This window comes from Oncorhynchus keta, chromosome 10 (genome assembly GCF_023373465.1).
Source record: "Oncorhynchus keta strain PuntledgeMale-10-30-2019 chromosome 10, Oket_V2, whole genome shotgun sequence".
Taxonomy (NCBI): domain Eukaryota; kingdom Metazoa; phylum Chordata; class Actinopteri; order Salmoniformes; family Salmonidae; genus Oncorhynchus; species Oncorhynchus keta.
The window spans coordinates 76,582,707-76,654,795 of NC_068430.1; the positions used below are offsets into that span (position 1 = coordinate 76,582,707).

General features: G+C 42.5%; 3 protein-coding genes and 2 long non-coding RNA genes across 8 annotated transcripts in view; 3 read left to right on the plus strand and 2 right to left on the minus strand.

The window, feature by feature from the left end:
* Window positions 1–3,360, plus strand: part of LOC118375324 (amine sulfotransferase-like) — a 7,996-nt gene extending 4,636 nt beyond the window's left edge. The window contains exons 4-7 of the mRNA XM_052528026.1: window positions 1,644–1,738; window positions 1,912–2,000; window positions 2,145–2,236; window positions 2,967–3,360. Of these exons, the coding sequence (XP_052383986.1) occupies window positions 1,644–1,738; window positions 1,912–2,000; window positions 2,145–2,236; window positions 2,967–3,133 (443 nt within the window). The 3' untranslated portion in view covers window positions 3,134–3,360. The remainder of the gene's footprint in view (window positions 1–1,643; window positions 1,739–1,911; window positions 2,001–2,144; window positions 2,237–2,966) is intronic.
* An 8,614-nt stretch (window positions 3,361–11,974) lies between these two features.
* On the minus strand, window positions 11,975–20,050 carry LOC127932394 (uncharacterized). 4 transcript variants are annotated; one of them, XR_008145121.1, is made up of 3 exons: window positions 17,113–20,050; window positions 14,577–15,722; window positions 11,975–12,581 (listed from the first exon to the last, which is right to left on the minus strand). It is a non-coding gene; the product is annotated as an uncharacterized LOC127932394 (long non-coding RNA). The 4 variants fall into 4 exon arrangements; XR_008145123.1 differs by lacking the exon at window positions 17,113–20,050 and adding an exon at window positions 16,479–16,724 and having other exon boundaries at window positions 14,577–16,170; XR_008145122.1 differs by lacking the exon at window positions 17,113–20,050 and adding an exon at window positions 16,339–16,724 and having other exon boundaries at window positions 14,577–16,170.
* A 6,035-nt stretch (window positions 20,051–26,085) lies between these two features.
* Window positions 26,086–52,408, plus strand: tab1 (TGF-beta activated kinase 1/MAP3K7 binding protein 1). The gene is given in 13 exon segments (XM_052528027.1): window positions 26,086–26,267; window positions 26,857–26,987; window positions 30,933–31,086; window positions 31,242–31,328; window positions 31,596–31,614; window positions 31,617–31,733; window positions 35,449–35,565; window positions 37,719–37,830; window positions 43,111–43,255; window positions 44,307–44,520; window positions 48,835–49,000; window positions 51,622–51,711; window positions 51,824–52,408. Coding segments are annotated over 13 exon segments (1,533 nt in total). The 5' UTR covers window positions 26,086–26,234; the 3' UTR covers window positions 51,972–52,408.
* Window positions 33,795–35,404, plus strand: LOC127932395 (uncharacterized). Its single transcript, XM_052528028.1, has 2 exons — window positions 33,795–34,565; window positions 34,619–35,404. Exons 1-2 carry the CDS (start codon window positions 33,907–33,909, stop codon window positions 34,929–34,931), a joined length of 972 nt encoding a protein of 323 aa, XP_052383988.1. The 5' UTR covers window positions 33,795–33,906; the 3' UTR covers window positions 34,932–35,404.
* Window positions 52,409–53,478: 1,070 nt separating the features above from the next.
* Window positions 53,479–54,148, minus strand: LOC127932396 (uncharacterized). The gene is made up of 3 exons (XR_008145125.1): window positions 54,005–54,148; window positions 53,770–53,957; window positions 53,479–53,651 (listed from the first exon to the last, which is right to left on the minus strand). It is a non-coding gene; the product is annotated as an uncharacterized LOC127932396 (long non-coding RNA).
* Window positions 54,149–72,089: the final 17,941 nt, after the last annotated feature.

Sequence of the window (72,089 nt, forward strand, 5' to 3'; positions counted from 1 at the left end):
AGTCGGAGGAGCATGATGATGTTCCGACCAAACTCTGCATCAACCCCAGTCGGAGGAGCATGATGATGTTCCGACCAAACTCTGCATCAACCCCAGTCGGAGGAGCATGATGATGTTCCGACCAAACTCTGCATCAACCCCAGTCGGAGGAGCTTGATGATGTTCCGACCAAACTCTGCATCAACCCCAGTCGGAGGAGCGTGATGATGTTCCGACCAAACTCTGCATCAACCCCAGTCGGAGGAGCATGATGATGTTCCGACCAAACTCTGTATGCACTGGCCTCTTCAACACTGTTCCTGCAGCTACCCAGTGCTTCATTTGGGAAACCAAGTGAAATCTGCACAGGAACATCGATAGTAACACGTTTATGCAGTGAAACATGTTTCACTAAACAGTTGACAACCCGTCTTACAGCTCAATGGCCGAGGACTCAACGTTCTCTCCCAGACTCGTGGATAGACATTTCGGAGTGGAGCATCAGTCTAAACATACAAACCAAGTATGATGCATAATAATCCACACACAAAGGCGGTTACTCAAATGTGTTTGATTTCGGATTATAGGTAATATGTACCGTAAATCATAACTCAACAGCTCTAGGGTGAACCCTTCTGCCCCCCCCACCACAGAGGTTTCTTCTCACTTCATCTGTTGACTTGACCTTGAGCCAAATTCCTCACTCCTCCCTAGTACCTTAGGCTGTCTGCCTATTCAGCACCTTTCCCTTCCCCTCCCTTCTTTATCTATTAACAATGACATGTTTGAACAGACTGAACCAACAATGACATGTTTGAACAGACTGAACCAACAATGCCATGTTTGAACAGACACAAACTCCTCCTTGTCTCTCTCTGTAACTTTCAATGCACAGCTCCTTGTTCACCCTCCACTGACACCCTAAACACATACAGTTATCATACATGTAGCGTAATCAATACGTTCTTACATAGTGACAGGAAGTAGATTTCAAATTGGAACCCAACAAAACATGTCACATAGCAGTACCCGACAGGGAAAAGTAAGGTGGAAACGTGTTGCAGTACCGTGTGCTGTAAAGTGTACCGTGTGCTGTAAAGTGTACCGTGTGCTGTAAAGTGTACCGTGTGCTGTAAAGTGTACCATGTGCTGTATAGTGTACAGTGTGCTGTAAAGTGTACCGTGTGCTGTAAAGTGTACCGTGTGCTGTAAAGTGTACCGTGTGCTGTATAGTGTACCGTGTGCTGTAAAGTGTACCGTGTGCTGTATGCTGTAAAGTGTACCGTGTGCTGTAAAGTGTACCGTGTGCTGTAAAGTGTACCGTGTGCTGTATAGTGTACCGTGTGCTGTAAAGTGTACCGTGTGCTGTATAGTGTACCGTGTGCTGTATAGTGTACCGTGTGCTGTAAAGTGTACCGTGTGCTGTAAAGTGTACCGTGTGCTGTAAAGTGTACCGTGTGCTGTAAAGTGTACTGTGTAACATCAACTGCTCCTTACTCTGTACACTTTTGTAACTTTTACACAGTTGATATGTGCATAAACAAGAATATGTTTTGTACGCATTCTCTCTTTTTCTATATGTTTTTTGGGGGATAAAAGTCAGCCACTGTTGAAGACGTTTTAAGTCCTGTCCAATAGCGTATGTGTCTGTGTGTTGTTGACAGTGGTGGGTGGATCGTGGTTTGATCACATCCGTGAGTGGTACACCAAGAGAGAGCAGTATGACATTCTCTTTGTCAAGTACGAGGACATGATCAAGGTATAGTAAAGGGTTTTCTGCATCTTACATGGAATCCAGGGCCCTCTTCTCACACTCTCTCTCTCTCTCTCTCTCTCTCTCTCTCTCTCTCTCTCTCTCTCTCTCTCTCTCTCTCTCTCTCTCTCTCTCTCTCTCTCTCTCTCTCTCTCTCTCTCTCTCTCTCTCTCTCTCAGGACCTGAGATCAGTGGTGGTGGATATCTGTGATTTCCTTGGGAAGGACCTGACCCCCTCGGCCATTGACCACATTGTTGAGAAGGCCAGGTTGGTCCCTGTTGTTTTGTGCTCTATCCTGTCTTTTTGACTGTATATTGTGTGTGCTGCAAAATAAAACCGCCTCAATGAGGACTAATATAATATGATCTGTCTGATAATTCATGATTGATTGATTGATTGATTGATTGACAGGTTCAAGAACATGAAAAAGGATCCAAAAGCCAACTATGAGTTTCTGCCCAAAGACGTGCTCGTTCTGGAGAAAGGACACTTCCTACGGAAAGGTACACACACACGGACGCACACACGAGCAAACATACATACGCACACACACATGAGCAAACACACATATGCACACATACATACACACAGAAATAGTTACAGTAGGAGTGCTGATAAAGGATCAGTTTTCCCTTTTAGATTATTATTATTATTAGTATTATTATTATTATCATAATTGATAAGACGATATGGACAGGTGGGTCCTGATCCTAGATCAGCACTCCTACTGTGAGAAATTTTATAAATACGCTCCCTGATCCTAGATCAGCACTCCTACTGTGAGAAATTTTATAAATACGCTCCCTGATCCTAGATCAGCACTCCTACTGTGAGAAACTTTATAAATACGCTCCCTGATCCTAGATCAGCAATCCTGCTGTGGGAGGCTTTATAATTACGGGCCCTGATCCTAGATCAGCACTCCTACTGTGAGAGGCTTTATAATTACGGGCCCTGATCCTAGATCAGCACTCCTACTGTAAGAGGCTTTATAATTACGGGCCCTGATCCTAGATCAGCACTCCTACTGTGAGAGGCTTTATAAATACGCTCCCTGATCCTAGATCAGCACTCCTGCTGTGAGAGGCTTTATAATTACGGGCCCTGATCCTAGATCAGCAATCCTACTCTGAGAAACTTTATAAATAAGAGCCCTGATCCTAGATCAGCACTAGTTTTGTATCGCTTTGGCTCATCTGAATATGTGTGTGTGTGTGTGTGTGTTCTGCACAGGTACCATAGGAGACTGGAAGAACTCGTTGACGGTGGCCCAGAGTGAACACTTTGACCAGGTGTTTGATGAGAAGATGAAGGACCTGCCTCTAAGGTTCACCTGGGACATCAACCAACATCACAGAGCCGCCCAAACCACCGGTCCCGGAGGTCACCTGTCACTATAGATCTGAATAGAACATGGATGGGTTCCAAATGGCACCCTATTTCCATATACAGTATAAAACACTACTTTTAATCAGAGCCATATGGTCCTTGTCAAACGTAGTGCACTATATAGGGAAATCGGGTGCCATTTGGAAAACAGGCCATTTGTCACTATATAATTGAATAAAAAATGTGTCACTGTGGAATCTAGTACAACACTTGAATAAAGTTTAATAGAACTCTAAAATGGAATGCAGTTTAATAGAACTCTATAATGGAATGCAGTTTAATAGAACTCTATAATGGAATACAGTTTAATAGAACTCTATAATGGAATACAGTTTAATAGAACTCTATAATGGAATACAGTTTAATAGAACTCTATAATGGAATACAGTTTAATAGACCTCTATAATGGAATACAGTTTAATAGGCCTCTATAATGGAATACAGTTTAATAGACCTCTATAATGGAATACAGTTTAATAGACCTCTATAATGGAATACAGTTTAATAGACCTCTATAATGGAATACAGTTTAATAGAACTCTATAATGGAATACAGTTTAATAGACCTCTATAATGGAATACAGTTTAATAGACCTCTATAATGGAATACAGTTTAATAGACCTCTATAATGGAATACAGTTTAATAGACCTCTATAATGGAATAAAGTTTAATAGACCTCTATAATGGAATACAGTTTAATATAACTCTATAATGGAATAAAGTTTAATAGAACTCTATAATGGAATACAGTTTAATAGAACTATATAATGGAATACAGTTTAATAGACCTCTATAATGGAATACAGTTTTAATAGACCTCTATAATGGAATACAGTTTAATAGACCTCTATAATGGAATACAGTTTAATAGACCTCTATAATGGAATACAGTTTAATAGACCTCTATAATGGAATACAGTTTAATAGAACTCTATAATGGAATACAGTTTAATAGAACTCTATAATGGAATACAGTTTAATAGATCTCTAGAATGGAATACAGTTTAATAGACCTCTATAATGGAATACAGTTTAATAGACCTCTATAATGGAATACAGTTTAATAGAACTCTATAATGGAATACAGTTTAATAGAACTCTATAATGGAATACAGTTTAATAGAACTCTATAATGGAATACAGTTTAATAGAACTCTATAATGGAATAAAGTTTAATAGAACTCTAATATGGAATACAGTCTAATAGAACTCTATAATGGAATACAGTTTAATAGACCTCTATAATGGAATACAGTTTAATAGAACTCTATAATGGAATACAGTTTAATATAACTCTATAATGGAATACAGTTTAATAGAACTCTATAATGGAATAAAGTTTAATAGAACTCTATAATGGAATACAGTTTAATATAACTCTATAATGGAATAAAGTTTAATAGAACTCTATAATGGAATACAGTTTAATAGAACTATATAATGGAATACAGTTTAATAGACCTCTATAATGGAATAAAGTTTAATAGACCTCTATAATGGAATACAGTTTAATAGACCTCTATAATGGAATACAGTTTAATAGACCTCTATAATGGAATACAGTTTAATAGACCTCTATAATGGAATACAGTTTAATAGACCTCTATAATGGAATACAGTTTAATAGACCTCTATAATGGAATACAGTTTAATAGAACTCTATAATGGAATACAGTTTAATAGAACTCTATAATGGAATACAGTTTAATATAACTCTATAATGGAATAAAGTTTAATAGACCTCTATAATGGAATACAGTTTAATAGAACTCTATAATGGAATACAGTTTAATAGACCTCTATAATGGAATACAGTTTAATAGAACTCTATAATGGAATACAGTTTAATAGAACTCTATAATGGAATACAGTTTAATAGACCTCTATAATGGAATACAGTTTAATAGACCTCTATAATGGAATACAGTTTAATCGACCTCTATAATGGAATACAGTTTAATCGACCTCTGTAATGGAATACAGTTTAATAGACCTCTATAATGGAATACAGTTTAATAGACCTCTATAATGGAATACAGTTTAATAGACCTCTATAATGGAATACAGTTTAATAGACCTCTATAATGGAATACAGTTTAATAGACCTCTATAATGGAATACAGTTTAATATAACTCTATAATGGAATAAAGTTTAATAGACCTCTATAATGGAATACAGTTTAATAGACCTCTATAATGGAATACAGTTTAATAGACCTCTATAATGGAATACAGTTTAATAGACCTCTATAATTGAATACAGTTTAATAGAACTCTATAATGGAATACAGTTTAATAGATCTCTAGAATGGAATACAGTTTAATATAACTCTATAATGGAATACAGTTTAATAGACCTCAAATCAAATCAAATTCAAATCAAATCAAATTTTATTTGTCACATACACATGGTTAGCAGATGTTAATGCGAGTGTAGCGAAATGCTTGTGCTTCTAGTTCCGACAATGCAGTGATAACCACTGCACCCCTATAATGGAATACAGTTTAATAGAACTCTATAATGGAATACAGTTTAATAGAACTCTACAATTGAAATTAACTTCATAATGGAATACAGTTTAATAGAATTCTATAATGGAATACAGTTTAATAGAACTCTATAATGGAATACAGTTTAATAGACCTCTATAATGGAATACAGTTTAATAGACCTCTATAATGGAATACAGTTTAATAGACCTCTATAATGGAATACAGTTTAATAGAACTCTATAATGGAATACAGTTTAATAGATATCTATAATGGAATACAGTTTAATAGAACTCTATAATGGAATACAGTTTAATAGAACTCTATAATGGAATGCAGTTTAATAGAACTCTATAATGGAATACAGTTTAATAGAACTCTATAATGGAATAAAGTTTAATAGAACTCTATAATGGAATACAGTTTAATATAACTCTATAATGGAATAAAGTTTAATAGAACTCTATAATGGAATACAGTTTAATAGAACTATATAATGGAATACAGTTTAATAGACCTCTATAATGGAATAAAGTTTTGTTAGACCTCTATAATGGAATACAGTTTAATAGACCTCTATAATGGAATACAGTTTAATAGACCTCTATAATGGAATACAGTTTAATAGACCTCTATAATGGAATACAGTTTAATAGACCTCTATAATGGAATACAGTTTAATAGACCTCTATAATGGAATACAGTTTAATAGACCTCTATAATGGAATACAGTTTAATAGACCTCTATAATGGAATACAGTTTAATAGACCTCTATAATGGAATACAGTTTAATAGACCTCTATAATGGAATACAGTTTAATATAACTCTATAATGGAATAAAGTTTAATAGAACTCTATAATGGAATACAGTTTAATAGAACTATATAATGGAATACAGTTTAATAGACCTCTATAATGGAATACAGTTTAATAGACCTCTATAATGGAATACAGTTTAATAGACCTCTATAATGGAATACAGTTTAATAGACCTCTATAATGGAATACAGTTTAATAGACCTCTATAATGGAATACAGTTTAATAGAACTCTATAATGGAATACAGTTTAATAGAACTCTATAATGGAATACAGTTTAATAGATCTCTAGAATGGAATACAGTTTAATAGACCTCTATAATGGAATACAGTTTAATAGACCTCTATAATGGAATACAGTTTAATAGAACTCTATAATGGAATACAGTTTAATAGAACTCTATAATGGAATACAGTTTAATAGAACTCTATAATGGAATACAGTTTAATAGAACTCTATAATGGAATAAAGTTTAATAGAACTCTAATATGGAATACAGTCTAATAGAACTCTATAATGGAATACAGTTTAATAGACCTCTATAATGGAATACAGTTTAATAGAACTCTATAATGGAATACAGTTTAATATAACTCTATAATGGAATACAGTTTAATAGAACTCTATAATGGAATAAAGTTTAATAGAACTCTATAATGGAATACAGTTTAATATAACTCTATAATGGAATAAAGTTTAATAGAACTCTATAATGGAATACAGTTTAATAGAACTATATAATGGAATACAGTTTAATAGACCTCTATAATGGAATAAAGTTTAATAGACCTCTATAATGGAATACAGTTTAATAGACCTCTATAATGGAATACAGTTTAATAGACCTCTATAATGGAATACAGTTTAATAGACCTCTATAATGGAATACAGTTTAATAGACCTCTATAATGGAATACAGTTTAATAGACCTCTATAATGGAATACAGTTTAATAGAACTCTATAATGGAATACAGTTTAATAGAACTCTATAATGGAATACAGTTTAATATAACTCTATAATGGAATAAAGTTTAATAGACCTCTATAATGGAATACAGTTTAATAGAACTCTATAATGGAATACAGTTTAATAGACCTCTATAATGGAATACAGTTTAATAGAACTCTATAATGGAATACAGTTTAATAGAACTCTATAATGGAATACAGTTTAATAGACCTCTATAATGGAATACAGTTTAATAGACCTCTATAATGGAATACAGTTTAATCGACCTCTATAATGGAATACAGTTTAATCGACCTCTGTAATGGAATACAGTTTAATAGACCTCTATAATGGAATACAGTTTAATAGACCTCTATAATGGAATACAGTTTAATAGACCTCTATAATGGAATACAGTTTAATAGACCTCTATAATGGAATACAGTTTAATAGACCTCTATAATGGAATACAGTTTAATAGACCTCTATAATGGAATACAGTTTAATAGACCTCTATAATGGAATAAAGTTTAATAGACCTCTATAATGGAATACAGTTTAATAGACCTCTATAATGGAATACAGTTTAATAGACCTCTATAATGGAATACAGTTTAATAGACCTCTATAATGGAATACAGTTTAATAGAACTCTATAATGGAATACAGTTTAATAGATCTCTATAATGGAATACAGTTTAATATAACTCTATAATGGAATAAAGTTTAATAGACCTCAAATCAAATCAAATTCAAATCAAATCAAATTTTATTTGTCACATACACATGGTTAGCAGATGTTAATGCGAGTGTAGCGAAATGCTTGTGCTTCTAGTTCCGACAATGCAGTGATAACCACTGCACCCCTATAATGGAATACAGTTTAATAGAACTCTATAATGGAATACAGTTTAATAGAACTCTACAATTGAAATTAACTTCATAATGGAATACAGTTTAATAGAATTCTATAATGGAATACAGTTTAATAGAACTCTATAATGGAATACAGTTTAATAGACCTCTATAATGGAATACAGTTTAATAGACCTCTATAATGGAATACAGTTTAATAGACCTCTATAATGGAATACAGTTTAATAGAACTCTATAATGGAATACAGTTTAATAGATATCTATAATGGAATACAGTTTAATAGAACTCTATAATGGAATACAGTTTAATAGAACTCTATAATGGAATGCAGTTTAATAGAACTCTATAATGGAATACAGTTTAATAGAACTCTATAATGGAATAAAGTTTAATAGAACTCTATAATGGAATACAGTTTAATATAACTCTATAATGGAATAAAGTTTAATAGAACTCTATAATGGAATACAGTTTAATAGAACTATATAATGGAATACAGTTTAATAGACCTCTATAATGGAATAAAGTTTTGTTAGACCTCTATAATGGAATACAGTTTAATAGACCTCTATAATGGAATACAGTTTAATAGACCTCTATAATGGAATACAGTTTAATAGACCTCTATAATGGAATACAGTTTAATAGACCTCTATAATGGAATACAGTTTAATAGACCTCTATAATGGAATACAGTTTAATAGACCTCTATAATGGAATACAGTTTAATAGACCTCTATAATGGAATACAGTTTAATAGAACTCTATAATGGAATACAGTTTAATAGACCTCTATAATGGAATACAGTTTAATAGACCTCTATAATGGAATACAGTTTAATAGACCTCTATAATGGAATACAGTTTAATAGACCTCTATAATGGAATACAGTTTAATAGACCTCTATAATGGAATACAGTTTAATAGAACTCTATAATGGAATACAGTTTAATAGACCTCTATAATGGAATACAGTTTAATAGACCTCTATAATGGAATAAAGTTTAATAGACCTCTATAATGGAATACAGTTTAATAGAACTCTATAATGGAATACAGTTTAATAGACCTCTATAATGGAATAAAGTTTTAATAGACCTCTATAATGGAATACAGTTTAATAGACCTCTATAATGGAATACAGTTTAATAGACCTCTATAATGGAATACAGTTTAATAGACCTCTATAATGGAATACAGTTTAATAGAACTCTATAATGGAATAAAGTTTAATAGAACTCTATAATGGAATACAGTCTAATAGAACTCTATAATGGAATACAGTTTAATAGACCTCTATAATGGAATACAGTTTAATAGAACTCTATAATGGAATACAGTTTAATATAACTCTATAATGGAATAAAGTTTAATAGAACTCTATAATGGAATACAGTTTAATAGAACTCTATAATGGAATACAGTTTAATAGACCTCTATAATGGAATACAGTTTAATAGGCCTCTATAATGGAATACAGTTTAATAGACCTCTATAATGGAATACAGTTTAATAGACCTCTATAATGGAATACAGTTTAATAGACCTCTATAATGGAATACAGTTTAATAGAACTCTATAATGGAATACAGTTTAATAGACCTCTATAATGGAATACAGTTTAATAGACCTCTATAATGGAATACAGTTTAATAGACCTCTATAATGGAATACAGTTTAATAGACCTCTATAATGGAATACAGTTTAATAGACCTCTATAATGGAATACAGTTTAATAGACCTCTATAATGGAATGCAGTTTAATAGAACTCTATAATGGAATACAGTTTAATAGAACTCTATAATGGAATACAGTTTAATAGAACTCTATAATGGAATACAGTTTAATAGAACTCTATAATGGAATACAGTTTAATAGACCTCTATAATGGAATACAGTTTAATAGGCCTCTATAATGGAATACAGTTTAACAGACCTCTATAATGGAATACAGTTTAATAGACCTCTATAATGGAATACAGTTTAATAGACCTCTATAATGGAATACAGTTTAACATTTACATTTTACATTTAAGTCATTTAGCAGACGCTCTTATCCAGAGCGACTTACAAATTGGTGCAAACACCTATGACAACCAGTGGAACAGCCACTTGCATCTAAATCTTGTTGGGGGGGAGAAGGGGGGTGAGAAGGATTACTTACCCTTACTTACCCTATCCTAGGTATTAATAGAACTCTATAATGGAATACAGTTTAATAGACCTCTATAATGGAATACAGTTTAATAGGCCTCTATAATGGAATACAGTTTAACAGACCTCTATAATGGAATACAGTTTAATAGACCTCTATAATGGAATAAAGTTTAATAGACCTCTATAATGGAATACAGTTTAATAGAACTCTATAATGGAATACAGTTTAATAGACCTCTATAATGGAATAAAGTTTTAATAGACCTCTATAATGGAATACAGTTTAATAGACCTCTATAATGGAATACAGTTTAATAGAACTCTATAATGGAATAAAGTTTAATAGAACACTATAATGGAATACAGTCTAATAGAACTCTATAATGGAATAAAGTTTAATAGGACTCTATAATGGAATACAGTTTAATAGAACTCTATAATGGAATACAGTTTAATATAACTCTATAATGGAATAAAGTTTAATAGACCTCTATAATGGAATACAGTTTAATAGAACTCTATAATGGAATACAGTTTAATATAACTCTATAATAGAATAAAGTTTAATAGAACTCTATAATGGAATACAGTTTAATAGAACTATATAATGGAATACAGTTTAATAGAACTATATAATGGAATACAGTTTAATAGACCTCTATAATGGAATAAAGTTTTAATAGACCTCTATAATGGAATACAGTTTAATAGACCTCTATAATGGAATACAGTTTAATAGACCTCTATAATGGAATAAAGTTTAATAGAACTCTATAATGGAATACAGTTTAATAGAACTATATAATGGAATACAGTTTAATAAAACTCTATAATGGAATAAAGTTTAATAGAACTCTATAATGGAATACAGTTTAATAGAACTATATAATGGAATACAGTTTAATAGACCTCTATAATGGAATAAAGTTTTAATAGACCTCTATAATGGAATACAGTTTAATAGAACTCTATAATGGAATACAGTTTAATAAAACTCTATAATGGAATAAAGTTTAATAGAACTCTATAATGGAATACAGTTTAATAGAACTATATAATGGAATACAGTTTAATAGACCTCTATAATGGAATAAAGTTTTAATAGACCTCTATAATGGAATACAGTTTAATAGACCTCTATAATGGAATACAGTTTAATAGAACTCTATAATGGAATACAGTTTAATAGACCTCTATAATGGAATACAGTTTAATAGAACTCTATAATGGAATACAGTTTAATAGACCTCTATAATGGAATACAGTTTAATAGACCTCTATAATGGAATACAGTTTAATAGACCTCTATAATGGAATACAGTTTAATAGACCTCTATAATGGAATACAGTTTAATAGACCTCTATAATGGAATAAAGTTTAATAGAACTCTATAATGGAATACAGTCTAATAGAACTCTATAATGGAATACAGTTTAATAGACCTCTATAATGGAATACAGTTTAATAGAACTCTATAATGGAATACAGTTTAATATAACTCTATAATGGAATAAAGTTTAATAGAACTCTATAATGGAATACAGTTTAATAGACATCTATAATGGAATACAGTTTAATAGAACTCTATAATGGAATACAGTTTAATAGAACTCTATAATGGAATACAGTTTAATAGAACTCTATAATGGAATACAGTTTAATAGAACTCTATAATGGAATAAAGTTTAATAGAACTCTATAATGGAATACAGTTTAATATAACTCTATAATGGAATAAAGTCCTTCTGTAGCTCAGTTGGTAGAGCATGGCGCTTGTAACGCCAGGGTAGTGGGTTCGATTCCCGGGACCACCCATACGTAGAATGTATGCACACATGACTGTAAGTCGCTTTGGATAAAAGCGTCTGCTAAATGGCATATTATTTATTTTATTTATTAATAGAACTCTATAATGGAATACAGTTTAATAGAACTATATAATGGAATACAGTTTAATAGACCTCTATAATGGAATAAAGTTTAATAGACCTCTATAATGGAATACAGTTTAATAGACCTCTATAATGGAATACAGTTTAATAGACCTCTATAATGGAATACAGTTTAATAGACCTCTATAATGGAATACAGTTTAATATAACTCTATAATGGAATACAGTTTAATAGAACTCTATAATGGAATACAGTTTAATAGAACTATATAATGGAATACAGTTTAATAGACCTCTATAATGGAATACAGTTTAATAGACCTCTATAATGGAATACAGTTTAATAGACCTCTATAATGGAATACAGTTTAATAGGCCTCTATAATGGAATACAGTTTAATAGACCTCTATAATGGAATACAGTTTAATAGACCTCTATAATGAAATACAGTTTAATAGAACTCTATAATGGCATACAGTTTAATAGAACTCTATAATGGAATACAGTTTAATAGACCTCTATAATGGAATACAGTTTAATAGACCTCTATAATGGAATACAGTTTAATAGACCTCTATAATGGAATACAGTTTAATAGACCTCTATAATGGAATACAGTTTAATAGAACTCTATAATGGAATACAGTTTAATAGACCTCTATAATGGAATACAGTTTAATAGACCTCTATAATGGAATACAGTTTAATAGACCTCTATAATGGAATACAGTTTAATAGGCCTCTATAATGGAATACAGTTTAATAGACCTCTATAATGGAATACAGTTTAATAGACCTCTATAATGGAATACAGTTTAATAGAACTCTATAATGGAATACAGTTTAATAGAACTCTATAATGGAATACAGTTTAATAGAACTCTATAATGGAATACAGTTTAATAGAACTCTATAATGGAATAAAGTTTAATAGAACTCTAATATGGAATACAGTCTAATAGAACTCTATAATGGAATACAGTTTAATAGACCTCTATAATGGAATACAGTTTAATATAACTCTATAATGGAATACAGTTTAATATAACTCTATAATGGAATACAGTTTAATAGAACTCTATAATGGAATACAGTTTAATATAACTCTATAATGGAATACAGTTTAATAGACCTCAAATCAAATCAAATTCAAATCAAATCAAATTTTATTTGTCACATACACATGGTTAGCAGATGTTAATGCGAGTGTAGCGAAATGCTTGTGCTTCTAGTTCCGACAATGCAGTGATAACCACTGCACCCCTATAATGGAATACAGTTTAATAGAACTCTATAATGGAATACAGTTTAATAGAACTCTACAATTGAAATTAACTTCATAATGGAATACAGTTTAATAGAATTCTATAATGGAATACAGTTTAATAGAACTCTATAATGGAATACAGTTTAATAGACCTCTATAATGGAATACAGTTTAATAGACCTCTATAATGGAATACAGTTTAATAGAACTCTATAATGGAATACAGTTTAATAGATCTCTATAATGGAATACAGTTTAATAGAACTCTATAATGGAATACAGTTTAATTGAACTCTATAATGGAATGCAGTTTAATAGAACTCTATAATGGAATACAGTTTAATAGAACTCTATAATGGAATAAAGTTTAATAGAACTCTATAATGGAATAAAGTTTAATAGAACTCTATAATGGAATACAGTTTAATAGAACTCTATAATGGAATAAAGTTTAATAGAACTCTATAATGGAATAAAGTTTAATAGAACTCTATAATGGAATACAGTTTAATAGAACTATATAATGGAATACAGTTTAATAGAACTCTATAATGGAATAAAGTTTAATAGAACTCTATAATGGAATAAAGTTTAATAGAACTCTATAATGGAATACAGTTTAATAGAACTCTATAATGGAATAAAGTTTAATAGAACTCTATAATGGAATACAGTTTAATAGAACTCTATAATGGAATACAGTTTAATAGAACTCTATAATGGAATACAGTTTAATAGACCTCTATAATGGAATACAGTTTAATAGACCTCTATAATGGAATACAGTTTAATAAAACTCTATAATGGAATACAGTTTAATAGAACTCTATAATGGAATAAAGTTTAATAGAACTCTATAATGGAATACAGTTTAATAGAACTCTATAATGGAATACAGTTTAATAGAACTCTATAATGGAATACAGTTTAATAGACCTCTATAATGGAATACAGTTTAATAGACCTCTATAATGGAATACAGTTTAATAAACCTCTATAATGGAATACAGTTTAATAGAACTCTATAATGGAATACAGTTTAATAGAACTCTATAATGGAATACAGTTTAATAGACCTCTATAATGGAATACAGTTTAATAGACCTCTATAATGGAATACAGTTTAATAGACCTCTATAATGGAATACAGTTTAATAGAACTCTATAATGGAATACAGTTTAATAGAACTCTATAATGGAATAAAGTTTAATAGAACTCTACAATTGAAATGAACTTCATAATTTAATACAGTTTAATAGACCTCTATAATGGAATACAGTTTAATAGAACTCTATAATGGAATACAGTTTAATAGACCTCTATAATGGAATACAGTTTAATAGAACTCTATAATGGAATACAGTTTAATAGAACTCTATAATGGAATACAGTTTAATAGACCTCTATAATGGAATACAGTTTAATAGAACTCTATAATGGAATACAGTTTAATAGACCTCTATAATGGAATACAGTTTAATAGACCTCTATAATGGAATACAGTTTAATAGAACTCTATAATGGAATACAGTTTAATAGAACTCTATAATGGAATAAAGTTTAATATAACTCTATAATGGAATACAGTTTAATAGAACTCTATAATGGAATACAGTTTAATAGAACTCTATAATGGAATAAAGTTTAATAGAACTCTACAATTGAAATGAACTTCATAATTTAATACAGTTTAATAGACCTCTATAATGGAATACAGTTTAATAGACCTCTATAATGGAATACAGTTTAATAGAACTCTATAATGGAATACAGTTTAATAGAACTCTATAATGGAATACAGTTTAATAGAACTCTATAATGGAATACAGTTTAATAGACCTCTATAATGGAATACAGTTTAATAGAACTCTATAATGGAATACAGTTTAATAGACCTCTATAATGGAATACAGTTTAATAGACCTCTATAATGGAATACAGTTTAATAGAACTCTATAATGGAATACAGTTTAATAGAACTCTATAATGGAATAAAGTTTAATAGAACTCTATAATGGAATACAGTTTAATAGAACTCTATAATGGAATACAGTTTAATAGAACTCTATAATGGAATAAAGTTTAATAGAACTCTACAATTGAAATGAACTTCATAATTTAATACAGTTTAATAGACCTCTATAATGGAATACAGTTTAATAGACCTCTATAATGGAATACAGTTTAATAGAACTCTATAATGGCATACAGTTTAATAGAACTCTATAATGGAATAAAGTTTAATAGACCTCTATAATGGAATACAGTTTAATAGACCTCTATAATGGAATACAGTTTAATAGAACTCTATAATGGAATACAGTTTAATAGAACTCTATAATGGAATAAAGTTTAATAGAACTCTATAATGGAATACAGTTTAATATAACTCTATAATGGAATACAGTTTAATAGAACTCTATAATGGAATACAGTTTAATATAACTCTATAATGGAATAAAGTTTAATAGAACTCTATAATGGAATACAGTTTAATAGAACTATATAATGGAATACAGTTTAATAGAACTCTATAATGGAATACAGTTTAATAGAACTCTATAATGGAATACAGTTTAATAGACCTCTATAATGGAATACAGTTTAATAGACCTCTATAATGGAATACAGTTTAATAGACCTCTATAATGGAATACAGTTTAATAGAACTCTATAATGGAATACAGTTTAATAGAACTCTATAATGGAATACAGTTTAATAGAACTCTATAATGGAATACAGTTTAATAGACCTCTATAATGGAATACAGTTTAATAGAACTCTATAATGGAATACAGTTTAATAGAACTCTATAATGGAATACAGTTTAATAGAACTCTATAATGGAATACAGTTTAATAGAACTCTATAATGGAATACAGTTTAATAGACCTCTATAATGGAATACAGTTTAATAGAACTCTATAATGGAATACAGTTTAATAGAACTCTATAATGGAATACAGTTTAATAGAACTCTATAATGGAATACAGTTTAATAGAACTCTATAATGGAATACAGTTTAATAGAACTCTATAATGGAATACAGTTTAATAGAACTCTATAATGGAATACAGTTTAATAGAAATCTATAATGGAATACAGTTTAATAGAACTCTATAATGGAATACAGTTTAATAGACCTCTATAATGGAATACAGTTTAATAGACCTCTATAATGGAATACAGTTTAATAGAACTCTATAATGGAATACAGTTTAATAGAACTCTATAATGGAATAAAGTTTAATAGAACTCTATAATGGAATACAGTTTAATAGAACTCTATAATGGAATACAGTTTAATAGAACTCTATAATGGAATAAAGTTTAATAGAACTCTACAATTGAAATGAACTTCATAATTTAATACAGTTTAATAGACCTCTATAATGGAATACAGTTTAATAGACCTCTATAATGGAATACAGTTTAATAGAACTCTATAATGGAATACAGTTTAATAGAACTCTATAATGGAATACAGTTTAATAGACCTCTATAATGGAATACAGTTTAATAGACCTCTATAATGGAATACAGTTTAATAGACCTCTATAATGGAATACAGTTTAATAGAACTCTATAATGGAATACAGTTTAATAGACCTCTATAATGGAATACAGTTTAATAGAACTCTATAATGGAATACAGTTTAATAGAACTCTATAATGGAATACAGTTTAATAGAACTCTATAATGGAATACAGTTTAATAGAACTCTATAATGGAATACAGTTTAATAGAACTCTATAATGGAATACAGTTTAATAGACCTCTATAATGGAATACAGTTTAATAGAACTCTATAATGGAATACAGTTTAATAGAACTCTATAATGGAATACAGTTTAATAGAACTCTATAATGGAATACAGTTTAATAGACCTCTATAATGGAATACAGTTTAATAGAACTCTATAATGGAATACAGTTTAATAGAACTCTACAATTGAAATGAACTTCATAATTTAATACAGTTTAACAGAACTGTATAATTGAATAGAACAGTAGAATTGAATAGTGTGGAATAGAACTATATATTTGAATAGAACTGTACAGCTGAATAGAACATTATTATTTAATATGGTTGAATAGAAGTGTAGAATTGAATAGAACTGCTGAATTGGATAGTAGAATTGAATAGTGTGAAATATAACTACATAATTGAATATAACTGTTGAACTGAATACAACAGTATTATTTAATATAGTTCAATAGAAATGTAGAATTGAATAAAACTCGAATAGTAAAGTAAACTTGAATAGAGTTGAATATAACTGTACAATTGAATATAATTGTATAATTGAAAATACTTCTATAATTGAATACTTTGAATCAATATTCACATAACAATAAGCAATTCCAACAAATTGGGGTTAAGAAAGATTCTTTCTCATTGACCCCCCAGTGTAAAATAATCAACGTTGTGGTTGATTTTCTGTTATATAGAAATAACAAAAATGACATAAAGCTGCTGTGTTGTTCAAAGTACAAACATCTGAAGGAAATGGAGTCTGTGAGAAGAGCCCTGTGTCTTCAGGCAAATCAGAATGGAAGACTGGGAAATTGTGGGGACCCACTGTCTAAGAAGCCTACATGTGTGTGTGGAAAACATCTCACCACAGGTAAGACATGTCATTTGTTTAGAATAGTCTGTTTAGTAGCTTCACTCACTACTTTCACCCGTAGAGTCTGTTTGTTCATGTTGCTGGTCTTGGCTAGTTTAAAGGTCATGAACAGTCAAAATCATGTTTTTCATGAAATTGGATGATATTTGAAGGAAACCAGATCAAAGCATGATGACCAAAGTACGAGAACTGACTGTTGCTTCTATGTACATTCATAAATCTGGATCATAAAGTTACTGGTCTCCTCCCCTATGTCAATTACTGGATTCATAATCAAGCGAACAATGTGATATCACCTTAACTTGTTATTTTAATAGACGAATGGTAAAATTATATTCTCTTACCTATTTTTAATAAGTACCGCCTTGTAACCAATATCGGAGAAGGCATTTTTGCAGAGTCGCGTGGTTTATATAGCTCGACATGTGTCAAAATGTGACTGTAGGGTAGGGGTTGGCATCAAAATTATTTCCCCACCTATCTTCTGAATCAAGCTTGTAACATCAGTACAGTAGCCTATGCTTCTGAGGGGGGAGGGGCAGGTATCCTAAACACGCACAGGTAAAGATTTTCAGACACTGAAATATGTTTCTGAATGATAAAGTGAGGGCTTTGCATAGGCGCTTTGTTGCGATTTGTTGTGGGACAACTTTAAATAACCTTATTAACTGGTTCTCATGCTTTTAAACAGTATGGATCACTTTCGTTCCAGGTTCCGCTTCTGTTCCTTGAAAACATTTTTATTTTCCGGTTTTTGGTTCTGTTCCCTGAACCGGTTCCAACCACTGCTGTAGGATGTCAGCAAATCAAATGTAAAGTTTACGCTATTCATCAATGGCAAAGACGCTTATACACCGAGTGTACAAAACATTTTTTGCCCTCAGATGAGCCTCATTTCATCAGGGCATGGACTCTACAAGGTGTGGAAAGCGTTCCACAGAGATCCTGGCTCATGTTGACTCCAATGCTTTCCACAGTTGTGTCAAGTTAGCTGGATGTCCTTTGGGTGGTGGACCATTCTTGATACACACGGAAACGGTTGAGCATTAAAAACCCAGCAGCATTGCAGTTCAGCATTGCATTTCTGTGTCCTAGAGATTAATGTACTTTGGTGTGGAAATTGCAAATCAATCCCAGAACAACAGCAAAGGACCTTGTGAAGATGCTGGAGGAAACATGTACAAAAGTATCCATATCCACAGTAAAACAAGTCTTATATTGACATAACCTGAAAGACAGCTTGGCAAGGTAGAAGCCACTGCTCTAAAACCGCCATAATAAAGCCAGACTACAGTTTGCAACTGCACATGGAGACAAATTATGTGGATATATTGAAGCAACATCTCAAGACATCAGTCAGGCAGTTAAAGCTTGGTCGCAAATGGGTCTTCCAACTGGACAATGACCACAGGCATACTTCCAAAGTTGTGGCAAAATGGCTTAAGGACAACAAAGTCAAGGTATTGGAGAGGCCATCACAAAGCCCTGACCTCAATCCAATAGAGCATTTGTGGGCAGAACTGAAAAAGTGTATGCGAGCAAGAAGGCCTACAAACCTGACTCAGTTACACCAGCTCTGTCAGGAGGAATGTGCCAAAATTCACCCAACTTATTGTGGGAAGCTTGTGGAAGGCTACTCGAAACATTTGACCCAAGTTAAACCATTTTAAAGGCAATGCTACCAAATACTAATTGAGTGTATGTAAACTTCTGACCCACTGGGAATGTGATGAAAGAAATAAAAGCTGAAACAAATGATTCTCTCTACTATTATTCTGACATTTCACATTCTTAAAATAAAGTGGTGATCCTAACTGACCTAAGACAGGGAATTTGTACTAGGATTAAATGTCAGGAAATGTGGACAACTGAGTTTAAATGTACTTGGCTAAGGTGTCTGAAAACTTCTGACTTCAACTGTAATATCTGAATGTGTAGCTAGATTCTTACCTGTATACGTAGATGAAAGCTTCACGGCAGACTGCAACCCCTTTAATCAGACATTCTGTGTGGTTTCCATTTAGTTTGCACAGGTTGTTTGGCTCGTTGTGTTCCACTGATTTCAAAACGTGTCATTTTCAGAGTGAGAGAGAGTCAGCATTGCATGGTACGATCATCATCCAGAAAGTAGTCCATCACAACTTTTTCCCACTGACCTTTGTGGATAAATTCAGGGCAGCAATGTTATTGAGAGCAGTAGCAACATATTTCCAGTTGTCCATGGCTAACGTTATATGTATATATAAAAACTGTAGTAGAAAGGATTATCTACACAATTACAAGCAGCTCATTTTATAGACACAAGATGCAACACTGCAGACCAATCCAAACTCATCTCTTTGCATGTCCAGCCCACTCATTATCTCAGCCAATCATAGCTAGAGGGAAGGTTGCTGCCTTTATCTGTGGCTAAACCAACTCAGCTCGTAATTTAACAATTTTATTCGTATTTACAGATTATATACAAGTTTGATATTAAGGCACATGAAAGTGCACATGTTCGAGAAGGCATTACTGGCAAAATAACACATTTTGATAACAAATGTATACAGTGTTGCAAAAAAGTATTTAGTCAGCCACCAATTGTGCAAGTTCTCCCACTTAAAAAGATGAGAGAGGCCTGTAATTTTCATCATAGGTACACTTCAACTATGACAGACAAAATGAGAGAAAAAAATCCAGAAAATCACATTGTAGGATTTTTAATGAATTTATTTGCAAATTATGGTGGAAAATAAGTATTTGGTCAAAAACAAAAGTTTATCTCAATACTTTGTTATATACATTTTGTTGGCAATGACAGAGGTCAAACATATACATAGTTCATATATACCGTACTCTATTCTACTATATTTTAGTCTATGCCACTTTGCTCATTCTAATATTTCTATATTTCTTAATTCCATTATTTTACTTTTAAATTTGTGTGTATTGTTGTGAATTGTTAGATATTACTGCACTGTTGGAGCTAGGAACACAAGCATTCCGCTACCTCCACAAAATCTCCTAAATATGTACACTACCTATCAGGTATGAAGGTAAGACCCAGATGCAGACAATGTCAAATGAACAATGGTTTAATAATCCAACAGGGGCAATAGACAGGTCAAGGCAGGCAGGGGTCAGTAAACCAGAGGAGGGGCAACGGTACCGGACGGCAGGCAGACTCAGGGTAGGCAGGGGTCAGTAAACCAGAGGAGGGGCAACGGTACCGGACGGCAGGCAGACTCAGGGTAGGCAGGGGTCAGTAAACCAGAGGAGGGGCAAAGGTACCGGACGGCAGGCAATAGACAGGTCAAGGCAGGCAGGGGTCTGTAAACCAGAGGGGAAAAGGTACAGGACGGCAGGCAGACTCAGGGTAGGCAGAGGTCAGTAAACCAGAGGGGCAAAGGTACCGGACGGCAGGCAGACTCAGGGTAGGCAGAGGTCAGTAAACCAGAGGGGAAAAGGTACAGGACGGCAGGCAGACTCAGGGTAGGCAGAGGTCAGTAAACCAGAGGGGAAAAGGTACAGGACGGCAGGCAGACTCAGGGTAGGCAGAGGTCAGTAAACCAGAGGGGAAAAGGTACAGGACGGCAGGCAGACTCAGGGTAGGCAGAGGTCAGTAAACCAGAGGAGGGGCAAAGGTACAGGACGGCAGGCAGACTCAGGGTAGGCAGAGGTCAGTAAACCAGAGGAGGGGCAAAGGTACCGGACGGCAGGCAGACTCAGGGTAGGCAGGGGTCAGTAAACCAGAGGAGGGGCAACGGTACCGGACGGCAGGCAGACTCAGGGTAGGCAGAGGTCAGTAAACCAGAGGAGGGGCAAAGGTACCGGACGGCAGGCAGACTCAGGGTAGGCAGAGGTCAGTAAACCAGAGGAGGGGCAAAGGTACCGGACGGCAGGCAGACTCAGGGTAGGCAGGGGTCAGTAAACCAGAGGAGGGGCAAAGGTACAGGACGGCAGGCAGACTCAGGCGGAGTGGTCAAGCAGGCAGGCTCAGTCAGTACAGACAAGGGTCAAAACCAGGAGGGCAAGAAAAAGTGAGACTGGGAAAGCAGGAGCTGAGACAAAAAGTGCTGGTTGACTTGACGAACAAGACGCACTGGTAACACGAACAGAGAACACAGGTATAATTATATACAAGGGATAATGGGGAAGATAGGCGACACCTGGAGGGGGGTGGAAACAATCACGAAGACAGGTGAAACAGAACAGGGTGTGACACTACCGGTCAAAGGTTATAAAACACCTACTCATTCAAGGGTTTTCTTTATTTTTACTATTTTATACATTGTAGAATAATAATGAAGACATCAAACTATAAAATAGCATATATGGAATCATGTGGTAACCAAAAAAGTGTTAAACAAATAAAAAAATATGTTATATTTGCGATTTTTCAAATAGCCACCCTTTGCCGTGATGACAGATTAGCACACTCTTGCATTCTCTCAACCAGCTTCATGAGGTATTCACCTGTAATGCATTTCAATTAACAGGTGTGCCTTCTTAAAAGTTCATTTGTGGAATATCGTTCCTTCTTAATGCGTTTGAGCCAGTCAGTTGTTTTGTGACAAGGTAGTGGGGGTATACAGAACATAGCCCTATTTGGTAAAAGACCAAGTCCATATTATGGCAAGAACAGCTCAAATAAGCAAAGAGAAATGAAAGTCCATCATTACTTTAAGACATGAAGGTCAGTCAATGCGGAACATTTCAAGAACTTTGAAAGTTTCTTCAAGTGCAGTCGCAAAAACCATTAAGTGCTATGATGAAACTGGCTCTCATGAGGACAGCCAAAGGAATGGAAGACCCAGAGTTACCTCTGCTGCAGAGGATAAGTTCATTAGAGTTACCAGCCTCAGAAATTGCAGCCCAAATAAATGCTTCACAGAGTTCAAGTAACAGACACATCTCAACATTAACTGTTCAGAGGAGACTGTGTGAATCAGGCCTTCATGGTCAAATTTCTGCAAAGAAACCACTACTTTAAAAAAAAAAAAATGTAACCTTTGTTTTACTAGGCAAGTCAGTTAAGAACACATTCTTATTTTCAATGACGGCCTGGGAACAGTGGGTTAACTGCCTGTTCAGGGGCAGAACGACAGATTTGTACCTTGTCAGCTCGGGGTTTGAACTCGCAACCTTCCGGTTACTAGTCCAACGCTCTAACCACTAGGCTCCGCTACTAAAGGACACCAATAAGAAGAAGAGACTTGCTTGGGCCAAGAAACATAAGCATTGGACATTAGACCAGTGGAAATGTGTCCTTTGGTCTGGAGTCTAAATTGGAGATTTTTGGTTCCAACCGCCGTGTCTTTGTGAGATGTGGTGTGGGTGAACGGATGATCTCTGCATGTGTATTACCCACCGTGAAGCCTGGAGGAGGTGGTGTTATGGTGTGGGGGTGCTTTGCTGGTGACACTGCCTGTGATTTATTTAGAATTCAAAGCACACTTAACCAGCATGGCTACCACAGCATTCTGCAGTGATACATCATCCCATCTGGTTTGGGTTTAGTGGGACTATCATTTGTTTTTCAACAGGCCAATGACCCAACACACCTCCAGGCAGGGTAAGGATTATTTTACCAAGAATGAGAGTGATGAAGTGCTGCATCAGAGGACCTGGCCTCCACAATCCCTTGACCTCAACCATGGTTTGGGATGAGTCGGACCGCAGAATGAAGGAAAAGCAGCCAACAAGTGCTCAATTCGTTTTTTAAATAAAGAAAAACCCTTGAATTAATAGGTGTTCTAAAACATCCGACCGATATATGTGACCAATAAAATTTTATTTGATTCCATTTAAAAAAAATCAAGGGACTTGATTTTGTCTTGCCCATTCTCCCTCTGCATGGAACCCATATTACAATCCATGTCTCAATGGTCTCAAGGCTTAAAACCTGTCTCTTTCCCTTCATCTACACTGATTTGAAATGGATTTAACAGGTGACATCAGTAAGGACTCATAGCTGTCCCCTGGATTCACCTGGTCGGTCTATGTCATGGAAAGAGCAGGTGTTCCTAAAGTTTTGTATACTCAGTGTATGGTTCCCCTTTCATTTGAGTCTGGTGTTAGCTAGTTAATGGCTAGCTAGGTCTTCAACCAGCATGAAACAAAAAGGGGTTAAGAGTCAAAACTCTGAGGCCATTTTCAAGTCCACGCCTCCTTCAGTGCTGCTGTGAACCGCATCACAAGGGACATGCCAAACGGGAGATGTATATCATTGATGCAATTTCGGTTGTTTGAGTTGCTTCTTGTATCACCAAATTTGCTTTAGAAGATTTTACTGCAACACTGATCACTGCATCCACGTTGCTTTACATAGGCGTTTCAAAGAGATGTCAGTCAAGGCATTTGAAAGAAAATTGCGTTTGAAAAGGTGAAGTTTTTGCTGTGAGCCAATGGGACCAAGATGACCGAGGGTTGTTTTCCGCCAAGGCGGGCGGGGCCGTAACGTCCTATTCAATACCGACTGAGTCTATAGAGTTAAATAGAACTGTAGAATTGAAAAGAACTGCAGAATTGAATAGCATTGTAGAATTGAATAGAACTGTATAATTGATTAGCACTGTAGAATTGAATAGAACTGTAGAATTGAATAGCACTGTACAATTGAATAGAACTGTAGAATTGAATGGAACTGTACAATTGAATAGAACTGTACAATTGAATAGAGTTGAATAGAACAAAAATGATCATATGTACAGTATCCTATAGTTTAATTTAATACATCTAAACAATAGTTGTGAATGTCATTGTCTAGGTACAGAGATTAATAAAGCTAGCCTACATGACAATTAACAATAGTTGTGAATGGCAATATCTAGGTACAGAGATAAAAGTGTACTGTAGCAATCCTTTGAAAATAATTTAAATGATTGAGCAAGGCAAACAGCAAGCACACACCATAAACCGAAATGAGTGGCTAAACTGACGCTCGGTCTGTCTTTTTTAGAGTGATGGGCACCAATATGGACAATCTAAATTGATATCAGTTGCATTTGTTCGATATGATATCGATATATACATCGGTTTATACAAAACATTGCAACTGTGTGAAGGTTCACCTTTCTATTCTCTTCCATGGCTCCCTGAAGGCAAGAGAACTGCTTGCTGATGGCCTGTTGGGCCACATATATATGTTCTAGTATATTGTATTAGAATAATTTTGTATCTAGTATATTTGTATTTTTATGTATTTTTTGCTAATCTTTATCAAGGGTGCCAATAATAGTGTAGGTTGTCCTTATCCTTTGTAGCTCCGTTGGTAAAGCATGGTACTTGTAGCACCAGGGTAGTGGGTTTGAGTCCTGGGATGCACACATGACTGTCTGCTGAATAGTATATATTGTATTTGTGATTAATGACTTAGATAGTGAAAGATGAAGCCAATGAATGCACAATGAAAGGTTCTGAACATAAGGCAGGAAGTATTACAACTGTGAGTTTTGTACTAATAGTATTGAAAATGTATCACGATTAAACAGCTGACATTTGCACCAAACACGGAGGACAGTGAGCCTGCACATTTCAAAGTTGTTTTGGTATTGGTAGCTTTTACAGTTTTGTCGCTACATGTGCCAGCTACATGTGCCAGAAAGAAAATAATAATATGTCGGTTTTCTAAAGTTGTTCAGCAAGCACATCTGACTAATAAATGTTCCATCCTCTTTCTCGACTCTCGAAGTGTCATACAACACATGTCAACATGATGGCGCTATAATAAAGGAAATTAGAAGCAAACTTGTTTTACTGTAGCAAACAGTCTTTAGTTGATAAAGTATCTTTGAATGGTCGCTCTCCGTTTGGATTACTCAAGAGAAGAAAGAGTCATGAGAAGAAGCTCAGGTATGAAGGCGAAACTTGATTGATTTGTACAAGTTCAGATATCTCCCTTTACTGCTTTTCAAGCACATTTTGATGTGAAAATCAACGAGAAGTGAAAATCAACGTGTGCCAATGCGCAATCGCTGCGCAAGGTTGACGCCCATGAATGCATCAAAGTTGTCCACAGAGTTCCATCAAAGATGGCGTCTCAGCGTCGGCAAATGATGCAAAGCGTAAGACAAAAACGAGTTCTCCCTCTTGTAGACGTGCTTATTGTTAAAAATAACTCCAGTCATATGTTGTTGTTTGAAAAAAGTAATCTAACTTTCCAAAGGACAATTGAAACAACTACTTCACGGGCCCTGTGCCGCAAACAGCAACATCCGCCGCTAGCCTAGCGTGGCTAAAAACATTGCTAGCTTAGTCAGCTAGCTAACTAAGTTTGTGTTCTTCACTTGGCAATTTATATGTATTTATCTAGTTAGTATTTAAGGGGAGATTTTTGTTAGCCACGGGTCAGTTGAGTTTTATCCAAATAATTAGTTCTATCTACAGTAGCTAGCCAATAGTAGTGAAGAACGGGATATTTTCTGAAAACACTAACTTAATATTACACTTTGAGCCTAAGTTTCAATGTGAATATTGTAGTTTCTTTGGTCGTCAAAGCCTAACTGAAGCAGAAGTCTGAGGAGACAATTAAGCAGGACAATTTCAATGGTTGTCAGAACTCTGAACACTAAAACCATAGAATTAGGCTACATAAGTACGATCGCTATGACTAACACAATAGCTAATGTCATTCTTCAAACTCCACCCTGGTAGCATCAGAGCTGGACAGATGACCTGCCCCTGTGTCAGATGTGCGGGGTGGGAACAGCCCCCAACTGTACCTATGGACCCGATGGAAAGGACACCCAGAGCCACCCCAACGAGGACGGACACTTCAGGTTCAGGTAACTAAGACACCTGTGCCTGATTCACACTTTAAGGCCAAACTCAGCTGTCCTGGCCTGGTTACATATCCACTATAGGTACGGGAACCATGCTGGAAAGGACCATATAACAAAACATATTCAAGGCAGCATAGTTTGTTTTGGCAGTCTGAAAATGCTACTGGAGCCATAGATATGTCCCTGTATACCAGCATTGCCCAAACAAGGGGTGCTGACTGATTTTGGAAATAGGGTTGTTAGATAACACCCCTCAATTGCTTGGTTCATAGAACAGGGTTTACGTCAGTAACCTCAGTTAGCCACTAGATGCGGTTGTCAGATTACACAGACCCTCAAAGAATTAGATTAAATCCAAGTTTGATAAACGCCCATATCTATTGGGTGAGATTCCACAGTGTGCCATTACAGCAGCCAAATTTGTGACCTGTTGCCACAAGAAAAGGGCAACCAGTGAAGAACAAACAAAAATAAAAATACAACCTACACTGCTCAAAAAAATAAAGGGAACACTAAAATAACACATCCTAGATCTGAATGAATGAAATATTCTTATTAAATACTTTTTTCTTTACATAGTTGAATGTGCTGACAACAAAATCACACAAATTATCAATGGAAATCAAATTTATCAACCCATGGAGGTCTGGATTTGGAGTCACTCAAAATTAAAGTGGAAAAGCACACTACAGGCTGATCCAAATTTGATGTAATGTCCTTAAAACAAGTCAAAATGAGGCTCAGTAGTGTGTGTGGCCTCAACGTGCCTGTATGACCTCCCTACAATGCCTGGGCATGCTCCTGATGAGGTGGCGAATGTTCTCCTGAGGGATCTCCTCCCAGACCTGGACTAAAGCATCCGAGACATGATGTCCCAGATGTGCTCAATTGGATTCAGGCCTGGGGAATGGGCGGCCAGTCCATAACATCAATGCCTTCCTCTTGCAGGAACTGCTGACACACTCCAGCCACATGAGATCTAGCATTGTCTTGCATTAGGAGGAACCCAGGGCCAACCGCACCAGCATATGGTCTCACAAGGGGTCTGAGGATCTCATCTCATCTCGGTACCTAATGGCAGTCAGGCTACCTATGGCGAGCACATGGAGGGCTGTGCGGCCCCCAAAAGAAATGCCACCCCACACCATGACTGACCCACCGCCAAACCGGTCATGCTGGAGGATGTTGCAGGCAGCAGAACGTTCTCCACGGCGTCTCCAGACTGTCACGTCCGTTACATGTGCTCAGTGTGAACCTGCTTTCATCTGTGAAGAGCACAGGGCGCCAGTGGCGAACTTGCCAATCTTGGTGTTCTCTGGCAAATGCCAAACGTCCTTACGGGGTTGGGCTGTAATCACAACACCACCTGTGGACGTCGGGCCCTCATACCACCCTCATGGAGTCTCTTTCTGACAGTTTGAGCAGACACATGCACATTTGTGGTCTGCTGGAGGTAATTTTGCAGTGCTCTGGCAGTGCTCCTCCCTGCACAAAGGCAGAGGTAGCGGTCCTGCTGCTGGGTTGTTGCCCTCCTACGGCCTCTTCCACGTCTCCTGGTAGCGCCTCCATGCTCTGGACACTACGCTAACAGACACAGCAAACCTTCTTGCCACAGCTCGCATTGATGTGCCATCCTGGATGAGCTGCACAACCTGAGCCACTTGTGTGGGTTGTAGACTCCGTTTCATGCTACCACTAGAGTGAAAGCACCGCCAGCATTCAAAAGTGACCAAAACATCAGCCAGGAAGCATAGGAACTGAGAAGTGGTCTGTGGTCACCACCTGCAGAACCACTCCTTTATTGGGGGTGTCTTGCTAATTGCCTATAATTTCCAACTGTTGTCTATCCCATTTGCACAACAGCATGTGAAATGTATTGTCAATCAGTGTTGCTTCCTAAGTGGACAGTTTGATTTCACAGAAGTGTGATTGACTTAGAGTTACATTGTGTTGTTTAAGTGTTCCCTTTATTTTTTTGAGCAGTGTATGTATGTATGTATGTATGTATGTATGTATGTATGTATGTATGTATGTATGTATGTATGTATGTATGTATGTATGTATGTTTTTTTTTTTTTTTTGTGAGTTTAATGTTTAGTGAATTTGAGTTTATTTTTACAGGGCATGTAATTTTGTATTGTTTATTGAATTTGAGTTTATTTTTACAGGGCATGTAATTTTTGTATTGTTTATTATCTATTTCACTTGCTTTGGCAATGTTAACATATGTTTCCCATGCCAATAAAGCCCTTGAATTGAATTGTAATAAAGAGAGTGGTTTTTCTTTTCTTCCTACAATTGTGGCTCTATCTTTTGAACGCTTTATGACCCCATTACTGAAAGATGAGACGCTCAGAAACACGTGTCTGCTGTTTCCCTCTACAAGCCTCAGTAGAACAGATTGGACAAGACCACACACTACATCAGATGTGGGGCCTAGTTCCACCCCCCCCCAAACACCCACCCGTAGCACGTGTTCCAGCAGGTATATCTCACTGGTCATCCCCAAAGCCAACACCTCCTTTGGGCGCCTTTCCTTCCAGTTCTCTGCTGCCAATGACTGGAACGAATTGCAAAAATCGCTGAAGCTGGAGACTTATTTCCCAAACTAACTTTAAACATCAGCTATCTGAGCAGCTAACCGATCGCTGCAGCTGTACATAGCCCATCTGTAAATAGCCCACCCAATCTACCTACCTCATCCCCATATTGTTTTTTATTTACTTTTCTGCTCTTTTGCACACCAGTATTTATTTCTACTTGCACTTCTCCATCTGCTCAACTATCACTGCAGTGTTTATTTACTAAATTGTAATTACTTCGCTACTATGGCGTATTTATTTCCTTACCACCTCATGCCATTTGCACACACTCTATATAGACTTCCTTTTTTTCCCTATTGTGTTATTGACTACGCTTGTTTATTCCATGTGTAACTCTGTGTTGTTGTTTGTGTCGCACTGCTTTGCTTTATCTTGGCCAGGTCGCAGTTGTAAATGAGAATTTGTTCTCAACTAGCTGACCTGGTGGGGGAAAAAAATATATATATTTCTTCACAGAAGATCATACAAAAGTATTGCCTGATGAGCTTCTGAACTTCCCAATACCTTTCTGATGCATTTCAGTCACCTCAAACTAGGGCCGGGCTTTAGTATCATGGCAAGTCAATAAAACATGAAGCGGATTTAACTTCTTTAGGAAAACAGCCCTTGTGTTGGAAACAAACATCATTTTGTCATCCAGAGTCACATGCATTTATTTTCCAAACTATTTTACATACAGAAGGTTTTTAAAGAACCAGAGTTAATACTGCTTTGTTTTTTTTGTTTTTTTGCCATGGAAACAATATCGCAATACTGGTATTGTCCCAGCCATACTTCAAACCATTCTTCCTTCATATTGATATACTGTCAAAAGTACTGTCAGTGTGATTTGTAATAGACTGTCATAGCCCCAATTTTAAAAAATCAACATTGGCCGTTGTTGATCACATCATGTTTTACATGGTGGGGTTGTGGGCCAAAAGAGAGAGAGCCCTGCTGTACTACCCACACCTGTATGTAGCTTCCATACTCACACTTACCAAGGCTGGTGATCTGTGCAGATTACACAGCCAGGAAGACTTCTAGGAATATTGACCAATCAGACATAAAGAGTTGTCTTCTGTCCAATCAGAGGTGAGGATGGCTGTTTCCTGTACAGGGTTCGATGGGAGCAGTGTCTATTTTTGTGTCTCAATGGGTGAGTTTGTTGTTGCATGGCCCGGTGCCCCCGTGGGTGGAGAGTTCTCCTTAGTACCAATGGAATGGTCTAAAATAATCCAACTGCCCACAAGGGGGATCCGGGCAGGCAAAACAAACTTGACCAGTGTCTCGCAACAGACCAATCTAACATAAGAGTTGTTCTTGTTTTGACCACTCAGACAGTTGTTTCTTTCTGTCCAATCAGAGGTGAGGAAGGCTGTTTCCTGTATGGAGTGTTTAATGGGTTTGATGGGAGCAGAGTGTCCAGCTTCGTCTCTCAGTGTCTGACAGCAGAACTGCTTCTGGGACAGCTCAAGTCTACACACACTGACTCTGATGTCCGCAGAATTCTCTCACAGGTGTGTGTGTGTGAGAGATCAACTGTTATGTCTTTGAATCAGCGTGTCTGCCTGCAATCCTGTCTGCTCTAGGTAGAACGCATTCGCAGAAGCATCATATCATAAGAAATGCTATTTGAATGTTTATACCATTGATTCTGTTGTTTTATCCTAAGGCCTTCGACGTTGTAGAGAAGAGTTACTTTGAGACAATCGGTGACGCTCTTGCAGAGAAGGCTACTATTCTATCCCAACTACCTGAGGTAAGCATGGCACTCTGTCACTCATAGCGTGTTAAGTTTCCTTCTACTACTTAGATTTCCATGGCAACCAACGTTTTAATTCACATTAGAATGTAGTCATTGGGAATCAATATAGTCTCATTAGCCATTTAATCGACCTTAACTAACATTCTTAAATCTCTTAATCTCCTCTCTCCTATTACCATCTTCTTCTTCTTTTTTTGCCTCCCTCTCCCTCCCTCCCCACCTCTCCCTCCCTCCCCTACATCTCCCTCCCCCCTCCACCAGGGAGTATCGTTCCACCAGCTCTCCCCCAGAGTCAGAAGCTTTCTGAGAGGCTGAAGGACCTGGAGCAGGAAGTGTCTGGTGGAGCTACCGCTGTTGTGGCTCTGATACACAACAACAAGCTGTACATCGCCAACGTGGGTGCGTACTGTTGTTCCACACACACAGAGAGGAAGCTCACATGTAGGAGCACAGCCTTGCACTAACACGACCACAGCCATGTAAACACATACACACACGCACACGCACACACGCACAGAGGAAGCTCACATGCAGGAGCACAGCCTTGCACTAACACGACCACAGCCATGTAAACATACACACACACACACACACACACAGAGGAAGCTCACATGCAGGAGCACAGCCTTGCACTAACACGACCACAGCCATGTAAACATACACACACACACACACACACACACACACACACACACACACAGCCACACACACACACACACACAGAGGAAGCTCACATGCAGGAGCACAGCCTTGCACTAACACGACCACAGCCATGTAAACATACACACACACACACACACACACAGAGGAAGCTCACATGCAGGAGCACAGCCTTGCACTAACACGACCACAGCCATGTAAACATACACACACACACAGAGGAAGCTCACATGCAGGAGCACAGCCTTGCACTAACACGACCACAGCCATGTAAACATACAAACACAATTACACCTCTTAGGGCTTCTTATGTCCTCACTGACCCTTTACACACACGTTACAATGCCATTTACTTCTCTGAATCAAAACGCCTGTTAGAAATGATATTCAGAACGTCAACAGGCCTTGTTCCAGCCTTTCTGCCCTGTAACTCTTTTCTTCGCCAACATCTGTCTGTGTGACCCCCCGAAGGCACAGAGAGGAAAAACATTTAAACATATTATTTGAGAAAAATCTAAAAGCCAGACCACTCTGGTAGGAAATTAGAATTCTAGTCGAAAGCCAGAAAGAGATTTCTGAAACGAACACACACATTCCCTGGGTATTTCACCGTGTGTTGATATAACAACCAGACCCATTTTCATAATCATTTCTCATTGGTCCAATAGGCCTTATACCATCTGTCTGACTATTCAATCCAGATGTGTGTGTGTCAGTCATTGGTTCATAGAAAATAAACTCCACTGGGGATTTAAGTCCTCCATAATTGTAAAGGATCTTTAAAGCTACGATTTGGTGTCAACTATTCCAGACTGGCCATTTGGGGTCCTTTTTTCCCCTCCATGGTTAGCCGCCTCTCTGCCCGTCTCAAATGGGGATTTGGGGGCCAAATAAAAGACTAAGAAAGAAGGGGGAGGAATGAAGGGGAAAAGACACTTGGGGTTTTCAAGTGTCGGAATAAGGGCAGAAAATGATTTACTTTACAGGGGGAGAAAAAACAAAAGGTTGTTCATTGTGGGGGGGGGAGAAGGAGACTGTTCACTCTACCTCACCAGCTATGTACAGGTCAGGGTCAAAGTGGAGAGGAGGAGAAGGAGACTGTTCAGTCTACCTCACCAGCTATGTACAGGTCAGGGTCAAAGTGGAGAGGAGGAGAAGGAGACTGTTCAGTCTACCTCACCAGCTATGTACAGGTCAGGGTCAAAGTGGAGAGGAGGGAGAGATGTTCAGTCTACCTCACCAGCTATGTACAGGTCAGGGTCAAAGTCACCAGGAGAGGGAGGAGAAGGAGAATGTTCAGTCTACCTCACCTCACCAGCTATGTACAGGTCAGGGTCAAAGTGGAGAGGAGGAGAAGGAGACTGTTCAGTCTACCTCACCAGCTATGTACAGGTCAGGGTCAAAGTGGAGAGGAGGAGAAGGAGACTGTTCAGTCTACCTCACCAGCTATGTACAGGTCAGGGTCAAAGTGGAGAGGAGGAGAAGGAGACTGTTCAGTCTACCTCACCAGCTATGTACAGGTCAGGGTCAAAGTGGAGAGGAGGAGAAGGAGACTGTTCAGTCTACCTCACCAGCTATGTACAGGTCAGGGTCAAAGTGGAGAGGAGGAGAAGGAGACTGTTCAGTCTACCTCACCAGCTATGTACAGGTCAGGGTCAAAGTGGAGAGGAGGAGAAGGAGACTGTTCAGTCTACCTCACCAGCTATGTACAGGTCAGGGTCAAAGTGGAGAGGAGGAGAAGGAGACTGTTCACTCTACCTCACCAGCTATGTACAGGTCAGGGTCAAAGTGGAGTGGAAATGAAACGGAACCTTTAAGGGAGAAAAGTGTTTCCAGCTGTGGAGTCACCTGACTCATTCCTGTGTGTGTGTGTGTGTGTGTGTGTGTGTGTGTGTGTGTGTGTGTGTCCCCTATGGGCTTGTTATGTTTTATTTCTGCTGAGGGGTGTGGAAGTTGTTGCAATGTCACGGTCAGGAACACAAGACGTAAACAATGTCTCCTCTATAATTATGCTACCAAGCTATTACCCACCAGCATGGACAGGTCATTTGATGTATTTATGGACAGGTCATTTGATGTATTTATGGACAGGTTATTTGATTTATTTATGGACAGGTTATTTGATGTATTTATGGACAGGTTATTTGATGTATTTATGGACAGGTTATTTGATTTATTTATGGACAGGTTATTTGATTTATTTATGGACAGGTTATTTGATTTATTTATGGACAGGTTATTTGATTTATTTATGGACAGGTTATTTGATGTATTTATGGACAGGTTATTTGATGTATTTATGGACAGGTTATTTGATTTATTTATGGACAGGTTATTTGATTTATTTATGGACAGGTTATTTGATTTATTTATGGACAGGTTATTTGATTTATTTATGGACAGGTTATTTGATTTATTTATGGACAGGTTATTTGATTTATTTATGGACAGGTTATTTGATTTATTTATGGACAGGTTATTTGATTTATTTATGGACAGGTTATTTGATTTATTTATGGACAGGTTATTTGATTTATTTATGGACAGGTTATTTGATGTATTTATGGACAGGTTATTTGATTATTTGTTATTTTGGACAGGTTATTTGATTTATTTATGGACAGGTTATTTGATGTATTTATGGACAGGTTATTTGATTTATTTATGGACAGGTTATTTGATTTATTTATGGACAGGTTATTTGATTTATTTATGGACAGGTTATTTGATTTATTTATGGACAGGTTATTTGATTTATTTATGGACAGGTTATTTGATTTATTTATGGACAGGTTATTTGATTTATTTATGGACAGGTTATTTGATTTATTTATGGACAGGTTATTTGATTTATTTATGGACAGGTTATTTGATTTATTTATGGACAGGTTATTTGATTGTAAATCAACTGGTCTTAAAACCAGAAAGACCAATTAATAGACAATTACAACCATTTAATTTGTTAATTATTCTTTTCTTTTTTTAAATGTAATTTAGCAGATACTCTTATCCAGATTGACTTACAGCAGCAATGAGGGTTAACTATTTGCACATAATTACAACTTTGGAACTTTTGTGTGTGTGAGAGAGAATTCCATCCATTTAATGAATGACGTAATCAGTGAGGTCTCCATTACAGTGACTGTTTCAGACTGGTTTCAGTCAGGCATCTGAGTGATGAGGATGTCTGGGTCAGCCTTTTCATTGATGAATGTACCAATCAATCAATAAAATGAAATGCTATTATTATACAATACTAGATTATGTTCTGTTTCTGGTCCCGGTACCAACCAAACTCTCTTACTGTATTTCATTCATAAGGGTAGTTGTGTTGTGGTCCACGTACCAACCGGGCCCTGCTGTGTAAGTCCTATGAGAAGAGAAGGATATCTTACCAACAGGTTGTGATTAGTTTGTCTTTGTATTGTGGCTTAATGGTTTTGTTGTGGTCCAGGTACCAACCGGGCCCTGCTGTGTAAGTCAACCAGCGACGGTCAGAACCAGGTGATCCAGATTGGACGACCTCACACCACAGAGAACGAGGACGAGCTCCAGAGACTGGCTGGGCTGGGTGAGTCTCACACACACACACACACACACACACACACACACACACACACACACACACACACACACAGTCTGTGCATGGGTTCACTTCACGCTGTTACAGCCTGGTAGCTACGGGTGAAGTTGAGCCTTGCGCTTCAAGGCTCTTAGTTGTTGTGGAACTTGACCCACTAGGCTGTTTACTTTGTGCACCTACGTCATACTGCTGAGTCTGCCTTTAAAATGGAATGGGATCAATTAATTGGAAAACGCACACCCTGGTTGAAGGTGACCTCTTCTCCTTCCCCCTCCCCTCTCTTCTCCTCCCCTTCCTCTCTTACTTTCATCACTGGCATCCTCTTACTCCCCTTCACCTCTCCTCCTGTCTCCTCTTCTCCACCTCCTCCCCTCCTCCCACCCTGTCTTTCCCCCTGTCGCATCCTCTACTCCCCTTCACCTCTCCTCCTGTCTCCTCTTCTCCACCTCCTCCCCTCCTCCCACCCTGTCTTTCCCCCTGTCGCATCCTCTACTCCCCTTCACCTCTCCTCCTGTCTCCTCTTCTCCACCTCCTCCCCTCCTCCCACCCTGTCTTTCCCCCTGTCACATCCTCTACTCCCCTTCACCTCTCCTCCTGTCTCCTCTTCTCCACCTCCTCCCCTCCTCCCACCCTGTCTTTCCCCCTGTCACATCCTCTACTCCCCTTCACCTCTCCTCCTGTCTCCTCTTCTCCACCTCATCCCCTCCTCCCACCCTGTCTTTCCCCCTGTCACATCCTCTACTCCCCTTCACCTCTCCTCCTGTCTCCTCTTCTCCACCTCCTCCCCTCCTCCCACCCTGTCTTTCCCCCTGTCACATCCTCTACTCCCCTTCACCTCTCCCCCTGTCTCCTCTTCTCCACCTCCTCCCCTCCTCCCACCCTGTCTTTCCCCCTGTCACATCCTCTACTCCCCTTCACCTCTCCTCCTGTCTCCTCTTCTCCACCTCCTCCCCTCCTCCCACCCTGTCTTTCCCCCTGTCACATCCTCTACTCCCCTTCACCTCTCCTCCTGTCTCCTCTTCTCCACCTCCTCCGATCCTCCCACCCTGTCTTTCCCCCTGTCGCATCCTCTACTCCCCTTCACCTCTCCTCCTGTCTCCTCTTCTCCACCTCCTCCCCTCCTCCCACCCTGTCTTTCCCCCTGTCACATCCTCTACTCCCCTTCACCTCTCCTCCTGTCTCCTCTTCTCCACCTCCTCCCCTCCTCCCACCCTGTCTTTCCCCCTGTCGCATCCTCTACTCCCCTTCACCTCTCCTCCTGTCTCCTCTTCTCCACCTCCTCCCCTCCTCCCACCCTGTCTTTCCCCCTGTCGCATCCTCTACTCCCCTTCACCTCTCCACCTGTCTCCTCTTCTCCACCTCCTCCCCTCCTCCCACCCTGTCTTTCCCCCTGTCGCATCCTCTACTCCCCTTCACCTCTCCACATGTCTCCTCTTCTCCACCTCCTCCCCTCCTCCCACCCTGTCTTTCCCCCTGTCGCATCCTCTACTCCCCTTCACCTCTCCTCCTGTCTCCTCTTCTCCACCTCCTCCCCTCCTCCCACCCTGTTTTTCCCCTGTTGCATCCTCTACTCCCCTTCACCTCTCCTCCTGTCTCCTCTTCTCCACCTCATCCCCTCCTCCCACCCTGTCGCATCCTCTACTCCCCTTCACCTCTCCTCCTGTCTCCTCTTCTCCACCTCATCCCCTCCTCCCACCCTGTCTTTCCCCCTGTCGCATCCTCTACTCCCCTTCACCTCTCCTCCTGTCTCCTCTTCTCCACCTCCTCCCCTCCTCCCACCCTGTCTTTCCCCCTGTCGCATCCTCTACTCCCCTTCACCTCTCCTCCTGTCTCCTGTCTCCTCTTCTCCACCTCCTCCCCTCCTCCCACCCTGTCTTTCCCCCTGTCGCATCCTCTACTCCCCTTCACCTCTCCACCTGTCTCCTCTTCTCCACCTCCTCCCCTCCTCCCACCCTGTCTTTCCCCCTGTCGCATCCTCTACTCCCCTTCACCTCTCCTCCTGTCTCCTCTTCTCCACCTCATCCCCTCCTCCCACCCTGTCTTTCCCCCTGTCGCATCCTCTACTCCCCTTCACCTCTCCACCTGTCTCCTCTTCTCCACCTCATCCCACTTTACCCCTCATCCTCTCCTCCATCCCCCAGGTCTTGATGTGTCTGGTCTTCGTCAGGCGGCTCTGATAGCTGGTCAGAGCAGCACCAGGAGGATTGGAGACTACAGGGTTAAATATAACTACACAGATATAGATCTGTTGAGGTAGGGGTGCACACACACACACACACACCGCATGTACATCCATTTATATACACACACCCACACACAGGCTCAGAAGTCCAATTTCCTGCTGTCCTCTGTAGCCGAGCCAAACGGATGAATATAAGGCTGGATCTTTGAATAGGATTCAACTTATCCACAGAAAAATGCACTTAATTGAGTTTCCAATTGGATTTCTTCAGTGCTACATAGCGGTAGGTAGACTGAGTACAAGACATTTCAAGTGGAAAAACGCTCCACTTTTGTATTTGTATTCATTAAGGATCCCCATCAGTTCCTGCCAAGGCAGCAGCTACTCTTCTGGGGTCCAGCAACATTAAGGCAGTTATATATATAGTTACAGTGGGGAGAACAAGTATTTGATACACTGCCGATTTTGCAGGTTTTCCTACTTACAAAGCATGTAGAGGTCTGCAATTTTTATCATAGGTACACTTCAACTGTGAGAGACGGAATCTAAAACAAAAATCCAGAAAATCACATTGTATGATTTTTAAGTAATTCATTTGCATTTTATTGCATGACATAAATATTGATCACCTACCAACCAGTAAGAATTCCGGGCTCTCACAAACCTGTTAGTTTTTCTTTAAGAAGCCCTCCTGTTCTCCACTCATTACCTGTATTAACTGCACCTGTTTGAACTCGTTACCTGTATAAAAGACACCTGTCCACACACTCAATCAAACAGACTACAACCTCTCCACAGTGACCAAGATCAGAGAGCTGTGTAAGGACATCAGGGATAAAATTGTAGACCTGCACAAGGCTGGGATGGGCTACAGGACAATAGGCAAGCAGCTTGGTGAGAAGGCAACAACTGTTGGCGCAATTATTAGAAAATGGAAGAAGTTCAAGATGACGGTCAATCACCCTCGGCCTGGGGCTCCATGCAAGATCTCACCTCGTGGGGCATCAATGATCATGAGGAAGGTGAGGGATCAGCCCAGAACTACACGGCAGGACCTGGTCAATGACCTGAAGAGAGCTGGGACCACAGTCTCAAAGAAAACCATTAGTAACACACTACGCCGTCATGGATTAAAATCCTGCCGCGCACGCAAGGTCCCCCTGCTCAAGCCAGCGCATGTCCAGGCCCGTCTGAAGTTTGCCAATGACCATCTGGATGATCCAGAGGAGGAATGGGAGAAGGTCATGTGGTCTGATGAGACAAAAATAGAGCTTTTTGGTCTAAACTCCACTTGCTGTGTTTGGAGGAAGAAGAAGGATGAGTACAACCCCAAGAACACCATCCCAACCATGAAGCATGGAGGTGGAAACATCATTCTTTGGGGATGCTTTTCTGCAAAGGGGACAGGACGACTGCACCGTATTGAGGGGAAGATCGATGGGGCCATATATCGCAAGTTCTTGGCCAACAACCTCCTTCCCTCAGTAAGAGCATTGAATGGGTCGTGGCTGGGTCTTCCAGCATGACAACGACCCGAAACACACAGCCAGGGCAACTAAGGAGTGGCTCCGTAAGAAGCATCTCATGGTCCTGGAGTGGCCTAGCCAGTCTACAGACCTGAACCCAATAGAAAATCTTTGGAGGGAGCTGAAAGTCCGTATTGCCCAGCGACAGCCCCTAAACCTGAAGGATCTGGAGAAGGTCTGTATGGAGGAGTGGGCCAAAATCCCTGCTGCAGTGTGTGCAAACCTGGTCAAGAACTACAGGAAACGTATGATCTCTGTAATTGCAAACAAAGGTTTCTTTACCAAATATTAAGTTATGCTTTTCTGATGTATCAAATACTTATGTCATGCAATAAAATGCAAATTAATTACTTAAAAATCATACAATGTGATTTTCTGGATTTTTGTTTTAGATTCCGTCTCTCACAGTTGAAGTGTACCAATGATAAAAAATCACAGACCTCTACATGCTTTGTAAGTAGGAAACACTGCCGATTTTGCAGGTTATCAAATACTTGTTCTCCCCACTGTATATAGTTTAAAATATTACATGACATTACATTTCATAACACGTTTCACGGCACATTAAGTGTTTTCCCTCAGGCCACTACTCTACTATCACATCTCTACAATACAACATCCTGTGTACGTGTGTGTAGAGTGTGTCTTATCATGTGTATGTGTGTCTGTGCCTGTGTGTGTCTCTTCACAGTCCCAGCTGTTCCATAAGGTGTATTTTTATCTGTTTTTGAAATCTGATTCTACTGCTTGCATCAGTTAACCTGATGTGGAATAGAGTTCCATGTACTCATGACTCTATGTAGTACTGTGCGCCTCCCATAGTCTGTTATTGAGGATTGTGAAGAGACCTCTGGTGACTTGTCTTGTGGGGTATGCTGGGTATCTGAGCTGTGTGCTAGTAGTTTATACAGACACCTCGGTACGTTCAGCACGTCAACACTTCTTACAAAAACAAGTAGTGATGAAGTCAGACTCTCCTCCACTCTCCATGAGGGATTGACATGCATATCATTAATGTTAGCTCTCTGTGTACTTTTAAGGGCCAGCCGTGCTGCCCTGTTCTGAGACAATTGTCATTTTCCTAGGTCCCTCTTTGTGGTACCTGACAACACTACTGAACAGTAGTCCAGGTGCGACAACACTAGAGTCTGTAGGACCTGCCTGGTTGATAGTGTTGTTAAGAAGGTAGACCAGTGCTTTATTATGGACAGACTTCTCCCCATCTTACCTACTGTTGTATCAACATGTTTTGACCATTACAGTTTACAACCCAGTGTTACTCCAAGCAGTTTAGTCACCTCAACTTTCCACATAATGTATTACATGATTTAGTTGAGGTTTATTGTGTTAGTGAATCATTTGTCCCACATACAATGCTTTTAGTTTTTAAAATATTTAGGACTGACTTATTCCTTGCCACCCATTCTGAAACTAACCGAAGCTCTTCATTAAGTGTTGCAGTGATTTCACTCTCTGTAGTAGCTGACGTCAATAGTGTTGAGTCATTCAGACGGCTGAATCCCTGATTCTACCTGGATCGTGTTGTTGAGGCTTCCATTAAAGAACACCCTCTGTGATCTGTTAGACAGGTAGACAGGGGGTATGAAGCCATAACAGATATGTTTTTCCATCAGCAGAATATGATCGATAATGTCAAAAGCCACAAGTCTAACAAAACAGCTACCACAATCTTTTTATCAATTTCTCTCAGCCAATCATCAGTGATTTGTGTTAGTGCTGTGCTTGTTGAATGTTTCCCCCTGTAAGCATGCTGAAAGTATGTTGTCAGTTTGTTTACAGTATAATAGCATTGTATCTGGTCAAACACCATTTTTTCCAGAAGTTTACTAAGGTTGGTAACCGGCTGTTTTATGGGCTATTTGAGCCAGTAAAGGGGGCTTTACTATTCTTGGGTAGCGTAATGACTAGCTTCCCTCCAGGCCCGAGGGCACACACTCTCTAGTAGCCTTAGATTGAAGATGTGGCAAATAGCCGCTGTAATATCATCCACTATTATCTTCAGTAATTTTCCATCCAAGTTGTCAGACCCCGGTGGCTTGTCATCGTTGATGGACAACAATCATTTTTCACCTTTTCCACACTCACTTTACGGAATTCAAAATTACAATGCTTGTTTTTCATAATTTGATCAGTTGTTATACTTGGATGTGTAATGTCAGCATTTGTTACTGGCATATCATGCCTAAATTTGCTAATCTTGCCTTTGAAGAAAATCTATATCAGTGGCAATAACAGTGGGTTTTGTGTTGAATGAGCCATCTGATTAAATTTTTGCCCAAAATTTCACTTAAGGTGCTCCAAAGCTTTTTACTATCGTTCATTATGTAATTTCTTTGTTTCATAGTATAGTTTATTTTTATTATTTTTATATATTATATAGTTTAGTCACATGATTTCTCAATTTGCAGTACGTTTGCCAATCGGTTGTGCAGCCAGACTTATTTGACATTCCTATTGCCTCATCCAACTCAACCATCCATTTTTCAATTCCTCATCAGTCCACAGGGTTTTAACAGTTTTTAGTCATTTTCTTAATGGGTGCAGCTTATTAGCAACTGGAATAAGCAATTTCCTAAATGTGTCAAGTGCAGCGTCTGGTTGCTCCTCATTACATACCACAGACCAACAAATATTCTTTACAGCATCAACATTGGAATTGTTGCAAATCTTATTGTATGACCTCTTACACACTATATGAGGTCCAGCCTTTGGAACTTTGGTTTTCCTAGATATGGCTACTATTGTGATCACTACATCCAATGGATGTGGATACTGCCTTAAAGCACATTTCTGCAGCATTAGTAAAGATGTGATCACTACATCCTATGGATGTGGATGCTGCCTTAAAGCACATTTCTGCAGCATTAGTAAAGATGTGATCACTACATCCTATGGATGTGGATGCTGCCTTAAAGCACATTTCTGCAGCATTAGTAAAGATGTGATCAGTACACGTTGGTGATTGAATTCCTGTGCTGTTTCTAACTACCCTGGTAGGTTGACTGATATCCTGAACCAGGTTGCAGGCGCTAGTTACAGTGTGAAGCTTTCTCTTGAGTGAGCAGTGTGATCAAAGCCTGTCAAAATATACCTCTCTGTTTATCTCAAACATTAACAAGCATTTCAAACTTATCCAGATACTGACTGTTAGCACTTAGTGGTCTATAGCAGCTTCCCACCAGAATGGGCTTTAGGTGAGGCAGATGAACCTGTAGCCATATTACTTCAACAGTATTTAACATGAGATCCTCTCTAAGTTTTACAGGAATGTGGTTCTGATTATAAACAGCAACACCTCCACCTTTGGCATTTCTGCATTTTCTGTAGATGTTATAACCATGTGTTGCTGCCACTATAGCATCAAAGGTATTATCTAAGTGAGATTCAGAAATTGACCGAATATGAATGTCACCTGTTGCTAGCAAATGATTGAATTGTGGGCTATTTTTAGCACTTTTCTAGGATGCTTGATTGTTTTCATTGCTTAGCAGAAGTAGACATGCTCATGTTCTGTATGTTAGTGCAGGGTGAGCTGCACACAGTGGACTTCCTACTAGGGCACACCGCCTCAGTGCGAACACTATAACTCATAGGCACATGATTACTACATACAATAGCTGTAGGGTCCACTTTAGATTGTATTGTAGGTTGGAAACAATGTTTTGCTGCACTTCCTCTTATCGCTTACCTCTATCTCATCCCTCTCTTTAATCCTTTCTTTCTCTTCTCTTTCACTCGCTCTCACTCTCCTTTCGATCTGTCCATCTTCTTCATTTTCCTCCATGCCCCGCCCACGACCATCAGCGCCGCCAAGAACAAGCCAATCATAGCAGAGCCGGAGATCCAGGCAAGCCAATCGTTAGAGGGTGTGACGGGCTTCCTGTTGCTGATGTCAGAGGGGCTCATCAAAGCCCTGGAGTCCGCCCACGGACCTGAACAGGCCAATCAGGTGGGTGCATTGACTTATTCAATGAACCTCTTAACCAATACATTCACAACAAGCTTCTTTGATAAAGATCTCGTTCCAAGGAGGACGGTGCTGGTCTTTCCCAATCGTCATAGTTCACCAGCACCTCTTACTCTCCTCTTCCCAACTCCAACATCATCTACCCCTGTCTACCTCTCCTCCTCCCTCCCTCTCTCTCCTCCTCCCTCCCTCCTTCCCTCTCTCTCCTCCCCCCTCCCTCCTTCCCTCCTCTCCCTCCTCCCTCCCCCTCCCTCCCTCCCTCCCTCCCTCCCTCCCTCCCTCCCTCCCTCCCTCCCCTCCCTCCTCCTCCTCCTCTCCTCCCTCTCCTCCTCCTCCCTCCCTCTCTCTCCTCCCTCCCTCCCTCTCTCTCCCTCCCTCCTTCCCTCTCTCTCCTCCTCCCTCCCTCTTTCCTCTCTCTCCCTCCCTCCCTCCCTCTCTCTCCCTCCTCCTTCCCTCTCTCTCCTCCCTCCTTCCCTCTCTCTCCTCCTCCCTCCCTCCTTCCCCTCTCTCTCCTCCTCCCCCCTCTCTCTCCTCCTCCTTCCCTCTCTCCTCCTCCCTCCTCCCCCTCTCCTCCTCCTTCCCTCTCTCCTCCTCCCTCCTCTCCTCCTCTCTCCCTCCTCCTTCCTCTCTCTCCTCCTCCTCCCTCTCTCTCCTCCTCCTTCCCCTCTCTCCTCCCCCTCCCTCCTTCCCTCCCTCCCCCTCCCTCCTTCCCTCTCTCTCCTCCTCCCTCCCTCCTGCCCTCTCTCCTCCCCCTCCCTCCCCCTCCTCTAGGAGATCCCTCCCTCCCTCCCTCCTTCTCTCTCCTCCTCCTTCCCTCTCTCTCCTCCTCCTTCCCTCTCTCTCCTCCTCCTTCCCTCTCTCTCCTCCTCCTTCCCTCTCTCTCCTCCTCCTTCCCTCCCTCTCTCTCCTCCCTCCCTCCTTCCCTCTCTCTCCTCCTCCCTCCCTCCCTCCCTCTCTCTCCCTACTGATTTCAGTTGATTTCCCCATGAGATGAAACGATGCATTGTTTTCCCCTCTCCTCCCCCTCCTCTAGGAGATGGTAGCGATGGTAGCAGCAGAACTAGCCCAACAGGGAAGCCTAGAGGCCGTGTCCCAGTCGGTGGTGGAGCGGGTCAAGCGGCTACACCACGATGTCTACGCCAGCGGACGCCAGAGAGCGTCCCACTGCTCCCGTCACGAAGACATGACGCTGCTGATACGCACACTCAACTACACGCTGGCCGACGGCGCACTCACACCCACACAGGGTAGGTGGGAGAGGTACACCCACACAGGGTAGGTGGGAGAGACACCCACACAGGGTAGGTGGGGGAGACACACCCACACAGGGTAGGTGGGGGAGACACACCCACACAGGGTAGGTGGGGGAGACACACCCACACAGGGTAGGTGGGGGAGACACACCCACACAGGGTAGGTGGGGGAGACACACCCACACAGGGTAGGTGGGGGAGACGCACCCACACAGGGTAGGTGGGGGGAGACACACCCACACAGGGTAGGTGGGGGAGACGCACCCACACAGGGTAGGTGGGGGAGACGCACCCACACAGGGTAGGTGGGGGAGACACGCCCACACAGGGTAGGTGGGGGAGACACGCCCACACAGGGTAGGTGGGGAGAGACACGCCCACACAGGGTAGGTGGGGGAGAGACACGCCCACACAGGGTAGGTGGGAGAGACACGCCCACACAGGGTAGGTGGGGGAGAGACACGCCCACACAGGGTAGGTGGGGGGAGAGACGCCCACACAGGGTAGGTGGGAGAGACACACCCACACAGGGTAGGTGGGGGAGAGACACGCCCACACAGGGTAGGTGGGGGAGAGACACGCCCACACAGGGTAGGTGGGGGAGAGACACGCCCACACAGGGTAGGTGGGGGAGAGACACGCCCACACAGGGTAGGTGGGGGAGAGACACGCCCACACAGGGTAGGTGGGGGAGAGACACGCCCCACAGGGTAGGTGGGGGAGAGACACGCCCACACAGGGTAGGTGGGGGAGAGACACGCCCACAGGGTAGGTGGGGGGTAGGTAGGGGGGAGAGACACGCCCACAGGGTAGGTGGGGGAGAGACACGCCCCACAGGGTAGGTGGGGGGAGAGACACGCCCCACAGGGTAGGTGGGGGAGAGACACGCCCACACAGGGTAGGTGGGGGAGAGACACGCCCCCACAGGGTAGGTGGGGGAGAGACACGCCCACAGGGTAGGTGGGGGAGAGACACGCCCCACAGGGTAGGTGGGGGAGAGACACGCCCCACAGGGTAGGTGGGGGAGAGACACGCCCACAGGGTAGGTGGGGGAGAGACACGCCCCACAGGGTAGGTGGGGGAGAGACACGCCCCACAGGGTAGGTGGGGGAGAGACACGCCCCACAGAGGGTAGGTGGGGGAGAGACACGCCCACAGAGGGTAGGTGGGGGAGAGACACGCCCCACAGAGGGTAGGTGGGGGAGAGACACGCCCCACACAGGGTAGGTGGGGGAGAGACACGCCCCACACAGGGTAGGTGGGGGAGAGACACGCCCACACAGGGTAGGTGGGGGAGAGACACGCCCACAGAGAGCAGAAACACTCCCAGGGTAAGATGGATTGTATTTATTTCACCTTTATTTATTTCACCTTTATTTATTTCACCTTTATTTAACCAGGCTAATCAATTAAGAACAAATTGTTATTTACAATGACGGCCTGGCAAGAGGCAAAAGGCCTCCTGTGGGGACGGGGGATCAAAACTCTGAACAATGTAAGACTGAACACAGACCGAAGACACTGGCAACAGCCAGTGTGCAGGCTTGTGTGGTGTAAAACAACAGGCTGCCTTACATAAGGCAATGTAAACTAGTGACATGGGGTGACAACTAGAAACAGCTACATGTCTCAACAACCTCTATTTAACCTTTGAACTCCTCCAGACACCAGGTCCTGGTGTTTTTGGTTGGCCCGCGGGGAATTCAAGATCAGGGGCTGAGTAATGACAGGGACTATTAGCATAAAACACGATTGAGATCGGAGCTTGTATGTGTTCTCATTTCATGTTAAAAGAGAGGATATATAACATGGCAGTGTTCCTTAAATGGTCTTCTGAACAAGACCAGGGTTTGAGCCTGCGTGTTGCTACTGATGTCCACCTGACAGCACTGTAGACTAGAGGTCGAACAATTTAGGATTTTTCAACGCCGATACCGATTATTGGAGGACCAAAAAAAGCAGATACCGATTAATCTGACGATTTTTATTTATTTTTATTTATTTGTAATAATGACAATTACAACAATACTGAATGAACACTTGTTTTAACTTAATATAATACATCAATAAAAATCCATTTAGCCTCAAGTAAATAATGAAACATGTTCAATTTGGTTTAAATAATGCAAGAACAAAGTGTTGGAGAAGAAAGTAAAAGTGCAATATGTGCTATGTAAGAAAGCTAATGTTTCAGTTCCTTGCTCAGAACATGAGAACATGAAAGCTGGTGGTTCCTTTTAACATGAGACTTCAATATTCCAAGTTAAAAGATTTTAGGTTGTAGTTAATATAGTATTTATAGGAACATTTCTCTCTATACCATTTGTATTCCATATACCTTTGACTATTGGATGTTCTTATAGGCACTTTAGTATTGCCAGTGTAACAGTATAGCTTCCCTCCCTCTCCTCGCTCTTACCTGGGCTGGAACGAGGAACACATCGACAACAGCCACCCTCGAAGCAGCGTTACCCATCGCTCCACAAAAGCCGCGGCCCTTGCAGATTAAGGGGGACAACTACTCTTAAGTTTCAGAGCGAGTGACGTTTAAAACACTATTAGCGCTCACCCCGCTAACTAGCTAGCCATTTCACATCGGTTACACCAGCCTAATCTCAGGAGTTGATAGGCTTGAAGTCATTAATGCTTGAAGCACAGTGAAGAGCTGCTGGCAAAACGCACGAAAGTGCTGTTTGAATGAATGCCTTCGAGCCTGCTGCTGCCTATCATCACTCAGGCAGAATGCTCTATCAAATATCAAATCATAGACTTAATTATAACATAATAACACACAGAAATACGAGCCTTTGGTCATTAATATGGTTGAATCCGGAGGAAACTATCATCTTGAAAACAAAACGTTAATTATTATCGCATATACACTGACTCTGCGTGCAATGAACGCAAGAGAAGTGACACAATTTCACCTGGTTAATATTGCCTGCAAACCTGGATTTCTTTTAGCTAAATATGCAGGTTTAAAAATATATACTTCTGTGTATTGATTTTAAGAAAGGCATGGATGTTTATGGTTAGGTTCACGTTGGAGCAACGACAGTCCTTTTTCCGCCAATACGCACTGCATCGTTTATATACAACGCAGGACACGCTGGATAAACTAGTAATATCATCAACCATGTGTAGTTAACTAGTGATTATGATTGATTGTTTTTTATAAGATAAGTTTAATACTAGCTAGCAACTTACCTTGGCTTACTGCATTCGCATAACAGGCAGGCTCCTCATGGAGTGCAATGTAATCAGGTGGTTAGAGCGTTGGACTAGTTAACTGTTAGGTTGCAAGATTGAATCCCCGAGCTGACAAGGTGAAAATCTGTCGTTCTGCCCCTGAACAAGGCAGTTAACCCACCGTTCCTTGGCCATCATTGAAAATAACAACGAGTTCTTAACTGACTTGCCTAGTTAAATAAAGGTGTAAAAAAAAAAACATGTATGTATGTATATATGTATGTATATGAATAATATATATATTTTTAAAATATATTTTTTAAATATATAAATACATTTTTAAAAATCGGCCAAATCGGTGTCCAAAACTACCGATTTCCGATTGTTTTGAAAACTTGAAATCGGCCCTAAATAATCGGCCATTCCGTTTAATCGGTTGACCTCTACTTTTAGAGATCACCATAGACGTCTCTGCCTGATAGAGGCAATAGCCTTCCGTGTAGAGATTGAACCTGGCCAATGAGAGTCTGAGTTATACCTCAGTTCATATTCTATAAAATGATTCTCATACATTCAAACAGTTTCCAGATGCATTACTGATAATCTGCAGATACCAAATGAACAATACCAAATGAACAGGAAAGCTTGAATTCTTCATCTAATTCAGCTAACACTTTTACTTGTGTTTTAATAGTTTTCTAGGTGGTCGTATCTACGCAGTGTCAGTGCTGCCCCAGCAAGACTATATTACTACTATAATACTAGATGAACTCTGTCTCTCTGTTGTCTCTCCTCTAGGTGGTCGTATCTACCCAGTGTCAGTGTCCTACTCCAACTGCCCCAGCAGCACTATATTACTACTATAATACTAGATGAACTCTGTCTCTCTGTTGTCTCTCCTCTAGGTGGTCGTATCTACCCAGTGTCAGTGTCCTACTCCAACTGCCCCAGCAGCACTATATTACTACTATAATACTAGATGAACTCTGTCTCTCTGTTGTCTCTCCTCTAGGTGGTCGTATCTACCCAGTGTCAGTGTCCTACTCCAACTGCCCCAGCAGCACTATATTACTACTATAATACTAGATGAACTCTGTCTCTCTGTTGTCTCTCCTCTAGGTGGTCGTATCTACCCAGTGTCGGTGCCCTACTCCAACTGCCCCAGCAGCACCAGTAAGACCAGCGTCACCCTCTCCCTGGTCATGCCCTCTCAGGGGGGTACCCTCACCAACGGGACCAACACAGCCTCTACTCTGGAGGAGGGCACACCCACACACACACCTGGGTAATATATATAATATATGCCATGTATCCATAGCAACTCACCCAAAGCGCGCACACACCGAGCCAATAACACACACACTCACCAACGGGACTAAGACCGCTTTCTTTCCCTGGAAGTGGATACAAATGCAGGCATGCTGACACACACTAGAGATGGGTGATATGGCCAACACATCATATCACAATATTTGTGTGATGTTTGTGAATAGAAGAGTGTGTTTTATGATGGGCTCCGTTCTGATGGTTGTATTACACAACAGATGGAATGAGAGTGATTTGTCCGTTCTGATGGTTGTATTACACAACAGATGGAATGAGTGCATGAGCGTGACAACAGATGGAATGAGAGTGATTTGAATGGGCTCCGCTGATGGTTGTGACAACAGATGGAATGAGAGTGATTTGAATGAGTGATTTGGCTCCGTTCTGATGGTTGTATTACACAACAGATGGAATGAGAGTGATTTGAATGGGCTCCGTTCTGATGGTTGTATTACACAACAGATGGAATGATGGGCTCCGTTCTGAGTGATTTGAATGGGCTGGGCTCCGTTCTGATGGTTGTATTACACAACAGATGGAATGAGAGTGATTTGAATGGGCTCCGTTCTGATGGTTGTATTACACACTAGGACGCGACTGACAGGGAGGTGGGCTGTCTCAGAATATACACTGATCAAGAGAATAAAGGGAACACTAAAATAACACATCCTCGATCTGAATGAATGAAATATTAATGTTAAATACATTTTTCTTTACATAGTTGAATGTGCTGACAACAAAATCACACAAAAATCTATGGAAATCAAATTTATCAACCCATGGAGGTCTGGATTTGGAGCCACACTCATAATTAAAGTGGAAAACCACACTACAGGCTGATCCAACTTTGATGTAATGTCCTTAAAACAAGTCAAAATGAGGCTCAGTAGTGTGTGTGGCCTCCACATGCCTGTATGACCTCCCTAAAACGCCTGGGCATGCTCCTGATGAGGTGGTGGATGGTCTCCTGAGGGATCTCCTCCCAGACCTGGACTAAAGCCAACTCCTGGACAGTCTGTGGTGCAACGTGGCGTTGGTGGATGGAGCAAGACATAATGTCCCAGATGTGCTCAATTGGATTCAGGTCTGGGGAACGGACGGGCCAGTCCATAGCATCAATGCCTTCCTCTTGCAGGAACTGCTGACACACTCCAGCCACATGAGGTCTAGCATTGTCTTGCATTAGGAGGAACCCAGAGCCAACCGCACCAGCATATTGTCTCACAAGGGGTCTGAGGATCTCATCTCGGTACCTAATGGCAGTCAGGCTACCTCTGGCGAGCACATGGAGGGCTGTGCGGCCCCACAAAGAAATGCCACCCCACACCATAACTGACCCACTGCCAAACCGGTCATGCTGGAGGATGTTGCAGGCAGCAGAACATTCTCCACGGCGTCTCCAGACTGTCACGTCTGTCACATGTGCTCAGTGTTAACCTGCTTTCATCTGTGAAGAGCACAGGGCGCCAGTGGCGAATTTGGCAATCTTGGTGTTCTCTGGCAAATGCCAAACGTCCTGCACGGTGTTGGGTTGTAAAAGCACAACCCCCACCTGTGGACGTCGGGCCCTCATACCACTCTAATGGAGTCTGTTTCTGACCGTTTGAGCAGACACATGCACATTTGGGGCCTGCTGGAGGTCATTTTGCAGTGCTCCTCCTTGCACAAAGGCGGAGGTAGCGGTCCTGCTGCTGGGTTGTTGGCCTCCTCCACGTCTCCTGATGTACTGGCCTGTCTCCTGGTAGCACCTCCATGCTCTGGACACTACGCTGACAGACACAGCAAACCTTCTTGCCACATCTCGCATTGATATGGACAGTTTGATTTCACAGAAGTGAGATTGACTTGGAGTTACATTGTGTTGTTTAAGTGTTTATTTTTTGGAGCCGTGTAGTTAGTGTATTGTTAAAATTCATACCGGTATGTGGATCCATTCCATTATACTGTATACTCGATATATCGCCCAGCCCAACGCATACACACATCCACCAAACTAAACGCACACTTCCACCCTGGCTGGATTTGGACGCCTTCTGCAGGAAGGCGTTGTGTTCTTGGCCGTACCCCAACAAGTGTAGACGATGGTTTCATACCCAGTTCGTTTTAGATTTTCATTTGGATTTGTTAGGGTCATTTCAGATAAACCGTATGGTAATTGTTGGCCCGAGCTAAGACCACACGTTGGCTTCTTGTTATTGTGTTGTTCTAAGAGGCATGTGCATGGCCCCTGTTCTGAGTCATTGATTGGTTCATTCCTCCTACCCTTCTTTACTTTGCTGTCTTCTTTCCTTCATTCCTTATTTATTTTCCTTCTCTGAATCTCCTCCTTCTGCTCCCTCGCTTTCAATCCTCCATCTGTCTTATTTTCCCCCTTTCTTTTGCTCTTCTTCCCCTCCCTCCCGCCATCCATCCATCTCTTTCTCCTCACTTCCTTCGTCACCTCTAGCACGCTCCTTCTACCCAGCGCCGTCCGCCGTTCCTCCCTTGACATCCTCCAGTCCATAAATGAGCTCTGTCTCTCCCCTCTTCCCTCTCTTCCCCCTCTCCCCCTCGCCCACCCGCCCCCCTCCCACCCCGCAGCCAGAGTCCCACCACCACGCTCCATTCCACCAATAACCAGACCACCCAGAGCTCCAGCTCTTCTTCAGGAGACGGAGGCAGCCTCTTCAGGTAGGTAGCTCGGTGGGTTATGGAAGGGAAAAATCCCAGGCGTGATGGTTTCTATTCTGTTTCTAGGAAGATTATGTTCACTAAAATATCCACTGTATGGGACTCTCTCCAGACAGCGTGGCAGCCAGGCGGTGCAGCCAGACGAGACCGGACGGGTCCCTCCCTATGTTGACTTCACCCAGTTCTACCGGCTGTGGGGGTCGGACCACGGAGACTTCCTGGGGACACAGGGGGCCTCAGCTGGGCTGGGGCCTCAGTGATGGAGGGGGACAAGATTTGGGGTTGAATAGAGTGATAACTGCTCTTGAAGGAGGGAGGTATAGGAATGTATTGGAGGGGTTGTGTGATGGATTTTGGTGGTGTTGTGGAGATTTGGAGCTGATAAGGCAGCCTTAGGCAGAAACGGATTTCTATTTTTTTACTTTATCACGACTATTCCTTTTCCTACAGCTCATAACGTGTTTATTACACACCTAAAGGTAATGTTATTGATGGGTCAGGTGGACGACAGGTATGCTGGAAGGAAAGCTGATCTAGCATCAGTTTTTGCTTTAGATAACAATGAATAAGATTATATGGACAGGGGTGACCTGATCCTAGGTCATTGCTCTTACTCTGAAATGCTTGATACGGCCCCAGATCTACGTGAATGGACTGAATTCACTCCCAACACACAGTCAGTGAGTGTTTGTTGGCTGGCGTTTAACTCCTGTCACCTGCTCTTTGTCTGTTTAGGGGATGAATGATGTGGGGTTATCAGTCTGTCTTGAACAGTCATGTGTGCATACATTCTACTGATGATGTGGGGTTTCAGTATGTCTCCCAACACACAGTCAGTGAGTGTTTGTTGGCTGGCGTTTAACTCCTGTCACCTGCTCTTTGTCTGTCTGTGAACAAAGGAAGGAGGAGAGGGGAGTGAATGATGTGGGGTTATCAGTCTGTGAACAAAGGAAGGAGGAGAGGGGGATGAATGATGTGGGGTTATCAGTCTGTCTGTGAACAAAGGAAGGAGGAGAGGGGGATGAATGATGTGGGGTTATCAGTCTGTCTGTGAACAAAGGAAGGAGGAGAGGGGGATGAATGATGTGGGGTTATCAGTCTGTCTGTGAACAAAGGAAGGAGGAGAGGGGATGAATGATGTGGGGTTATCAGTCTGTCTGTGAACAAAGGAAGGAGGAGAGGGGAGTGAATGATGTGGGGTTATCAGTCTGTCTGTGAACAAAGGAAGGAGAAGAGGGGGATGAATGATGTGGGGTTATCAGTCTGTCTGTGAACAAAGGAAGGAGGAGAGGGGATGAATGATGTGGGGTTATCAGTCTGTCTGTGAACAAAGGAAGGAGGAGAGGGGGATGAATGATGTGGGGTTATCAGTCTGTCTGTGAACAAAGGAAGGAGAAGAGGGGGATGAATGATGTGGGGTTATCAGTCTGTCTGTGAACAAGGGAAGGAAGGATGTGGGGTTATCAGAGAACAAAGGAAGGAGAGAATGAATGTGGGGTTATCAGTCTGTCTGTGAACAAGGGAAGGAGGAGAGGGGGATGAATGATGTGGGGTTATCAGTCTGTCTGTGAACAAGGGAAGGAGGAGGAATGATGTGGGGATGAACAAAGGAAGGAGAAGAGTGAATTATGTGGGGAATGATGATGTGGGGTTATCAGTCTGTGAACAAGGGAAGGAGGAGAGGGGGATGAATGATGTGGGGTTATCAGTCTGTGAACAAGGGAAGGAGGAGAGGGGGATGAATGATGTGGGGTTGAATGATGTGGGGTTATCAGTCTGTCTGTGAACAAGGGAAGGAGGAGAGGGGGATGAATGATGTGGGGTTATCAGTGCAGGTGACACTATGTAATGAGCTGACAAGTGAAGGGACTCATCTCAGCTGTCTCTTGTTACTGTAGCTCTCTGTTGATCTCTTTCCACCCCACTCCCTCCTACTCTACCTGCCTCTTCACTCTCTCTCTTTCCACCCCATCTCAGTCTGTCTCTGACCTGACCTGCCTCTTCACCCCTCAGTCTACCTCTTTCCACCTTTCCACTCCCTCCTAGGGGATGAATGACCTGCCTCTTCACTCTCTCTCTTTCCACCCCACTCCCTCCTACTCTACCTGCCTCTTCACTCTCTCTCTTTCCACCCCACTCCCTCCTACTCTACCTGCCTCTTCACTCTCTCTCTTTCCACCCCACTCCCTCCTACTCTACCTGCCTCTTCACTCTCTCTCTTTCCACCCCACTCCCTCCTACTCTACCTGCCTCTTCACTCTCTCTCTTTCCACCCCACTCCCTCCTCCTCTACCTGCCTCTTCACTCTCTCTCTTTCCACCCCACTCCCTCCTACTCTACCTGCCTCTTCACTCTCTCTCTTTCCACCCCACTCCCTCCTCCTCTACCTGCCTCTTCACTCTCTCTTTCCACCCCACTCCCTCCTACTCTACCTGCCTCTTCACACTCTCTTTCTCTCCTCATTCGTATTTGGTCTGGTTGGAGGAGAGATGAGCAGTTGAAGTGATTACATTTTTTTGATAGTTATCAAATCATGTATATCTAACGTATGTTTATTTTATGTGTGATTATATACATTTTATGTACAGTTGAAGTCAGAAGGTTACATACACTTAGGTTGGAATCATTAACTTGTTTTTCAACCACTCCACACATTTCTTGTTAACAAACTATAGTTTTGGCAAGTTGGTTAGGACATCTACTTTGTGCATGACACAAGTCATTTTTCCAACAATTGTTTACAGACAGACTATTTCACTTATATTTCACTGTATCACAATTCCAGTGGGTCAGACATTTACATAAACTAAGTTGACTGTGCCTTTAAACAGCTTGGAAAATTCCAGAAAATGATGTTATAGCTTTAGAAGCTTCTGATAGACTAATTTACATAATTTGAGTCACTTCCACAGGTACACCTCCAATTATTTCAAGGCCTACCTTCAAACTCGGTGCCTCTTTGCTTGACATGGGAAAAACTTAAGAAATCAGCCAATACCTCAAAAGAAAATAATGTAGACCGCCACAAGTCTGGTTCATCCTTGGGAGCAATTTCCAAATGCTTGATGGTACGACGTTCATCTATACAAACAATAGTATGCAAGTATAAACCCCATGGGACCACGCAGCCGTCATACCGCTCAGGAAGGAGACGTGTTCTGATGAACGTACTTTGGTGCGAAAAGTGCAATTCAATCCCAGAACAACAGCAAAGGACCTTGTGAAGATGCTGGAGGAAACATGTACAAAAGTATCTATATCCACAGTAAAACAAGTCTTATATTGACATAACCTGAAAGACAGCTTGGCAAGGTAGAAGCCACTGCTCTAAAACCGCCATAAAAAAGCCAGACTACGGTTTGCAACTGCAGGTGGGGACAAAGATTGTGCTTTTTGGAGAAATGTTCTCTGGTCTGATGAAACAAAAATAGAACTGTTTGGCCATAATGACCATCGTTATGTTTGGGGGAAAAAATGGGATGCATGCAGACCGAAGAACACCATCTCAACTGTGAAGCACGGGTTTGGCAGCATCATGTTGTGGGGGTGCTTTGCTGCAGGAGGGACTGGTGCACTTCACAAAATAGATGGCATCACGAGGTAAGAAAATTATGTGGATATATTGAAGCAATATCTCAAGACATCAGTCAGGAAGTTAAAACTTGGTCGCAATGGGTCTTCCAAATGGACATTGACCCCAAGCATACTTCCAAAGTTGTGGCAAAATGGCTTAAGGACAACAAAGTCAAGGTATTGGAGTGGCCATCACAAGGCCCTGACCTCAATCTCATGGAAGATTTGTGGGCAGAACTGAAAAGGCGTGTGCGAGCAAGGAGGCCTACAAACCTGACTCAGTCATACCAGCTCTGTCAGGAGGAATGGGCCAAAATTCACCCAACTTATTGTGGGAAGCTTGTGGAAGGCTACTCGAAACGTTTGACCCAAGTTAAACCATTTAAAGGCAATGCTACCAAATACTAATTGAGTGAATGTAAACTCCTGACCCACTGGGATGTGATGAAAGAAATCAAAGCGGAGATAAATCATTCTCTCTACTATTATTCTGACATTTCTCATTCTTATAATAAAGTGGTGATCCTAACTGACCTGAGACAGGGAATTTTTACTAGGATTAAATGTCAGTAATTGTGAAAACCTGAGTTTAAATGTATTTGGCCTAGGTGTATGTAAACTTCCGACTTCAACTGTATATGTCAAGGTTAGGGTCAATAACATTTTCAATTCCAGTCATTTCAGAAAGTGAACAAATTCCAAATTTCCCTCATTGAAAAGTATTGGAAGAGAATTGGAATTGAAATGTCAGTGTACTTAATCGACGTGGACATTGATTAAGGCAGAACCCTCTGATTCAGAGGGGTTTGATGAAATACATACAGGAGACACATTTCAGTTGAATGCATTGTGTTGTGCAACTGACTAGGTATCTCGTTTCCCTTCCTGAATTGAAAGGGAATTGACCCTGAAGCTTTATATATGTTTATGAATGCTTTTTACATTTGCTATGTATGTTTTGTCTCCTTGGAGATCGGCTGCATTGAGAAATTAAATGATTGAAATGTGTGACTTCTTCTGCGATGTCGTCTTGATGTTTTGACTTCCAAAACCTTCAACCACGGCGTCTTTGACACTGACATGTTAGTGTTTTTGGGGCGGCAGGTAGCCTAGTGGATAGAGTGGAGGGGTGGCAGGTAGCCTAGTGGATAGAGTGGAGGGGTGGCAGGTAGCCTAGTGGTTAGAGGGGTGGCAGGTAGCCTAGTGGTTGAGTGGAGGGGTGGATAAGTACAGGAGCCTAGTGGTTAGAGTAGCCTAGTGGTTAGAGTGGAGGGTGGCAGGTAGTTTAGTGGTTAGAGTGGAGGGGTGGCAGGTAGCCTAGTGGTTAGAGTGGAGGGTGGCAGGTAGCCTAGTGGTTAGAGTGGAGGGGTGGCAGGTAGCCTAGTGGTTAGAGTGGAGGGGTGGCAGGTAGCCTAGTGGATAGAGTGGAGGGGTGGCAGGTAGCCTAGTTTAGTGAAGGTAGCCTAGTGGTTAGAGTGGAGGGTGGCAGGTAGCCTAGTGGTTAGAGTGGAGGGGTGGCAGGTAGCCTAGTGGTTAGAGTGGAGGGGTGGCAGGTAGCCTAGTGGTTAGAGTGGAGGGGTGGCAGGTAGCCTAGTGGTTAGGGTGGCAGGAGTGGAGGGGTGGCAGGTAGCCTAGTGGTTAGAGTGGAGGGGTGGCAGGTAGCCTAGTGGTTAGAGTGGAGGGGTGGCAGGTAGCCTAGTGGTTAGAGTGGAGGGTGGCAGGTAGCCTAGTGGTTAGAGTGGAGGGTGGCAGGTAGCCTAGTGGTTAGAGTGGAGGGGTGGCAGGTAGCCTAGTGGTTAGAGTGGAGGGGTGGCAGGTAGCCTAGTGGTTAGAGTGGAGGGGTGGAGGTAGCCTAGTGGTTAGAGTGGAGGGTGGCAGGTAGCCTAGTGGTTAGAGTGGAGGGGTGGCAGGTAGCCTAGTGGTTAGAGTGGAGGGGTGGCAGGTAGCCTAGTGGTTAGAGTGGAGGGGTGGCAGGTGGCCTAGAGTGGTTAGAGTGGAGTGGGGTGGCAGGTAGCCTAGTGGTTAGAGTGGAGGGGTGGCAGGTAGCCTAGTGGTTAGAGGGGTGGCAGGTAGCCTAGTGGTTAGAGTGGAGGGGTGGCAGGTAGCCTAGTGGTTAGAGTGGAGGGGTGGCAGGTAGCCTAGTGGTTAGAGTGGAGGGGTGGCAGGTAGCCTAGTGGTTAGAGTGGAGGGGTGGCAGGTAGCCTAGTGGTTAGAGTGGAGGGGTGGCAGGTAGCCTAGTGGTTAGAGTGGAGGGGTGGCAGGTAGCCTAGTGGTTAGAGTGGAGGGGTGGCAGGTAGCCTAGTGGTTAGAGTGGAGGGGTGGCAGGTAGCCTAGTGGTTAGAGTGGAGGGGTGGCAGGTAGCCTAGTGGTTAGAGTGGAGGGGTGGCAGGTAGCCTAGTGGTTAGAGTGGAGGGGTGGCAGGTAGCCTAGTGGTTAGAGTGGAGGGGTGGCAGGTAGCCTAGTGGTTAGAGTGGAGGGGTGGCAGGTAGCCTAGTGGTTAGAGTGGAGGGGTGGCAGGTAGCCTAGTGGTTAGAGTGGAGGGGTGGCAGGTAGCCTAGTGGTTAGAGTGGAGGGGTGGCAGGTAGCCTAGTGGTTAGTGGTTAGAGTGGAGGGGTGGCAGGTAGAGTGGTTAGAGTGGAGAGGGCAGGTAGCCTAGTGGTTAGAGTGGGGGTGGCAGGTAGCCTAGTGGTTAGAGTGGAGGGGTGGCAGGTAGCCTAGTGGTTAGAGGGGTGGCAGGTAGCCTAGTGGTTAGAGGGGTGGCAGGTAGCCTAGTGGTTAGAGTGGAGGGTGGCAGGTAGCCTAGTGGTTAGAGTGGAGGGGTGGCAGGTAGCCTAGTGGTTAGAGTGGAGGGGCGGCAGGAGCCTAGTGGTAGAGTGGAGGGTGGCAGGTAGCCTAGTGGATAGAGTGGCAGGTAGCCTAGTGGTTAGAGTGGAGGGGTGGCAGGTAGCCTAGTGGATAGAGTGGAGGGGTGGCAGGTAGCCTAGTGGTTAGAGTGGAGGGGTGGCAGGTAGCCTAGTGGATAGAGTGGAGGGGTGGCAGGTAGCCTAGTGGTTAGAGTGGAGGGGTGGCAGGTAGCCTAGTGGATAGAGTGGAGGGGTGGCAGGTAGCCTAGTGGTTAGAGTGGAGGGGTGGCAGGTAGCCTAGTGGTTAGAGTGGAGGGGTGGAGGGAGTGGTTAGAGTGGAGGGGTGGCAGGTAGCCTAGTGGTTAGAGTGGAGGGGTGGCAGGTAGCCTAGTGGTTAGAGTGGAGGGGGGCAGGTAGCCTAGTGGATAGAGTGGAGGGGCCAGGTAGTGGTTAGAGTGGAGGGTGGCAGGTAGCCTAGTGGTTAGAGTGGAGGGCGGCAGGTAGCCTAGTGGATAGAGTGGAGGGGCGGCAGGTAGCCTAGTGGATAGAGTGGAGGCAGGTAGCCTAGTGGTTAGAGTGGAGGGGCGGCAGGTAGCCTAGTGGATAGAGTGGAGGGGCGGCAGGTAGCCTAGTGGATAGAGTGGAGGGCGGCAGGTAGCCTAGTGGTTAGAGTGGAGGGCGGCAGGTAGAGTGGATAGAGTGGAGGGGCGGCAGGTAGCCTAGTGGATAGAGTGGAGGCAGGTAGCCTAGTGGATAGAGTGGAGGGGTGGCAGGTAGCCTAGTGGATAGAGTGGAGGGGTGGCAGGTAGCCTAGTGGATAGAGTGGAGGGGTGGCAGGTAGCCTAGTGGTTAGAGTGGAGGGGTGGCAGGTAGAGTGGTTAGAGTGGAGGGGCGGCAGGTAGCCTAGTGGTTAGAGTGGATAGAGTGGAGGGGCGGCAGGTAGCCTAGTGGTTAGAGTGGAGGGGCGGCAGGTAGCCTAGAGTGGATAGAGTGGAGGGGCGGCAGGTAGCCTAGTGGATAGAGTGGAGGGGCGGCAGCCTAGTGGATAGAGTGGAGGGCGGCAGGTAGCCTAGTGGATAGAGTGGAGGGGCGGCAGGTAGCCTAGTGGATAGAGTGGAGGGGCGGCAGGTAGCCTAGTGGATAGAGTGGAGGGGCGGCAGGTAGCCTAGTGGATAGAGTGGAGGGGCGGCAGGTAGCCTAGTGGATAGAGTGGAGGGCGGCAGGTAGCCTAGTGGATAGAGTGGAGGGGCGGCAGGTAGCCTAGTGGATAGAGTGGAGGGGCGGCAGGTAGCCTAGTGGATAGAGTGGAGGGGCGGCAGGTAGCCTAGTGGATAGAGTGGAGGGGCGGCAGGTAGCCTAGTGGATAGAGTGGAGGGGCGGAGTGGATAGAGTGGAGGGGCGGCAGGTAGCCTAGTGGATAGAGTGGAGGGGCGGCAGGTAGCCTAGTGGTTAGAGTGGAGGGGCGGCAGGTAGCCTAGTGGATAGAGTGGAGGGGCGGCAGGTAGCCTAGTGGATAGAGTGGAGGGCGGCAGGTAGCCTAGTGGATAGAGTGGAGGGGTAGGTAGCCTAGTGGATAGAGTGGAGGGGCGGCAGGTAGCCCAGTGGTAGAGTGGAGGGCGGCAGGTAGCCTAGTGGATAGAGTGGAGGGGCGGCAGGTAGCCTAGTGGATAGAGTGGAGGGCGGCAGGTAGCCTAGTGGATAGAGTGGAGGGGCGGCAGGTAGCCTAGTGGATAGAGTGGAGGGCGGCAGGTAGCCTAGTGGATAGAGTGGAGGGCGGCAGGTAGCCTAGTGGATAGAGTGGAGGGCGGCAGGTAGCCTAGTGGATAGAGTGGAGGGGTGGAGGGGCGGCAGGTAGCCTAGTGGATAGAGTGGAGGGGCGGCAGGCAGCCTAGTGGATAGAGTGGAGGGCGGCAGGCAGCCTAGTGGATAGAGTGGAGGGGCGGCAGGCAGCCTAGTGGATAGAGTGGAGGGGCGGCAGGCAGCCTAGTGGATAGAGTGGAGGGCGGCAGGTAGCCTAGTGGATAGAGTGGAGGGCGGCAGGCAGCCTAGTGGATAGAGTGGAGGGGCGGCAGGTAGCCTAGTGGATAGAGTGGAGGGGCGGCAGGTAGCCTAGTGGATAGAGTGGAGGGGCGGCAGGTAGCCTAGTGGATAGAGTGGAGGGGCGGCAGGTAGCCTAGTGGATAGAGTGGAGGGGCGGCAGGTAGCCTAGTGGATAGAGTGGAGGGGCGGCAGGTAGCCTAGTGGATAGAGTGGAGGGGCGGCAGGTAGCCTAGTGGATAGAGTGGAGGGGCGGCAGGTAGCCTAGTGGATAGAGTGGAGGGGTGGCAGGTAGCCTAGTGGTTAGAGTGGAGGGCGGCAGGTAGCCTAGTGGATAGAGTGGAGGGGCGGCAGGTAGCCTAGTGGATAGAGTGGAGGTAGAGTGGAGGGGCGGCAGGTAGCCTAGTGGATAGAGTGGAGGGGCGGCAGGTAGCCTAGTGGATAGAGTGGTGGAGGGGCGGCAGGTAGCCTAGTGGATAGAGTGGAGGGCGGCAGGTAGCCTAGTGGATAGAGTGGAGGGGCGGCAGGTAGCCTAGTGGATAGAGTGGAGGGGTGGCAGGTAGCCTAGTGGATAGAGTGGAGGGGTGGCAGGTAGCCTAGTGGTTAGAGGGGTGGCAGGTAGCCTAGTGGATAGAGTGGAGGGGTGGCAGGTAGCCTAGTGGTTAGAGCGTTGGGCCAGTAACCGAAAGGTTGCTAGATCGGATCCCTGAGCTGACAAGGTAAAAATCTGTCGTTCTGCCCCTGAACAAGGCAGTTTTCTAGGCTGTCATTGTAAATAAGAATTTGTTCTTAACTGACTTGCCTAGTTAAATAAAAAAATATTTAGCAGACGCTCTTCAACCTTAAACCACGTGTCACCTAGTTGGCATGTTAATCATTTAGCAGATGCTCTTCAACGCTCTTATCCAGAGCCACTTGCAGTAGGAGTGATACATGACTTAATAGCCAACCAGGTGATCAAAGTTTAGTATTACATTGATTTCATTGGGCAGAATCTGACTGAGGAAACTAAGTACCTCTGAGGAAGAGAGAGAAAGGAGAAAAGAGACCGGCTAACTTGTCTTTTAGAGGGAAAGAAGGAAGGAAAGAAATATTGACAATCCTTCATTCAACAGACCACCTTTCAACAAGCAGGTAAACTGACGTTTGTGCCTTGAGCTACAGCCCCATTCAGTGTCAGTTTTAGTAAGTCCTCACACTTTACACACAACTCTTCTTTGTCAACCCTATTTAAATAAGTAGCTTAAGGCATATGTCCGTATGTCCCAAATAGCACCCTATTCCCGATATAGTGCACTACTTTTTTTAAACTAAGTGCACTATAAAGGGAATAGGGTGCCATTTGGAACACTTGTTTAGAACACAGTAGTTATGATGAAAGCGAGTTGAGGAATGGAACATTCAATGTCAGTTATTTCTCTGTAACAATATATATATATATTTGTTTTGAATCAATTCTTCATGGAGGTAGGGGCTGTAGTGTCTGGTGCAGGGTTGAGATTTCCGCGCTCGATTGTTGATTAGATGTATGAATAATTATTTAATCTATCAAAATGTATTGCTTACAATAAAAGCAATCGGGATTGATCGATCAGCAAGTTTATTGTCTATAAACATCCCAAACAAAGGAATCATTATAATGTATATATTTCTATCACCATAGTCTAAAGATGTAGAAAGGAGCGTTATTTTTTTTCAGAAATATATTGGTTGTTTTTAGCTTTAGTTCTGAGGCGTTAAAAGTGTGAGTAATATATGTCCTCGTTCCACAGACAGAGCTCTTTATCCCTGGGGAGTTGCTGTAACCCCTCCCCCCATGAATTCAGCTCTGAGATTCAGACCCATCTCAAGGGAAACAAGCTCTCTCTTTCTCTTTATACAGCAAAATAGGCTATTACTTTACAATGTCCCGACTCGGTCATCGGTCACGGTCTAATTTGCAGTGCCGTTGTGGATTCAAGACATGAATTTAAACATAGTTAAAACCCCGAATTTAAACATAGTTAAAACCCTCAAAACAGGCTGACTGCACAGACAATTCCACCATTATATTGTAGGCCTATTGTATTAAAACGGATATGGTGGATACTACGAGGGCGTTCCTTGCTACGGGGGTGGGAGGGGGTCAGTGAAACAAGATGTGTGTTTACATTGTAACGGTACCATTACGTTATACCGCTACATTGGCGCAGAGAGAAGGAGTGTGTTGGCCTGATGTGCGTCAAAACATCGTATCACGACAGTGGAGGAGTGACACATTTTGAAAACCTACATTATGGCGCTCCGCCATCGCTCTGTCTACAATGTCGCCTTTATTTCGCCCCGACGAGCACCCCTTGTCGTCCACTCAATTCAAAGTGCTTTACCTGCCTGGGATACATATGTTTACATTGCCAAAGCAAGCAAAATATACAATAAATATATTTCCCTTTCTCTTTCACCCGCTCGCTCCTGTGATAAGCAAACCCGAGCACGGGGAGGAGCTGCCGTCTCGTGCGGCCCCCATCCCTTTTCTCCCCTGCTACTAATTTCACCCACCAGAGAGAGAGAAATGAAAAGTAAGGAAACGGGGGAAAGAGAGGCGGCTGTGTTGCCTGTCCTCTTCATATGAGCGGAAAGGCGTCATATTCGGTGCAGCTCGAGCGCTGTTGTTGGCCGGGGCTCACACGAGAGAGAGGGAGAGAGGGAGAGAGAGAGAGAAGGAAGAGGGGCTGCTTTACAGATAACGGAACAGTGAAAGGAGAAAGCGCTAGCGACGAGTCATAAAAACGTCAAAATCGGTGTAAAACCGGGTAAGACAACAGCGCGCGTCCAGTTTCCCTCATCACTTCGATTCGAGCCAACTGGGATCGGGATGGATATATCTTCTTCTGCACCATTTGTCAGATCTCCCGCTAGAGAGGACCGTGCCTCACGCGCAGCAGCAGCACCCCCACCACCGAAATCGTTTTTTCTTCTCGGATGCTCCCATTAGATACAGAACAACGGTAGATATCGATTAGTGGCTAGTATTCGAATGCGGCGCGCACTGCCCGGGATAACGGTAGATTGAACCTGCTGGCTGCCATCGACTGAACAAACGGAGACGTACCAACGGTACCACGGGATTCGTGGTCGTTCAGCTATCCTAGGCACTGCAGCCTAGCAGGCAGCCCCCTTCGTCGCAAGATACGGAGAAACCGGAGGTTACTAGCCTACACTCTCTCCCTGATGCAAAACACCGCCGCAGCGCAGCGTCGAGAAACGATGCAGCTGTTTGATAAGATACATATGTAACGGGGGAATTACGGGAGACCCTGGCCGGGTTCTCTGTCTGATCTGCGCACCCAGGCTGATAACGGAGGCTCCGATAACGGGATTGGAATGGCATAGATTGTTTTTTTTTCAACACGGTGACGGACGAACAGAACGGATACATATCTGACATGACTATCTGCATCTAGAGACCTCAAACACAGGCGATGGGTAAGGAAAACCTTTCCTTTTCTTGTGGGGAAATGTAGAGGGGAATATCCGCCTGTGACGTGCATTTTCAAAGACCCCTGGTCTGTCATAAGGCACTTGTATGACTGCAATGTAGATGGGTGTCTGTATGGGTGTGTTGGTTCTTTCAAGACAACTGGGACCTTAAAAATAGGTTAAACCGTGACGTCAGTTATCTTTAGGTCAATTCTGAGTTGGATGACCGTTCAGAACGAGTCGGAACTCGTTTTTTTCCGAGTTCCCAGTTGTCTGGAACGCACGTGAGTCGGAAGTCGAAGATATCCGAGTTCCCAGTTGTTTTGAACGCGGCATGTGTAGCCTATGTGTAGGCCTAGTTGGGGGTAAGGCCAATGTAGGGACATGATATTGGTGATGAATATTGTTATAATAATCTATTAGTCTATGGTTTTAGCAACCACAAACCAAATAAGTACGATCCGAATGCAAGCTGGTTCAGAATTCTATTCTCTGTCCATTCCCGCAAAAAAACATTCGCGTGCGATTATGATCTTCAATATTAGGTGACGTTCCAGAATCCGTGATTCTTTACTTCTTGAGAGCTGACATGACAAGTAGACAAGACAGACTTATCCCGAGAGAGGCCTATTCGTTTTTGGTTGTTATCGTGTCTGCAGATGCAGAACTACATTCACTTCACTTGCTACAGTCGAGTTGCAGTGTTACATTCTGCAGTGATAGAAACATCCAATTCAGACCATGTTGTTTGGTTTTTACACTCTTACAACAACAAAAACCTGTTATCCAGAACCTTAGAGGGTTATTCGGTTGGCCCCATAGGAGAACATTTTGAATAACCCTTTTTGGGTCCATGTAAAACCATTTTGGGTTTGATGTAGAAAACTTTCTACAGAGGCTTCTACATGGAACCAAAAAGGGTTCTACCAGAACCAAAAAGGTTCTCCTATGGGGACAGGAGAAGAACCCTTTTGGAACCCTTTTTTTCTAAGAGTGTTGGCCTGTGCAGTGAATGCAGATGTAGAGCATTGAGACTAACAGACTGTCAAGTCCCATTATAACAGGCTACCTGAACCAGCAGTAGTAAAGGGCTTCAGGAAGCAGTTGTCCCTTCAGATATAGCATATATCTGATCTAGGTTCAGCTTTTACTCGCCAACCCTGACCTTTACCATTATGAGACTAATCATAATAATTCATTATAAGCGCATGTAGAGGAAAACCTTGTATACACACATTTTACAAGCATTTCGCTACACCCACAATAACATCTGCAAAATATGTGAATGTGACCAAAAACATTTTATTTGATTGAGTGTGTGTGAGAGAGAGAGAGAAGACAGTTACAGACATACACCATTTGGTAGGCATGCCTAAGGCCTTGTTGTTTCTTCATATTGCTAGAGGGATGTCTAAGGATGGAGTGATGATTGGCTGATCCATCTCTGTTTACTCTGCGGCGAGCCCGGGAGTTGTGAGTTAGTAGTCGGAATGGGTGTGTGGGTGTGTTCACTGGGTGTGTGGGTATGTGTGTGTGTGTCGCTGTGTGTGGGTTGCACTTGCTCATGTGAAACAACTCACAAAATCATTTCTCAAGGGGTGTATCTTAATAGTCAATTGCAGCCTCTTCATCTGAACTCAAGATGATGGCTGTGTTCCTCGTTCAAGCTAACATGACTGTGTCTGTGAATACGTTAAGGTGAAAGGAAAGGAGACAAGGAGAGGAAGTAAACCAAGACTATAGAGATGCACCCCTTGGGAACGGTTCCCTGACTGAGGCTGGGGTATCTGAAGAATCCAAATCAGTTGTGAGTTATGTGTTGTGAATTAGTGGTCGCTGGGTGGTGTGTGTGTGTGTGTGTGTCTCTGTGGGTCTCAGTGGGTCTGTGTGTGTGTGTGTGTGTGTTGTGAATTAGTGGTCGCTGGGTGGTGTGTGTGTGTGTCTCTGTGGGTCTCAGTGGGTGTGTGTGTGTGTGTGTGTGTGTTGTGAATTAGTGGTCGCTGGGTGGTGTGTGTGTGTGTCTCTGTGGGTCTCAGTGTGTGTGTGTGTGTGTGTGTGTGTGTGTGTGTGTGTGTGTGTGTGTGTGTGTGTTGTGAATTAGTGGTCGCTGGGTGGTGTGTGTGTGTGTCTCTGTGGGTCTCAGTGGGTCTGTGTGTGTGTGTGTGTGTGTGTGTGTGTTGTGAATTAGTGGTCGCTGGGTGGTGTGTGTGTGTGTGTCTCTGTGGGTCTCAGTGGGTCTGTGTGTGTGTGTGTGTTGTGAATTAGTGGTCGCTGTGGTGTGTGTGTGTCTCTGTGTGTGTGTGTGTGTGTGTGTGTGTGTGTGTGTGTGTGTGTGTGTGTGTGTGTGTTGTGAATTAGTGGTCGCTGGGTGGTGTGTGTGTGTCTGTGGGTCTCAGTGGGTCTGTGTGTGTGTGTGCGTGTGTTGTGGGTCTCAGTGGGTCGCTGGGTGGTGTGTGTGTGTTGTGAATTAGTGGTCGCTGGGTGGTGTGTGTGTCTCTGTGGGTCTCAGTGGGTCTGTGTGTGTGTGTGCGTGTGTTGTGAATTAGTGGTCGGTGGTGTGTGTGTGTGTGTGTGTGTGTGTGTGTGTGTGTGTGTGTGTGTGTGTGTGTGTGTTGTGAATTAGTGGTCGCTGGGTGGTGTGTGTGTTGTGAATTAGTGGTCGCTGGGTGGTGTGTGTGTGTGTGTCTCTGTGGGTCTCAGTGGGTCTGTGTGTGTGTGTGTGTGTGTGTTGTGAATTAGTGGTCGCTGGGTGGTGTGTGTGTGTGTCTCTGTGGGTCTCAGTGGGTCTGTGTGTGTGTGTGTGTGTGTGTGTGTGTGTGTGTGTGTGTGTGTGTGTGTGTGTGTGTGTGTGTGTGTGTGTGTGTGTTGTGAATTAGTGATCGCTGGGTGGTGTGTGTGTGTGTGTCTCAGTGGGTCTGTGTGTGTGTGTGTGTGTGTGTGTGTGTGTGTGTTGTGAATTAGTGGTCGCTGGGTGGTGTGTGTGTGTCTCTGTGGGTCTCAGTGGGTCTCAGTGAGTCTGTGTGTGTGCTGCACATCTGGAAATTATGTGGAAATTGAGCAAGTTGAGGTGACTAAACTGCTTGGAGTAACCCTGGATTGTAAACTGTCATGGTAAAAACAGATTGATACAACAGTAGCTGGTGCAGACAGATAGGACAGCCCTACTTCTAGCTCCTAGGCAACTTCTCAGTATTTTTTTTTTTTTTTCTACGTTATTTCTTACAATATTAGCCCAGAATTTTTTGTGTTATTACATAGAGCCGGGAATAACTTTTGGATATCAGAGCGGCGGTAACTCACCAGCATTACGACCAGGAATACAACTTTCCCGAATTGGGGGATCCTTTGTTCGTAACACCCAGGGCAATTGAACTGATTCCAGAGGCTGATCCAAAAGGCTGATCCAAAACACAAGCAAAACGTCAGTATAGAGACAGAGTGAAGTCGCAATTAAACGGCTCAGACATGAGAAGTGTGGCAGGGTCTACAGATAAGCACGGACAACAAAGGATAACACAGTTCCACCGACGCGCTACCAAGGTCTGTGGGCTCTCCTTCTCTGTGGCCAAAGGATAACACAATTCAACCGACGCGCTACCAAGGACTGTGGGCTCTCCTTCTCTGTGGCCAAAGGATAACACAGTTCCACCGACGCGCTACCAAGGACTGTGGGCTCTCCTTCTCTGTGGCCAAAGGATAACACAGTTCCACCGACGCGCTACCAAGGACTGTGGGCTCTCCTTCTCTGTGGGCCAAAGGATAACACAGTTCCACCAACGCGCTACCAAGGACTGTGGGCTCTCCTTCTCTGTGGCCAAAGGATAACACAGTTCCACCGACGCGCTACCAAGGACTGTGGGCTCTCCTTCTCTGTGGGCCAAAGGATAACACAGTTCCACCAACGCGCTACCAAGGACTGTGGGCTCTCCTTCTCTGTGGCCAAAGGATAACACAGTTCCACCGACGCGCTACCAAGGACTGTGGGCTCTCCTTCTCTGTGGCCAAAGGATAACACAGTTCCACCGACGCGCTACCAAGGACTGTGGGCTCTCCTTCTCTGTGGCCAAAGGATAACACAGTTTACCAAGGACTGTGGGCTCTCCTTCTCTGTGGCCAAAGGATAACACAGTTCCACCGACGCGCTAGCAAGGACTGTGGGCTCTCCTTCTCTGTGGCCAAAGGATAACACAGTTCCACCGACGCGCTACCAAGGACTGTGGGCTCTCCTTCTCTGTGGCCAAAGGATAACACAGTTCCACCGACGCGCTACCAAGGACTGTGGGCTCTCCTTCTCTGTGGCCAAAGGATAACACAGTTCCACCGACGCGCTACCAAGGACTGTGGGCTCTCCTTCTCTGTGGCCAAAGGATAACACAGTTCCACCGACGCGCTACCAAGGACTGTGGGCTCTCCTTCTCTGTGGCCAAAGGATAACACAGTTCCACCAACGCGCTACCAAGGACTGTGGGCTCTCCTTCTCTGTGGCCAAAGGATAACACAGTTCCACCGACGCGCTACCAAGGTCTGTGGGCTCTCCTTCTCTGTGGCCAAAGGATAACACAGTTCCACCGACGCGCTACCAAGGTCTGTGGGCTTTCCTTCTCTGTGGCCAAAGGATAACACAGTTCCACCGACGCGCTACCAAGGACTGTGGGCTCTCCTTCTCTGTGGCCAAAGGATAACACAGTTCCACCGACGCGCTACCAAGGACTGTGGGCTCTCCTTCTCTGTGGCCAAAGGATAACACAGTTCCACCGACACGCTACCAAGGTCTGTGGGCTCTCCTTCTCTGTGGCCAAAGGATAACACAGTTCCACCGACGCGCTACCAAGGACTGTGGGCTCTCCTTCTCTGTGGCCAAAGGATAACACAGTTCCACCGACGCGCTACCAAGGACTGTGGGCTCTCCTTCTCTGTGGCCAAAGGATAACACAGTTCCACCGACACGCTACTACCAAGGACTGTGGGCTCTCCTTCTCTGTGGCTGATGTTAGTAAGACATTTAAACGTGTTAACCCTCAAAAGACTGCCGGACCAGACGGCATCCCTAGCAGCATCCTCAGAGCATGCGCAGACCAGCTGGAGTGTTTATGGACATATTCAATCTCACTCTATCCCAGTCTGCTGTCCCCACGTGCTTCAAGATGTCCACCATTGTTCCTGTACCCAAGAAATCAAAGATAACTGAACTAAATGACTATCGCCCCGTAGCACTCACTTCTGTCATCATGAAGTGCTTTGAGAGACTAGTCAAGGATCATACCTTACCTGACACCCTAGACCCACTTCAATTTGGTTACTGCCCCAATAGATCCACGGACGATGCAATCGTGGACAAGAGAAATACCTATGTAAGAATGCTGTTAATGGACTATAGCTCAGCATTCAACACCATAGTACCCTCCAAGCTCATCGTTAAGCTCAGGGCTCTGGGTCTGAACCCTGCCCTGTGCAACTGGGTCCTGGACTTCCTGACGGACCACCCCCAGGTGGTGAAGGTAAGAAACAATACCTCCACTTTGCTGATCCTCAACACAGGGGCCCCACAAGGGTGCATGCTCAGCCCCCTCCTGTACTCCCTGTTCACCCATGTCTGCGTGGCCATGCATGCCTCCAACTCAATCGTGAAGTTTGCAGATGACACAACAGTAGTAGGCCTGATTACCAACAATGATGAGACAGCCTACAGGGAGGAGGTAAGGGCCCTGGGAGTGTGGTGCCAGGAAAACCATCACAAACTTTTACAAATGCACAATTGAGAGCATCCTGTCGGGCTGTATCACCACCTGGTACGACAACTGCACCACCCGCAACCGCAGGGCCCTCCAGAGGGTGGTGCGGTCTACCCAACGCTTCACCGGGGGCAAACTACCTGCCCTCCAGGACACCTACAGCACCCGATGTCACAGGAATGCCAAAATTATCATTAAGGACAACAATCACCCAAGCCACTGCCTGTTCACCCCGAAATCATCCAGAAGTTGAGGTCAGTACAGGTGCGTCAAAGCTGGGACCGAGAGACTGAAAAACAGCTTCTATCGCAAGGCTGTCAGACTGTTCAATAGCCATCAGTAGCACCTTAGAGTCTGCTGCCCTATATACATAGACTTGAAATCACTGGACACTTTTATAATGGAACACTGGTCACTTTAATAATGTTGACATATTTTGCATTACTCATGTCATATGTATATAATGTATTCTACTCTATTCTACTGTATCTTAGTCTATGCCACTGTGACATTGCTAGCCCAAATATTTATATATTCTTAATTCCATTCTTTTACTTTGGATTTGTGTATTCTATGTATTGTTGTGAAATTGTTAGATATTACTGCACTGTTGGAGCTAGAAACACAAGCTTTAAAGCTAAACCCGCAATAACATCTGCTAAACACGTGTATGTGACCAATAACATCTCCTAACCACGTGTATGTGACCAATAACATCTGCTGAACACGTGTATGTGACCAATAACATCTGCTAAACACGTGTATGTGACCAATAACATCTGCTAAACACGTGTATGTGACCAATAACATCTGCTAAACACGTGTATGTGACCAATAACATCTGCTAAACACGTGTATGTGACCAATAACATCTGCTAAACACGTGTATGTGACCAATAACATCTGCTAAACACGTGTATGTGACCAATAACATCTGCTAAACACGTGTATGTGACCAACAAGATTTGATTTGATTGAAGATGGAGAGAAGTCTGTCTATAATAAAGCACTGCTCTGCCTTAACAGCACTATCAACAAGGCAGGTCTTACAGGCCCTAGTTTTGTCTCACTTGGACTACTGTCCAGCCGTGTGGTCAGGTGCCACAAAGAGGGAAGTCTATTCCACATCAAGTAACTGATGCAAGCAGTAAAATTACATTTAAAAAACAGATCAAATACACCTTATGGAACAGTGGGGACTGTGAAGCAACACACATGCACTGTACACATGCATACACACACACGATAACATACGCACTGTACACATGCATACACACACACGATAACATACGCACTGTACACATGCATACACACACACGATAACATACGCACTGTACACATGCATACACACACACGATAACATACGCACTGTACACATGCATACACACACACGATAACATACGCACTGTACACATGCATACACACACACACGATAACATACGCACTGTACACATGCATACACACACACGATAACATACGCACTGTACACATGCATACACACACACGATAACATACGCACTGTACACATGCATACACACACACGATAACATACGCACTGTACACATGCATACACACACACGATAACATACGCACTGTACACATGCATACACACACACACACGATAACATACGCACTGTACACATGCATACACACACACACGATAACATACGCACTGTACACATGCATACACACACACGATAACATACGCACTGTACACATGCATACACACACACGATAACATACGCACTGTACACATGCATACACACACACACACGATAACATACGCACTGTACACATGCATACACACACACGATAACATACGCACTGTACACATGGATTATGTGTTGTAGATATGTGGTAGTGGAGAAGGCTCCTGAGGGAACACACTTAGTGTGTTGCGAATGTATAGTAATGTTTCACATAGTTTTTTAAATATATATTTTTTAACCTTTATTTAACTAGGCAAGTCAGTTAAGAACATATTCTGATTCACAATGACGGCCTACCAAAAGGCAAAGGGCCTCCTGTAGGGACGGGGGCCTGGGATTTAAAAAAAAAAATAAACACAATATAAATATAGGACAAAACACACATCACGACAAGAGAGACAACACTACGTAAAGAGAGACAACAACACAGCATGGTAGCAACACAACATAACAACAGCATGGTAGCAACACAACATAACAACAGCATGGTAGCAACACAACATAACAACAGCATGGTAGCAACACAACATAACAACAGCATGGTAGCAACACATGACAACACAGCATGGTAGCAACACAACATAACAACAACATGGTAGCAACAAAACATAACAACAACATGGTAGCAACACAACATAACAACAACATGGTAGCAACACATGACAACACAGCATGGTAGCAACACAACATAACAACAGCATGGTAGCAACACAACATAACAACAGCATGGTAGCAACACAACATAACAACAACATGGTAGCAACACAACATAACAACAACATGGTAGCAACACAACAACAGCATGGTAGCAACACAACATAACAACAACATGGTAGCAACACATGACAACACAACATGGTAGCAACACAACATAACAACAGCATGGTAGCAACACAACATAACAACAGCATGGTAGCAACACAACATAACAACAGCATGGTAGCAACACAACATCGTAACAGCACAAAACATGGTACAAACATTATTGGGCACAGTCCATGATTGAATCTTTGAATTAAAAGATT

Excerpts from the sequence above, each read along its gene's own strand:
- LOC127932395 (XM_052528028.1), top strand. The coding sequence starts at position 33,907 with ATGGGCTTGTTATGTTTTATTTCTGCTGAGGGGTGTGGAAGTTGTTGC. Across the intron at positions 34,566-34,618 it reads TTTGATGTATTTATGGACAG|GTTATTTGATGTATTTATGG; the intron begins GTTATTTGATTA and ends ATTTATGGACAG.